Here is a 62688-nt window from a genome sequence, read left to right on the forward strand (position 1 = left end):
CTCAATAAATGAACTTAATGGCTCAGGTACTAAATGATTAATGCACTTGTAAATTAATTTAAGAAAGCAAAAATTGCTAAAACTCTCAAAATTCATTAAATTATATTTCTTAAAAATGGTACAGTGATGGTGTCGAATTGGTTTTTTGTCCATAATTTTTTATTGCTTTGTTGTATACAGAACGTATGCATTTGGTTGCAGTAGGAGTGGCTTGAGCCCATGCTGTCATGCAGTACGATATATGAGAAAAAATCATAGCATGCATGTACAGCAGGGCTGCCTGGTGCGGTATAAAACTTCTAATTAATTTAAAACAATTTAGATTACTTTGTATTGTTTTTAAAATGTTCTTTATGTGCTTATCAAATTTTAGTTGAGGATCTAAAACCAATCCTAGATATTTGAATTCTGTAACTGGATTAATTTCTTTATTTTGTATATTAATATTAAATCTTCCTTTTAAATCGAGTTTTTTAATGGAAAAGCACATAGAAACTGTTTTTGTGAGATTTAAAACTAGTTGATTTTGGATAAGCCATTGTTGGATGTCAAACATACTAGTTGACAATACAGCTGCAGCCTGCTCAGGTGACTTGGCGGGTGCATAAATAACTGCATCATCCGCATAAAGCTGACATCTGGCATCAGAGCAGTGCAGGGGCAAGTCATTTATAAAAAGACTAAACAGCATGGGGCCAAGTATAGAACCCTGCGGAATGCCCATTTTTATGTTTGAGAGTGTGGATATGTTTTGATCAACTTTAACACACTGTACTCTAGACTGGAGGTAAGATGTAAACCACAGCACTGCCTCATTTGAAAAATTTAAATTTAACATTTTAGATAAAAGCAAACTATGATTGACCATATCAAATGCCTTTTTAAGGTCAATAAATACAGCCCCCACCACATTACCCTTGTCCAGGGACTTTTTTACTTTTTCAATTAAACAGCAGTTTGCTATTTCTGTTGAATAACCTGGTCTAAACCCAAACTGGTGAGGATGGAGTAGCTGTCTGGCTTCTAAATGGTATGTAAAGTGATACTAAGTTTTTGCCATTTGTACTGAAGACTGACATGACAGCCCATGTACCGTATTTTCCGGACTATAAGCCGCTACTTTTTTCCCACTCTTTGAACCCCGCGGCAAATTTATGGATTTTTCCCGGGTTTTTCCCGGTTTCACAAACTTCAAACCAAAAAACTGAGCCCCATAACATTAGAACAATGAAATTGCCGAACGGGTTCAGGTGAACCAATGAAACTCTTTATATAAAATCAGATGTGCTCCCACTGAATCGGGCCACACCACATCATAAATATGGATGATGTTCCTCTGACGTTTGACCTGCCGCTCACTCGGACTGTCTACAGGAAATGTGAATCATTCGTCACGCTGAAAATAACCGGGCATGAAAAAACGCACTTCACCTGTGTTCTGAGCTGCACGCCATCGGGAGAAAAGCTTCACCGATGGTGATTTTTAAACGTACGACGATGCCAGAAGAAAAACTCCCGAGAGAAATTGTTGTGAAAGGAAGGAGGAAGACAGTGAACAATGACTTTCTTGGTAGGCTACTGTTTAGATACAAGCCTTGTATCTATCTATCTATCTGTCTTTTGTTAAAGCCTGTGTAAAGTTCATTAGTTTCAGTGTAGACAGCTTATATTGCGGCTTATAGACAGGTGCGGCTTATTTATGTTCAAAATTTAAATCTTTGTAAAATTCAGTGGGTGCGGCTTATATTTGGGTGCGTTTAATAGTCCGGAAATTACGGTACATGGAACTCCCATTACGACATAATCAATTATTCATTCATTCATATCAGGATGTGGAATCATAAAGCTGACCCAACTTCTAAAGGACAACATCAGCAATCCCATCCTTAATAGAAGAATGTGAGGACGATTTTAACAAGTGGTTTGAAACAGTACAGTAGCATTTTTAGCTACTTTGTTGATACAGTTGCTTGTGATGGAAAGGCAATGAGCAATTTAAAAAGATTAGATGTTTACCAATACCTTTACAGTAATAAAGTCAGTCGTGTGGTATTCACGGAAGTGGAAATTGTTTTTTGTATTTAAAAGCTGATGTAACGGCGAGTCAATGCCTGAATGTGTCGAACCGTAAGGCTTTGATTTTAGTGTCAACGGCAGGGTTGCTCATGTATCTCAGGTCCAGGGGTCTCATGTAGTACTGTGGAAGGTCATTAAATTAAGTAAAAAACAAATGATGATGATGAGGACACACTTTAAATAAAGTGTGTTTAATGACTAGGTACTAACATTTTAAATTCATCATTGTGCATTGATTAAATGTTTTTACATTATACTTATAATTACCTGCATGTAATTACATCTATACAGTCAGTTGATGTTGTGGAACTAGGAGCTACTGAGCAACTCATAAAATAGCTCAACATTTGAGATTATCATCGATCCAATACTATCTCCTCCATGCCATGCTTAAAACATTAAAAGAGGAACAATGGCAAACTCTACATGAAGTGAGATCCAAATGGCGCTGGTACGTCTCTAGATGGTTCAAGATCAATTCAGGGGCATTAAACAGGTGTATAAAGGTAAAACTAAAAGAACTAGTACAAAATATGCACTCGGATCAAAATTTACATTTAGATGTTTATTTATGAATTTTTTATTTAGAATGGGAATATAATACATTTGCTTGCACATAAGGCCTAAGTGGTCTCTCGTTCTTCTTCTTTGAGTTTATTTTTTTATTGTAAAGTTATATATATATGCAGTGAGATCAATAATGTTATCAAGCCAGAAACCATTGTGATATTTTGCTCGATTGCCCATTCCAAGTAAATAAAATTAACATATATAAACATACATTTTTTTTTATGTAATTTATTAGTACAAACTCTGTTTTGAAATATTACTCCGAACTTTCGAGCCACTTGCAAACTATCAGATTTTTTTTTTTTTTAACTAAGAGTTAAAAACAGACCTCGGAGATGTACAACTGTTACAGATAATGCATTTTTAGCAACAGTTGTATGTGATATGTTTGCCATTTTTCCTGTTAATGCTTTTAAGGGTTAAGCTAGAGCACTACAGGAGTATGGTGGGTCATGAGTTGAGTTGAGTTGAGTGACCTTTGCAAAGCAGTGGTTTGAAAACCAATAAAAGGATACGACATCACTGAGAGATCAAGTGTACGTGGAGAACAAAAGAAGTACTGATCCTTGTTGGAAAGTCTTGGTATGACCAATTCCAAAGGTAGGGAGCAAACCTTTGGCATGCTGTGCCATCAGTTCTGGAATTCTTCAGGTGGGACAAAAGAGTCTTGTGGTTGACTGTTTTAAATGTATATAGTTTCTCATTGACTGCCAACAGATCCAAAAGAGCAGTCTCTGTAGATACTCTGTGCTAGTTTGAGGACAAACTTATGATATTGGAAGTTGTTCTGTCAGAGAAAGAGAGACTGTTGATTGTCAACAGTGCGCTCAATGTTTTGCTATTGTAATAACCTTTCCAATACACTTTGGAAAATAGCTGTGGGGATCCAGTTCAGGTTTTCTTTCGGTTCATATCTGATAACCAAAATCAATTGGCTTTTTTTTATATTTGGGGTGCAGATCGATATCCTATGGCATCTTATATCCACAATAAACTCTGGTGCATGGTCAAAAGCAGTGGTGGACGATGTACACAAAGCATGTACTTACCGTATTTTCCGGACTATAAGCCGCTACTTTTTCCCCCTTTTTCCCTCTATTTGGCTTAAACAATGAATCGGCTAATTTATGGATTTTTCCTGGGTTTTTCCCTGTTTCACAAGCTTCAATCCAAAAAACTGAGCCCCATAACTTTAGACCAATGAAATTGCCGAACGGGTTCAGGTGAACCAATGAAACTCTTTATATTAAATCAGATGCGCTCCCACTGAATCAGGCCGCACCACATCATAAATATGGATGATGTTCCTCTGACGTTTGACCTGCCGCTCACTCGGACTGTCTACAGGAAATGTGAATCATTCGTCATGCTGAAAACTACCGGGCATGAAAAAACACACTCCACCTGTGTTCTGAGCTGCACGGCATCGGAGAAAAGCTTCACCGATAGTGATTTTTAAACGCACGACGATGCCAAAAGAAAAACTCCTGAGAGAAACTGTTGTGAAAGGAAGGAGGAAGATAGTGAACAATGACTTTCTTGGTAGGCTACTGTTTAGATACAAGCCGTGTAACAGACACTGTCTTTCGTTAAAGCCTGTGTAAAGTTCATTAGTTTCAGTGTAGATAGCTTATAGACAGGTGCAGCTTATTTATGTTCAAAATTTAAATCTTTGTACAATTCAGTGTGTGCGGCTTATATTTGCGCCTAATAGTCCGGAAATTACGGTAAGTTAAAGTGGAGGTACACCAGGTAAAAGTACAAAAGTATTCGGCTTCAAATCTACTTAAAAAACATACAACTCTTTGGCTAATTGTAGCCATTAGATACATACAACATCTTAAATAATAAAAGTTATTATTATTTATAATATATGTCGTAAAAATTTTCTTTTTAAACTGCACTGGAGATTCTCCCTTACTGAACTCAGTTCAGCACCTATTCAGTACAATCATAGAAAACCTTCATGAGATCACCTCAATTAAAGGAAACCAAATCAATGTGCTATTTCAACTACAACCCAACTAGACTATTTAGGCTGTAATTTCAACTATGCACTTGATATCCTACATAATATAAATTATGTTATGCAAGCTAAAATAAATATAAACATAAAAGCTAGACAGGCAACACAGCACAACCCGAAGTATAGTTATTAGCATATTTTCATTAAATGCTTTTATTAAATTCTATACTATCCTCTTATTGAAATGAGCTCCATACACACCTTTATCTTTTGCAAATTTCCCCCCTACTTTCCTCTTTTTTCTGAATTGGACACCTGAGGGTTTAGAGCTTTTTTTTGTCATCCATAATTTAAATTTAAATTCAACTCTCCTTGCTGACGTAATGTCACCCAAACCCCGCCTTTCTTTACTGAGTGTATGAGTGAGGAAACCTCTCCGGGCGGTGGGTGCACTCAGAGTCCCGACCAGGTTCATTGACCGTGACTACTTCTTTTTCTTCTTCTTCTTCTTTGGGCTGCTCTCATTAGGGGTCGCACACAGCGGATCATCCATCTCCATACCCCTCTGTCCGCTACATCTGCCTCTTTCAAACCAACTACCTGCATGTCTTCCCTCACCACATCCATAAACTTCCTCTTTTCCTCCTTCCTGGCAGCTCCATCCTCAGCATTTTTCTACCAATATACCCCATGTCCCTCCTCTGCAAATGTCCAAACCATCTCAATCTTGCCTCCCTCACCTTGTCTCCAAAACGTCTTACATGCGCTAATATTCGAATTACATTTACTTTGTTACTGTCCACCACTGGTCAAAACCTGCTTTTTTATTTAGGCTAATTTGTAATCCAACCCCTAAATGCGCAAACATAGTGAAAAGTGAATTCATCACTATTAACAATGAAACCCCAAATGATAATAGATGATCCGATGAATACAAAACTTGTCATAAAAAAATAAACGAAAACAGATTGGGAAAATTTAGACCTTCAAAAAGACAGAGGCCATTTGGAGTTATGTGTTCCAACAGTGTGGCAACAACAAGTTTATGCTCACTTATGGGTGCGATTGCCAAGTGCCCACCATTCTTTGGCCAAATAGTGTATGTAGCCTTTTTTACTATAACTGATGTCAAAATGAACTTGATGTACCAGTGAGATAAATTGAGTATGTCATTATTTGAATTGTGTTGAACAATTACATTTACCATGTGTATGTCATTTACAAGTAATGACATATATTTTCTTTCTATTTGTTTAGGTCTGTTACCACTTTCTACTCCCACATATGGATCACTCATCTACTCTGAGAGTACTGACAATAAACGTATTTTAGATTTTGCTGAATAACTTCTGGTTGCAACCATGAACTCTCAGAACTTGCAACAAAATTTCATCTTGTTTCTCGAAAAGAAAAAAGATTCCAAAGAGGCCCTTAAAAGCTTAAATGGACGTCTTTGTTGTGCGAAATGCCGCTTTTCAACGAAAGACACTGCGCTATATGAAAGGCATGTGGCTCAACACGAGGAAGTGACCTTCTCCTGTAATATCTGCAACCACGTTTCATATTCAAGGGTCGAATCTCAACGACACCTTGTGAAACACAAAGGCTCGTTTCCGTACAAGTGTAGTTGGTGCCATTACGGAGCGGTCAGGAGGGACTACATGGTCAAACACATTCAGAGGATACATGGAAAGTCTGCAGATGGAATTTTCAAGAATGATTGTCCTAAAAAATTTGAAGTGACTAAAGGTCTGTGCCTGACCAATCCAAGAACCTTGGGCGGACCTTCTCATGACGTGAAGGCATTGACCCGTTCAGCAGAAAATTTGTCCGGTCTACTTTCTAATACTAGTCAGACAAAAACTAGTGCACCCTACCATGTTTCAAGTACAACTTGCAGCCTACCCGTGATCAAGACTCAACCCAGCGTTGTACCCAATACAACTCATGCAATATGCAAAGTTAGTCAAGGGATATTCCATCCACCAGTCTCCACTGTTAAAGAAGTAGGTCCCACTTTAGCAGTGGAGTGTATTAAAAATTTGACTGAAAGAACATCCTTAGAATCGACTGCTGTAACAAGTGTACTTCCGAGAGTTCATGTCAACATCTTTGGAGACCGCGCAGTTCATCAAAAGCCACCGCTTCAGAGCCAATCGGTAAGTGGCACAGCCAAGACACCAGTTCAGCCCAAAATAATCCAGAAAATTCAAGTTGGACTTCCAGTCAGTACTAATAAACACTTAAAGACACTTCTTAGCAACCAAAGTGAACCTCCAGTAGCACAAAAGTCGGTTATTTTTGGACCTATGCAAAATATTCAAGTGGCACATGTAGCACAAAAGTCCGTTCCATCTACAGCGAATCCCACTATCCCTGTTGAGCGATTCAGACAAGGGGTACCATCCACAAAACAAGTGACTCAGACAACAGAAAAACAAAAGACAAGACCCAATATCCTTGTGAGGCGACCAGCTATGACTCTTGAGTCAAGTGCAAAGTCAGGGGTGCAAGTGGGACTGCTAGCGCCCTTAAACCAGCCCATCCAGCACAGCCATCCTTTGATGATATCGAGTCCTAAAGAAAGAAATCTTCCCCAGTCTAACGTCCAAGTCGAACTGCTTGCGCCATTAAACCAGCCGATACAACATAACAAGCCCTTAACAGTATCCTGTCCCGAAGAGATTACAATTCCGGCCGGATGCCTCGTTGAATTGGTGGAGGTGAAAAATGTCAACGGTACACGAGAACTGGAGCTTCGGCTGGTCCCACAGCTGCTACCCGGACCGCAACAAGTGGATAAGCAAAGTAACACTGTAACTTCCACAACAAGCCGAGTGGCATTTAAGTGTAGAGTTGCTGCAGATAATGATCAACCGATAAATATGAACCATGAAATCACCCCTAAGGCAAATGTCATTCCTGAGCATCTGGTCCAGCGATCACATCTAAAGAAATTAGCACTTGACAAGGTAAATGTTAAAAACGAAACCGAGGTAAAAAAAAAAGCGCTTTGTTCCAGGAGGAACGTGACACCGGTACCGGGATCTTCAAGTAAATGGTTGCATGCTGTCTCGAAGTCAGAAGTGTCGAACCCGTCAGATTTGCGCAAATTTACAGAACAACCAGGTGGTGCACAACAAGGTGTTGTGACGGAACAGTTTAAGGCGCAGTCTCACATGAACTGCACGGTAAAAAATGTTTCACCACTTACGAAAGACAAGAGTATTAAAGCCGAAGGATTTAAATATGAGAACAGAGCTTCGGAACCATCGCCAAACAAACTGGAAGATGCCGAATTGAGTTATCAAGGACTCCCTGTCATTTCATCTGTTTTTTCACTCTGCCCCATTCCTCAAGATGCTCTGCGCTGTGTTCACCCAAAAGAAATAGAAGCCCAGATGTCTGTAGGTTTAGAATCAAAAGAAAGCACAGACAACCCAAGAGTATGTAGACCTGCTTTAAAAGCAGAGGAGGAAACCAGTGTGTTGCCCGGCAGCATTCAGGAGTCCGGTAAGCTGACTGAAAAAAAGGAGGAGGTTTTAGAAGAACCCCAGGTGCCTGAAGATCTAGTCAAAGAAAAGCTAGATACCATGGGGGAAGAGAATTCTGCAAAAGAAGAGACTAAACCGGAACTCTGTAGATCTTCACCCGATGTTCTACCGACAGATCTGTCTGTTGGCTTATCGTCCAACATGAACAGTTCATCAGTGAGAAAGAGCGATTCCCCCACACAACCTGAAAAAACGGAGAAAACAGAGAAAACAACGTTGGAGTCAGAGAAGACCTTGCTTGCACAGAATGATGGTCCTCTTGCTTCATCCTTGAATCCTACTGTAGCCTTGATCAGGATGCCAAGCTTGGAATGTTTTTCCGCTTCAGAATCTGCAAACAAAGTTCAAGAGAAACCGGACAGCGAGGAAAGCGTAACCGCTCGTCCTGTTGTCTGCTGCATGTCGAACCAGCAAAACCAACAAGAAAGAACCATCAAGCTGGTTTTGAAGAGAAAACGCTCCGAGAATGAAACTGCTCAAGACCACGCACTAGGACTTGTATGCGTTGACATTTCAGCAACAAACAAGAAAGCTAGAAAAGAAAAGAAGAGGGCTAAGAAACACAAGTCCTCCAAAGGCAACCAGTTGTTGGGAAAAGGTACACTGGGAGAAATGTTCTTAACACCGCTGAAACTAGAACAACTAGTCAAACGTCCAGGACCAAATCAACCCGTGGTGGTTCTGAACCATCCAAATCCACTAATCCGGATGGTCAGTATAGAAGAACATACTCTGAACAATCAGGACTGTAGAATCTCCAATCTGGACCTTTGTAATCAGGAGGGAAGCACCTCACCTGAACCTGTGGGAACATCTCCTGCATTAAAGATGACACTGAAAAAAGTTCAGGGACAGACATATCAGGTCACAGAGCTTCTCCTAAAAGGGGTCTTCAAAAATACAGTTCTTGGATGACTTGTTTCTGGTTTCTCCTCCATTTTCCATCAGTACACTCTGGTAGTGTTTTACCTAGCTACTTTTCAAGCTAGGTTGATGCTGATTTTGGATCAGTGGGATGTAGCTGGCTGGAATTTCAGTCTCTAATTGGGGTTGATGAAAAGTTTTAGAACGTAAGACATTTTTTTTTTTACATAGTTTTTTTACAGTGTTTCCTGGAATCTTTGTTTTTGGGACTTTCATTTAGATTTTCATTGTTATTTAATGTATTTCCGTGTATTATAAAATCTACTCAAGGGATCTTAAACCGAGTCGCTCGTTCATACAAGAAAATGTCATGTTTGTATATAAAGGACTTGGTTTTTATAGAAGTGTTTTTGAACTCGACACGTCCAACGTATCGCATTGTTTGTCGAATGTTTCGCAAAAGAATATAAACCTAACCCAACAAACAATTTAGATTACCCCCAAACGGAGACGTTAATGCTTTATATGTCTGAGAGAAGGACGAACGCTATATTGCGTAATGTTTCAACATCGATATTGAAGTGTTATAAAGTCGATATTTTGGCTTGATCAATTGTGATGTCATAGCATTGTCATGGTTCATGTCAAGGTCATGGTTTGGATGGTATTAAATAAAGAATAAAAGTGCCATATAACAATATAAACATTTTCAGATTGAAGTATCACTATACTGACTACACACCAGTCTATTGCAGATTACTAGATGAATGTTGTGTTTTTTTTAACTATACTTTATTTAAATTTTATTGTTGTTTTTTCCCTGATTGAAAAAGCGCTACTAAAGACTGGTCAATTTGTAGACCATGTAAATAATTGTTTTGGGTTTTTTTGTCAGGGAACTGCATTTATGTGAAGTTTTTCAATCATTACTTTGTTGTTTTTGTTTCTAATTAGATCTTTAATTAGTTTCCCACTGATAAAAGCTGATCATTTGCCTATAACATTTCTGCTAACATTGTTGGATTCTGTTCAATACTGATGTTTTGGTTTTCTTTTTTTTTTTTGTTGCATTTAATATTGTATGTCCACAAAACAGTTAATTCCTGTTACCACTTGCATTATAGCAGCTATTCACAATCAATTTTGTTCACCAGCCTCTTTATTAACATTCTGATCAATCGGAATCAGCCACACTGTGGTATAAATGATAACAAGTACACGTTTCTCACTATTTTATATATTTAACACTGCGATGCTCCTTTTGTATTACATTTTGTTGTGGTTTTTTTATGACTTCATTGTCATAAGTGGCCCAATTATAACCTGGTCCTCATATTTCAGGTGCAAATGTGGAATGTTCATGTAAGGAATAAAACACTAACTTGAACATCACATGACGTTAGAGCTCTTTGCAATTTCCGCTCTATCCCGAATATCTTTTTTTTTTTTTCTCTTAAAAAGCTTTAGCCTATGACCTTTACCAAGCATCAACACTGAAGACTTTTTCCGGAAATGTAAAAATGTGTGAAACCTCTCGACTGCAGCTGTACAATCCTCACATGTAAGTGGTTATCCGTTGTACCAAAATAATCCAGACAAAAGTTGTTAATTTTTGAAAATCCCATTGGACATTTTACCCCCATTTGCTAGTGGAGGATATCGCATATACAGACCTTCTACAATATTGTGTGCCTCCAACTGTGTGCTAACAGTTTGCGAAAGAATCGCATATGCGTGGGAAAAGTCCAGTGTCCCAATATTTTTAGCATATAGCATACATTTGGAAAGTATTATTGGTGGTACAAATATTCCACTGGTTTTGCACACTGATCCAGTCTCCAATTCCAATCTTATTCCAATATGTGATGACTGTCTTCATCCTTCACTTGTCTGCAGCATTTGGTTAATAGAAGTAAAGCATTTATACAAATGAACCAGCCAAAATATGACACTAGCCAATATGAAACTAGCGCTAATTTTATCTTGCGTGTCACACACATGACGTTTATTGTACAGTGTTGACTCTGATGACCTAGATGTCATAAATGAAAAAAAAAACTTTTACATCAATCCTGTCTCAGCCTGGATGCAGGAGCTCGATGATACACTAATGGACTATTAAAAAAGTGTTTTTAATAAAACATTTATATCTGTATTTCTTGTAATACAAAATAAAACCGAAATAAAACTGGTCTTAAAAGACAGACGAAATGTAAAATTTATTGCCTTTTGGTCTTTTTGTTCTTTCCAAACTTTTGGTTACCACAACAGGGTCAAAAACAGACCAGAACCATGCAGCGGTTTTATAAATATTTTGTGAAATCATATAAAAGACAAAACACGACTTAAAATATGGAAGTGATCCTGATTATTAAGTACACTACATGCCGCATGCTTAAGGGTTTCTATGTACAGTTTATAGGGATAATTGTTACATTTGTCCCCTTTTGGTGTAAATGTATATACAATGTGGTCTGTTGGTGCTTTTCTAGCAAAATGTTATACATAAATGACAAAGATTCTGCTCCCACTCTGGAAACTGTGTATGACCTTAACTGTTCACATCACTTAAAATATAGTTAGGCATCAGGCATAGCGTTATGACCACCTGCCTAATATTTTGTTGGTCCCCCTTTTTGCTGGCGAAACGGTTCAGACCCGTCGAGTATCAAGCGTTAAAAAGCTCATCTGTTGGATCGGAACAGCCTCCGCTCCCCACATGCATCAGTGAGCCTCGGCCGCCCACCGACCTTGTTGACGGTTCACCACTATTCCTTCCTTGGACATCTTTTGATAGATAATGACCACTGCAGGCCGGGGACACCCCACAAGAGCTGCAGTTTTGGAGATGCTCTGACCCAGTCATCAAGGTGCCATGATGAAGAGATAATCATTGTTATTCACTTCACTTGTCATAATGTTATAAGGTCAAAATGGTATGCCTGATCAGTGTCCATACATTGCATTCGGAAAATATTCAGACCCCCTCCACTTTTTTTTATATTTTGGTACGTTGCAACCTGATATCACCTGTACATAAGTATATACAATCTTTGCTCAGTACTTAGTTGAAGCACATTTGGCAGCAGGTACAGGCTCAAGACTTTTGCACACCTGGATTAGGGGGTTTTCTGCCATTTTTCATGGCAACATCTCTCAAGCTGGGTCAGGTTGGTTGGGGATCATCAGTGAACCGTTAATTTCAGGTCTCTTCAGAGTACATGTTTAATAGGACATTCACAGAGTTATCCCCAAGCCACTCCTGTGTTGTCTTGGCTGTATGCTTAGGGTTGTGGTCATATAGGAATCTGAATCTTTGGCCCAGACTTGAGTGCTGTGAAACATTTTTTTATTTATCAAGGTTATCTCTGTACTTTGCTCCATTCAGCTTTCCCTCAACTCTGACCAGTTGTCCAGTCCCTGCTGCAGAAAAACACCCCCACAGCATGATGCCACCACCATCATGCTTCAGTGTTGGGATGGTTTTGAGCAGGTGATGAGCTGTGCTCCAGACATAACGTTTAGAATTGAGGACAAACAATTAAATCTTTGTTTCAACAGGTCAGAGAGTCCATCAGGTGCCTGTTGGCAAACTCCAAGTGGAGTTTTTATGGGCTTCGTCTAGTAAATCTGCCATGATGGTTGTCCTTCTGGAAATTGGTCCCATCTCATCACAAGATTTCCAGAGCTCAGTCAGAGTGATCATCAGGTTTTTGGTCACCTCTCTTACAAAGGCATTGCTGTCTCAAATGCTCGGTTTAGCCGGACTATCAGCTCTTGGAAGAGTCTTGGTTGTGCCACACTTATTCCATTTTAAAATTATAAAGGCCACTGTGCTCTTGGGAATCTTTTTTTTTTTTTTTTTAATTAAATAAATTTTGTAGCCTTCCCCAGATCTGGGCCAATAATCTTGTATCAGGCAGCTCCTTTGACCTAATGGTTGGTTTTTGCTTCAATATGCATTGTCAGCTATAAGGCCTTTTATGGAGAGGTGTGTGCCTTTCCAAGTCATATCCAATCAATAAACCTTACCAGAGGTAGATTCTAGTCAAGGCGTAGAAACAGCTCAGCAACAATCAAGAAATTTGGGTGGCACCTGAGCTCATTTTCAAGTATTGTAGCAAAGGGTCTGAATACGTATGTACAGGTGATATTTAAGTTTTTATTTTTATGTACATTCTGTCTCTGTCAAACTTGTATACCCTCTGGCCAATAGTAAAATGTACTGTTTAATTAGAGAATGCTTTTCCACATTCATTGAAGTTCTTCTGCAGGACTTGTAGAGCACCCAAGCTGTCCTGGAAATAATTCCAGGACTGGCCGAGTCCTTTCCACTGAAATAGACAGAGTGGAATTTCAGAAGTGTGACATCATAATAGGAGCTGTCACAGCAGCGAACCAATCAGCTTAGTCATTTTTTTTTGTTTCTAATACAATTTCTCATTGTTCTTTTCATGAAAATACCACTGTAAAACATACACGTCTAAGAAGAGTCAAGGAAATGACTGCAATGTAATTCAGTCAAATTATGCATAGGGTTCAAAAAAACACTCACATTTGTCCTTCTAATTTATTTTTTTGCTTCTGATCCTGCAGTAAGGGGAAAAAATATTTAGATTTGAGTGCTTTGTTTGTTTCCTCATAACCTTTATTAAATCTATAGTATTCATACACTATATGGACCACAGTTTGGGGACACCTAAGCAGAAGATTGAAACAGAAGATTTCCACCACATATTGCAGGAAAAGCCAGTTGTCCCAATACTTTTATCCTAAATGTGTATAATGTGTAAATGTAAAAGTGTATAATGATAATAATTATAATTTCTTTGAACTCCAGTGTGTTTTCTTATGTATGGTATTTACACAGATGAAGCAGATCTAGTTCCTTAGCATTTCTGTTGTTTTTCTTTTGTTAAGTTGTTCAGATCAGCAGTCGCCTCATGTCGTCTGCCGTGACGGGATACATGAGGACACACTGTCTCTTCTGATTGGACACAGCTGACGGGTTTCGTCCATCGATAAGAAATATGGGAAATATGGAGTGGAATTTGATGATCTCTGCTACCGAGCCAAACGTCTGGAAGAACAAGACAAAACAAGGCAAAATAAACACTTGTTGAAAATCAACAAAGTATGACAAGGGGGTTAAAAAACACATGACCAACCAAACTCACTTTCTAAACAACTGCTGCTATTGCTATTTTGAAGATTAGCAAACAGGGTTGCTAGTTAGCTAGATGCTTATCAACCTTGAGTATGGCTACAACCTGTGGCTTAACTTACATATTACAGCAGAGATTAGTATTTATATGTTTTAAGATAAAGTTTCACCACTAATGGTGTCAGGAAATTCAGCATCAAAATCTTTCTTTCTTTCGTTTGGTGCAAGGCCTGAGGCAGCTATCTAGCTAGCACTGCTTGCTAAATGCTACCTTCTACTGACCCTTTAGGACACAGCTAAGCAGCCACACTAACTTTTTAAAGCTTTATTGACTGTTATCATTGTAGTTTTCCATCATAACATTATCATATTAGAATTTTTTTGTAAATTAGCCAGTTGTCTAACTTACAGTTGTCTGTGAAAAGTGTCAAAACACCTTTTATGGTTTTTGAGAGACACATGAATGTTCCTTGTGTTTCTATGCAACAAACTCCTTCATGTTATGGTAATGGAGATTTCCTTTGACTAAACAAATATATAAATGTCCACATGTTCCACTTTATTTTTATTGAAATAATGAAATACTTTGCCATGCCATGCTCATTGTCTTGCCGTATGGAGAAGTCGGTTCCGATTAGCTGCAGTCCAGATGGAATTGTATGGGGTTGACGTATAGAATGGTTGCCAATGTTGGTTCAGTATTCTTTAAATAAATCTCCAACCTTCCCTGCTCCAAAACAACTCCAAACCATTAAGCTTCAAATGTCACATTTGTACTCCACAGAACATTCTTCCATTCATTCAGTCCAATGCTTTTATTTTGTTGCATAGAAACAACAAGAACACGCATGTGTCTCTCAAAAACAATAAAACACTAGATGCTTCCACACTTTTTACAGGTTTTCATAGCATACATACTTTCAGCCAATGTATGCGTGCATAATGATGTTGGCCATCCTGACACAGTATTAGCACTCACCTCATCAGTCTTGATTCGGGTTCCCAGAGTGTACTTGCAGGTTTCCATACAGAAACGAATCTGCACGTTAAAGACTCGGTTGTCGTAAAATATGGCCAGGACGTATGGCTCCCTTTTAGTGTTCCTGGAGCAGTCACGCACAAGAAAAGCTCCTTCCTGTTGACACAGAGCACAATGCAATATGAAGGGCATGATTGTCACATAAAAATTTGTAGACCCAACGGATAGGATCGGTATGTGCTTATTTTTAAACAACCAATTCCATATTTGCTGTTATAATATCCCTCCACATTTTTTGGGAAGATGTTCCACTATAGTTCACAAAATTTATGGCAAGTAAGGTAGTGATGTAGGTGAGGTGAGGTGGCATGAAGTGCAGTCAGCATTCCAGAAGCAGTGTCATGATGGAACAGATTGGGGTCTCCTACTGTAGTTCTAGGGAAATTTTCATGACATCCAAAGACATCTTATACAATTGAGTGCCTCCAACTTTGTGGGAACAGTTTTGTGCAAAGGAATGGAGAGTGTGTTAGAGAAGTGAAGAAAAGAGTACTTTTCTATCACAGATACTCTTCTATCACAAATCTGAAGAGTATTTGTGATAGAAGAGTGTCTGCAGGAGTAAAAGGGAAAGTTTATAGGACTGTGGTGAGACCTGCAAAGTTGTATGGTTTAGAGACAGTGGCATTGAGTAAAAGACAGGAGGTGGAGCTGGAGGTAGCAGAGCTGAAGATGTTTAGGTTTTCGTTGGGAGTGACGAGGATGGACAGGAAGTTTATTAGAGGGACAGCATGTAGGATGTTTTGGAGACAAGGTGAGGGAGGAGCGATTGAGATGGTTTGGACATGTGCAGAGGAGGGACATGGGGTATATCGGTAGAAGAACGCTGAGGATGGAGCCTCCAGGAAGGAGGAAAAGAGGAAGACTAAGGAGGAGGTTTATGGATGTGGTGAGGGAAGACATGCAGGTAGTTGGGTTGATGTAGAGAACAGGGTGGTATAGAGACAGATGATCCGCTGTGGCGACCCCTGATGGGAGAAGCCGAAAGGGGAAGAAGATTTCTCATAAAAACATAGTGTATATTACCCCCCCCCACCAAATATTAGCATTGTAACTCTCAGGAAATCGTTACTTCTCAAAGTCACATCTTTTAAACAGTATACAGCAACACGTTTTACACAAAGCCCTAGCTAACAGATTTGATCACATCAGAACCATGTGACAGCTTCATTTTGTTCTATTTGCAGTGTGTGCAGTAGGAAGAGGTTAGATTACTTCCTGTAAAAAAAAAAAAAGTGTGTGCATGTGTTTGGAAAGAAGTGTTACCCGGTTCACCAGATGAAGTGCATGCTCTGCTTCCACTCTGCTAAATCCTCCGACATACCACTCCTGCTCTGCAGATGCCTGAAACAGAAACAATGACTTGTTTCTCCTGAGCACAAAACCCCACACTGTGTTCACCCAACATTTCCAACTACATACCTTGTGTGCACAAAATAATGGCAAGATGCTAGTTTTTTTATACACCGTATGGCTTATAGTTTCTGGACACCTGACCATAAGATTGGTATGTGCTTTTTGAACATGCCATTCCACATTTAGTTCCTTAATTCCTGTTATAATAAGCTTCACTCTTCTGAGAAGGTGTTCCATAAGATTTTATGGAGATTTGTGCTCGTTTAGCTACAAGTAAAGCCACGTACTGATGTAGGCGAGGTGAGGAGGCCTGGGGTGCAGTCAGTGTTTATAGCTCTATGGCAAAAGATGTTTCACTCCAAACCCATTTAAATCATATTATCATAGAGCTGGCTTTGTGCACAGGGGAAGCTGGAACAGGTTTGGGTCTCCTAGTTCAAGTGAAGGGAAAGTTTCATGCTAGGGCATCCAAAAACGTTTCATGTACTACTGTGTGCCTACAACTTTGTGGTTTCAGTTCGGAGAAGAACCACATCTGTGTTGAAAAGTCTGGAATCTCAATACTTTTGCCCAGACAGAAATGTAGAAAAGGAACATGTGTATCTCATCCTGGAGGGTTCTGTATAGTTTTTTTTATCAGATGTATGGTTACTGTGTGTGTGTGTGTGTGTGTGTGTGTGTGTGTGTGTGTGTGTTACCTCAGCTGGTTTGTTCTGTCCAGTGTACTCGGCCTGTTCCGTGTCGGCTTTCACCTGTGGCCACTCACGATGCATCTGCCGGACCATTTCTATAGCAACAACAACGCAACACAATCAACACACAAATCAACGCAACACACCACTGATATATCAGTCCCCCAGCCTGTAGCCTGAATACACTTACCTCGCATAGCCGACCCTTCCGTGAAGTACCTTCAGGGGACAGAGTGTAAAATACAACATGAATAGTGTGTATTTTTGTGTTTATTACACTCTCGAATCTGACTGGCCAGTAGGTGTTTATTCATTCTCTGTGAAGCGTTTTGGCTGTAATACAAATCATGGATCTAATCAGCAGCTCTAAGGAGTTTTTTAGCCTTCAAATGAGTGTGTGTGTGTGTGTGTGTGTGTGTGTGTGTGTGTGTGTGTGTGTGTGTGTGTGTGGGTACGTGTACGTGTGTGCAGGTGAACTTTTTTGTAGCAGATTTAATGTGTATCTTAGTCTTAAAATGAGTCTGTGTGTGTGTGTCCGGTTACTTGTAACTGATCTAAGCTGTTACTTAATCTTCAAATGAGTGTGTGTGTGTGTGTGTGTGTGTGTGTGTGTGTCCGGTTACTTGTAACTGATCTAAGGTGTTACTTAATCTTTAAATGCATGTGTGTGTGTGTGTTTGTGTGCAGGTGCAGGTGCACATTATTGTAGCAGTAGTCGATAAAGGGTGTGTTGTATAAGAGACTGTAATTGATGGTACAAGAAGAGCAAAACACGTCTTTTTGCAAAGACATACTGTTAAAAGGAAATAATCGTGAGTAATCCGGTGAGTGTGCATTCATTTCCGGCCTATTTTTAGATTTCCTGTTGTGCACTCGCTAGTATTAGAATTTTATTTGACTTTTTTTTTAAAGAACCTGTAGTCGTTTTACCTCTGTTTTTACCATATCGTTTTCTTATTTGATTACACTGTACATATTGTAAAATAAACTGTATTTACAAAAGTATTGGGACACCTAATTTTTTATGTTTCTCCACAAACTTTCCAAAAATCTTCCCTTCACTTGAACTAGAAGATCCAAACCAATTCCAGTATATGAAGATAAACTTTACATGAGTTGGAGGTGTGTGAAAGATCTTGAATGGCCTACTCTAGAGCTATTAAACCCAATAGAACACCTGTGGGATAAATTGGAACGCTGACTGCACCCCAGGCCTCGTCACCTACATCCTGACTTTAATGACACTCTTGTGTCTGAATGAATCTCCAGTGGGTCAAAGTATCTTTTTTTTAGCTTTAAAAAAAAATCTTGTTGAAAACATGAAAAATGTATTCGTCGCCTTATAAGTCCATATAAGTCATTAGTAAAATCACGGACGTTCCACGCAGCCAAACTGCTGTCAGAGCTACGGGTATAGAAACATCATCAGCCACTTTCGACCAATCAGATTCAAGAACCTCGATAGTAATGGAAAATGCACTTATTGTAAAAGATTGGTGCAATTTCATTCTAAAATGAAATGACTTGAGACTGCAGTTATTATTTTTTATATATATATATATATATATAAACCAAATCAATCATTAAATCAATCAGTTGATCAATTTTTTGTCGATTGTCTTTATTAATACCTTTTGTCCTGTTCGTGTGTCTCCAGATCCAACGAGTGCCTTTGAGCCGAGCCACTTCGCAGCCCTGTGAGGAAAAAGGGGGCGGGGTTGAGAAGACGATTGGACCATAAAAGTAACCATAGTGAATCAGGACTCACCTGTTAGTCTGCTGTTACTCACCTGTGAGAGGGAAAAATGACAATTTATTATACGCTGGACAAAGTGAAATATTTAGAGATGGGTGAGAATTTTAAGAAATAAGGGAAAAAGGGGACTCACATTCTCTCTCTGGCAGACAAGCACCGCTGCTGACCCATAAACACAACATGAGTGTTAGTGTGTGTATAGAGCTTGTGTGTTTGAGTGTGTGTGTGTGTGTGTGTGTGAGTGAGTAGTAAGTGATTTAATGTGTGTTTGCTTGGGGGTGCTGGTGTGTACTTGTGAGTTAGACAGTCAGCAGGTATATGGCCCTTGTCCTAAGGACGGGTGTGTGCGTGTGTGTCTGATGTGTGTCGTAAAGGAGTGGTTTTTTTATCTTATAATAAATGTGTGTAAGTGTGTATGTTTGTGTACTCACTCTGCTGCCGTGCGTTTTTGCATGTGAGGTGTGCGCATTGGAGCACTGGGTGGATCTCTAGATGGAGGGGCATCATTACTGGGATCGAAACAGTCACGTGGAAGTGATCTCACTGGTCTAAAATAGAAATATGCGCACACACAAACACACAATCTGAAAATGCAAGCAGTTTGGGATGGTGTATACAGCTCACGTGTGCGTGTGTGTGTATAATTAAAGTTATACACGTCCAGGATTAGACGACAGAGGGTTTACCGCATCCTCCAACACTCATTTACTCAAACATGATCGGTGTTGGGGAAAGTTACTTTTAAAAGTAATGCATTACAATATTGAGTTACTCCCCAAAAAAGTAACTAATGCGTTACTTTTTATGGAAAGTAATGCGTTACGTTACTTTTGCGTTACTTTTGCGTTATTTTTCTTACCTGGTTAAGGCTTGATCTCTTTCAGGCCTTACAGGTGTAACTTTTGAGAAAGTTCTTGTACTAGTGTTTAATGCAGTTATGCATTAAAACAGTGTAATATAGATAACTGGCATTAAGAAATCAGTTATATCAGGGCAAAAGACATTTCTTGAACATTTAAAATGTTGAATAACTTCTTAGAAAACAATAAGATGATCGACTAACTTTTGACCACAAGGCTGAACACTTTCCAGTCGCACTTCTGCTTTGCAATCTGCCTTCGCTGTCGGAAATGTAACTGCTGTTCGTGCATATAAGGTTAAGGGTGTGGGCTGCACACCGGTGATGTGGAGGAGAACATAGCTTTCATCTCGTAAAAACTTGTGCAATTCCGTAAATATGACCTCGTCCTCGTCTACATCATTATCTGCTTCACGCTTTTACAAAGTTCGCGCCATCATCAGTGACCGTGGCAGTTATCTTACCACAAAGAGCAAATGAGCTGTGAATTTGCTCTATCTCCGCTGTCTCCATTTCCATATATGCCTTGTCCAAAAGGTTTGTGAAAACTGTGGTTTTGTGATCGAGTTTTTGCTGATGATATTAGGAAATGTGGGCACCTCCCCAGTGGACAGTGGCTGCATCTCCTCAACAATAAAAGCAGCAACCAATTTGTTGAGTTCAGTTGAACTAATGGTTTTACCTGCTGGTGAACGTGAACTGAAATCAAGCCTTTGATGTTTAGCTTGAGTGCAGGTTTCATTCGGCTCTCTCTCAAAGCACATCTGTAGTGCTAGTGTAGTGGTATTTTTTGCAGTTGACAAGAGCTTTTCACCAACACATAATCTACACTTAACCATTATTCCTTCTCCTTTTCCTCGACTATTTCAAAATAATGAGAAGTAATGTAATGCTCAGGCCTGCTATCTTCGCTTCTGACTAGCTTCTGTTCCCCACGGCTTGCACGTATGAGTGAGCGATTCTACGTGACTATGTTCGTTTTAACTCGCATTTCTTTTTTTAAAAAGTAACAGATATTAATGTGTAAATTTATAAATTAAATCGCTACTTACTCGTTACTCCTGAAAAGTAATATTATTACGTAATGCACGTTACCCCCAACACTGAACATGATTGTGCAATGTACACACACACACACACACACACACACACACACACACACACACACACACACACACACACACCAAGGAAAAGCTTCTAAATGTGTATCCTTTAATTTTTATGGTTGTAGACATGTTTGTACACTTAGTGAAGATCACCAAAATGTCTCAATCTTTTTGGACTTTTGGCAGGTCCCCACAAACTGCAGCTTTAACTTAACCAACAGATAAACAATTAAAACCTAATTAAGGGTGAGATTTGGTGTATTAATTAGCTGTGTTTATAAGATCATGCACTGTCCTCACAATGACAGTAAGAAAAACATTTATATATATACAAGTGTGCCTTACTACAAATCCACTGTGTCCAATAAAAATTTCCTGTGAGAAGTTGCTCGACACTTAATCTTAATATATTGAAAACGTTTTTTTAAATCAGTAAGTAAGTAAGTTTTTGGACACCTGAGCATAAGATTGATTTGTACTTTTAAACATCCCATTCCAAATTTAGTTTTGATTTGCTGTTATAATAAACTTTAGTCTTGTGTTCCAATTATTCCCAGGTGTTTAATAGGGTCCAATAGCTCTTTCGTGATCTGCGTATTTTGAGATTTAGAGATATTTAGATCCGCACATTAGAAATTAGTTTATTAGCGTTACAGCGTATGTAGGACGTTTTGGAGACAAAGTGAGGGAGGCGAGATTGAGATGTGCAGAGGAGGGACATGGGGTATATCGGTAGGAGAATGCTGAGGATGGAGCCACCAGGAAGGAGGAAAAGAGGAAGGCCAAAGAGGCAGTTAAAGGATGTGTTGAGGGGAAGACATACAAGTAGTTGGGTTGAAAGAGGCAGATGTAGAGGACAGGGGGGTATGGAGACGGATGATCCGCTGTGGCGCCCCTAAAGGGAGAAGCCGAAAGAAGAAGAAGAAAAAAAGAATAGCTCTATAACAGGAGATCTTCATGGCATTGGGCATTGTCATGCTGAAACAGATTTGAGTCTTCAAGTAAAGTGAAACTTGGTTTGAAGAGGATGATCCGGATGATCCGCTGTGGCGACCCCTTAATGGGAGCAGCCGTAAGAAGAAGTTCCAATAAAGTGAAAATGTAATGCTAGTTTGGGAGAATCACATCTGTGTGGAAAAGTCTTGTGTTCCAATACTTTTGAACATGTCGTGTATCTGTAGTGTTTGGGTTCGTCCTCTTTACAGGAGATGAAATGTGACACGAAATGTGCTTACCTTTGTGGGACTACCTTTGTCGTCTGAAAGAAAACACAAATATCGTAAAAAGTAAGTATATTGTACTTTAACGTGTTTGATTTTATGCATAATAAATTTGTATTTTTTTTTTTACCGTCTCATTCGCGCCTAAAGTCTGTGACCTTCGCTCTAGAAAATTCATGCAAAAAAATTTATAACTATTCTTATTATAATATTAATATATAGGTGTGTGTATATATATATATATATATATATATATATATATATATATATATATATATATATATATATATGGGTGTATGTGTGTGCATTAGAGGGAGAGAGAGACCTGATGTGACCTTTCCCTGTCTCCCTGGTTTCAGATCCCGGTTTACAATCGGTGCGGCACTTCCTGTTTGAGAGGAAGTCAATTTCACATGTAATTAGAGCACGTGTTTTGCTGTATTGGCTTGTCTACAGTACTGTCCATAGCTGTGGTGATTACCTGGAGGCCTCTTTGGCAGTCGTGGAGGAATATCCAAAATGTTCTACACACACACACACACACACACACACACACACACACACACACACACACACACACATACACAATTCAACTAAGTGCATAGTATAGAGTTCTCTTTTTTTGTCACTCTCTTTCTCACACACACACTCACACTCACCTTTAAGTCCTTGGCTCTGCTGTGAGAAGGCCGTTCCCTCGCAGAACAATTATCTAAACAAAACACACAACATCCCAGGTTGTAAGCCAGAGCTTCTTACAAGTGTTCCTACCTTGCTTACAGAGAAAAAACCCCACACACTATTGTCGAGCAGAAATCTGGATCCACTCTTTATTTTTAGGGAACAGCGGACCACTGCACAGCTGTCCTCTATAATTCTTTTCCTGACCCCTGACACACTCCCAAGTCACTCTTATGCACTTACTTAATGCTGCTTTGGTCTCATATTGATTACATTTCCTTTAAACATCTTCAGCCCTGGAATCTTTCATCAGTCATTAGTTGATGTCTCGCAGGGATATTGTAGATTTGTACATTACTACTGCTGCTATAATCATGAAGCCAGTGCGGTGCTCATATCAGGACTCTTCTTCACAATATGCTCATAATTGTCTATAAAATGCTGCTTCCTGCGCTGACTCAGCAACTCCACACGCTCAACACAGGTGTCCTGACCAGCTCACCTCGTTTATCTGGCACAGGAAGTGCAATATATCAGACCGCAGGACTGTGCGGCAGATAGAAAAGAGCACATCACAGGGGTCTATCTGTCTCCTATGCATGATGTCAACATCAACCACAAGCACTGTTCCAGTAAAGACACCGATATAGCAGCTCATGCCCTCAGAACATGTCGGAACACATGTAGAACAGCAGAAAATGGAAATGAATAAACTGTACATTTAGTAAAAGTCAGGTACTGATGTAGGTGAGGAGACCTGGGGTGAAGTCAGCATTCCAATTTATTCCAAAGGTTCTCAGAGGGGTTAGATTGAAGCTTTATAGTGAAAGATCTTCCACCCCAACCCATGAAGACCATATCTGAAACAGGTTTCGGTCTTGTACTTGTGAAATTGAAGGGGAAATTTCATTCTAGCGCATCCAACGACATCCTATACAATTGTGTACCTCTAACATTGTGGTAAAAGTTTGCTGAAGAACCACACATGACTGGAAAAGTCAGGGTCTCAGGTCAAATCAATAGTTTAATGTGGGATTTAATCCTCCCTATACAACAATCGATTGGCCCGTCCCTACATGGTATACATTCTAGAACTTTCTACAATTCAAACCTGGTTTACTTTTACTCTCTCACACACACTCTGTACACTCACACACATCATTCATCACTCTCAGCTCTGTATCTTGTCCTATAGTGTAAGTGATTATCAGGGAGTTGCTTGTTCCTGTGGCTGTATTATAATATTAAACATGATGCAGGAAAAAAAATATTTTCACTATTTTATATATAGGAAGTGCTCACAAATCTTTGCTCTCTATTAGTGTGCTAGGTAGGACTCATGATGGATCACTAGCTATGAAAGAAAATGACATGCCGATAACATGATTTGGACACTAGATGGCGATATTGTAACATCTCTAACAATCGGATTGTTTTCAATATCATCATCAGACAAAAGTTTGTGGACAGGTACTGATGTAGGGGTGAGGTGTTCACTAGGGTTCAACTGCTCCATAGCAGGACACTCATGATCTTCCAAACCATGTTAAGCAGATCTTCATGGAGCTGGAATTGTGCACAGGGGCATGCTGGAACAGGTTTGGGTCTCATAGCTCAAGCGAAGAAGACATTTCATGCCACATTCTATACCATTGTGTGTCTCCAAGTCAGGTGTCCCACTAGTTTTGTTTGTGTAATGTAACATATACCTGAGTATAAAGTCAAATAAAATAATAATAATAACAGTTCATACCATTCGCTCTGAATAATACAAATATAGATGGAGGAGTAGTATAGATGTGCTTGTCATTTGTTCTAGAGGGGGGTTAGAGGCGGGGTTGATTTTCAAGCCCCACATGTCTTCCATCAACCCAAAAAAATGGTAATAAAATACTTTGTTTAAAAATATAACATTTAGTGAAATATCAAGTTATAAATCAATAACATCAAACAGCATCAAGTTCAAAAATAGAGGAAAGTGTTGTGTTAGTAACTGATGTTTTAATGGCCTAATTATTTGTTTGTGTTTGCTTTAAGTGTATGAACTTTTTAAGAAAATGAAAATTAATGAAGAACACACACACACACACACACACACACACACACACACACACACACAAAATAAAAAAATAAAAAAATGATGTAAATCCTGCCATGTATTGCACCCCACCGGTCATGTCTTTATTCTCCACTAGAGGGGCGCGCCCCACACCGAACCGCTGGTGTAGTGTAAAGTGTGCGGTATGAGACACACGTTACCTCCAAACACTGGTGGCGATGGGCTCGGTCTGGGAAAGCGCATTATAGGTTCCTCCGGCTCATGATAATCTGACTCGTCTGAGTTGTCAGACGGTTGTTTCAACAGGCCTCCTCTGTTCCAGTGATCCTGAATGGCGGACGTTTATATTATAATGTGCGAAACAGAAGTTAAAAAGAAAAAGAGAGATGAAGATTGATACAGACTTAGAAAAGCAGAGAGACAAATCAACTCACCATGTTCAAAGGAGACACATTTCCATGTGCACTCTGCAAACACACACAAACACACAATGACCTGGATTAGATTTTTCACTAACCCCATTTTGGATTGACACGCTCTCAGCATAGGTTTTGGCGAAGCTGCTGATTGGTCGGGAGCGGTTATAGGTATTATGACATCATAATCTGGCATATTTGATTGAGAACGTATCGGATTTAATCCTGTAATAATGTTTGATGCAAAGAATTTACAGGAACTAAATGAAAGAGTACAAAAATGACTGGAATAATTTGGTCAAAAGTATTGGGACACCTAACTTTTCCACACAGCCGTGGTTCTTCCTCGAAATTGAATTGTATAGAAGGTCTTGAATGTGGTAACATAAAATTTTCCCTTCTAGGAGACCTAGACTTTTTCCAGCATGACAATTCCCCTGTGCGCAAAGAAATGCTGTCCATGATTGGATTGATAGATCTCCTGCTATAGAGCTCAAATCTTATTGAACACCTTTGGAAAGAATTTGACCACTGACTTTCTGCACCCCAGACCTTCTCCTCTCACCTACATCAGTGCCTGACTTATTAACACACTTGTGGAACATCTTCCTAGAAGAGTGGAGGTTAATATGACTATGGGGATTATGTGTGGAATGGGATATTAAGAAAGAAGAACATACCGATATTATGCTCAGGTGTCCACATACATTTGTCCGTACAGTATTTCTGATATAAAGTCATTTAGCTCTCATTTTAACGTTTTAGTTCGATGTGTGAACAAAACTGGATCAAATGCAGAATTCATACTTGAGGATCGAACTAAATCATGTGGAAAAAATGCATCCATATACATATGGAAATGAAAAGAAATACAAATGTGCAAAAATCTCACTTTTTTTTTTAGAAAAAATTGAACAAACTAATATCAGGGTAATACTGTACATTATTTTAGGACTTGTACAGTGTAAGTACCTTTATCTTTGAATGGCATCCATCGAGGGATAGTTTTGAGCTTCAGGAAAATACAAGGTTTTGCTGAAATACAAAAGATAGTAATACACGTTTGTAAATGGGTATATTGTAATATATGTTAATATATAATACAATAAAGTCTTGACTAGATGAGAAGTTTTTTGCAGCGTGATGGTGGGTAGTAACTGTTAATAACTACAGTTTAAAATAAATTTTTGTTCCATTTTTACTGTAGTTATTAACATTTATTAACCACCATCATTGTAGTCAAGACTTACAATCTTATTTCTAGCAAAGAATAAGATTATTTGTCTTTATTTTTCTTACTTAAAACTTAAAGTTAGTTATTTTACCTGCAAATTGAGTTTAATTACCATCAGAGACGTGATTTGAGGCCTTGTATCTTTATTTTAGTCTGGTTTTAAGGTTGTCGAGTAGAAGAAAATGCTCAATAATCACACTTGTTCATTAGTATTATTTATTTCAAATGCATGTTTTATGTCAACACCAAAACTAAACTATGGTGAAACTCAAAGAAAGGACAAATAAAGAAAAAACACAAGATAAATATGGTGACATTCTATTATTTGGAAGGGCGATCTCTCGCTCTGTTTTTCTTGCTTAGACACACACAATTAATCTCACTTGAGTGTCAAAGAATGTACTAAGTTGTATACATTATGAACCAAGAAAGAATTCATTTTCTAGTTTTTTCTATCACTCGAATTCAGTCTTTGTTTCAACTATGATTGCGTCACTATTTCCATTACGTCTCAGCCATTAAATCTTAACCTGAAAAAAAGAGACGTTTATAATCTTTAGCATTAAACTTTCATCATGGGAAAGTTTTCAGGAGAGCGTAGCTTTTAGTTGTGGTTTCTCAGAACCCACCTGCATGTTTTTTTCCTCTTTCATGTTTGCTGGTTATTAACTTGAAGAGGAATGACATAAGTGAAAACAGGAAATGAAAAATTAAATGTGTTGGAAGTTTGCTGTCCGATAAAAAGAATTTGAACTCTAATCAACAGCACCATCATCACCACCACCACCATTATCACAATCATCATCATCATTATTAACATCACCAGCATTATCACAATCATCACCCCACCACCATTATCACAACCATCATTATCATTATCACAATCCTCATCATCACCACCATTATCACAATCATCATCATTATCATCAACATCACCACCATTATCACAATCATCATCACCACCACCATTATCACAATCATCATTATCATCACCACCACCATTATCACAATCATCATCATCATCATCATCATCACTAGCATTATCACACTCATCATCACCACCATTATCACAATAATCATCATCATCATCAACATCACCACCATCATCATAATCATCATCATTATCATCACCACCACCACCATTATCACAATCATCATTATCATCAACATCACCAGCATTATCACACTCATCATCATCACTGCCATTATCACAATAATAATCATCATCATCAACATCACCACCATTATCACAATCATCACCACTACCACCATTATCACAATCATCTTTAAAACCACCATTATCACAAGCATCATCATTATCATCACCACCACCATTATCACAATCATCATCACCACCATTATCACAATCATCATCATCATCATCATCATCACCACCGACTATTATCACAACCATCATCATTACCACCATTATCACAATTATCATCATCATCATCTTTAACATCACCAGCATTATCTCAATCATCATCACCACCACTATCATCACAATCATCATTGTCATCAACATCACCAGCATTATCTCAATCATCATCACCACCACTATCATCACAATCATCATCATTGTCATCAACATCACCAGCATTATCACAATCACCATCATCACCATCATCACAATAATCACACCACAATATCACAATCATTATAATCACAATCATCATTATTATCACCACCATTATCGAAATCATCATAATCAACATAACTGCCATTATAATCATCATCATCATCATCATCATCATCACCGTCATCATCACCACCAACACCACTATTATCACAATTATTACCACCACAATACCACAATCAACATCATTATCACAACGATCACAATCATCACAATAATCACCACCACCACAATATCTCAATCATCATCATTATCATAATCGCCACAATTATTACAAACATCATCATCATCACAATCATCACCACCACCATTATTACAATCAGCATCATTATCAACATCACCACCATTATCACAATCATCATCATCATCACAATCATCACAATAATTACCACCACAATACCACAATCGTCATCATCATTATCACCACAATCACAATTATCACAATAATCACCATCATCACCACTGCCACAATATCTCAATCATCATCATTATCATAATCGGCAAAACTATCCCAATCATCATTACCATTACCACTTTCACCATCACAATCATCACAATTATTATGATGATCATCCACCATCACGCTGCAAAACTCCACATCTAGTCAAGATCTTATTGGTCTTATGTTTAATATAAAATACTATGCAAGAGCAGATTGCATACGAATATTCTGAATGTTTTAAGACTATTATTTCAAATTGCAAATTGAGCTTAATTGACATCAGATACAACGTTTGAGGCCTTGTATTTTTTAAGATTTTATTTTAGTTTTAATAACTGGTTTTATGGTTGTCCAGTAAAAAATGCTCAATAATCACATTTAGGAGCCAAATGCTTGTTTTATGTCGAAGCTAAAACAATTATTTACAACTTAATAACAAATTATACGAGTCTGCAGTATTAAATCACCACACACTTTAAAACAAACATTATCCATTAACTATGTTCTTTATACAAAATACTTATGGCTTTTTACTAAGATGTTCACTAGTTTATTTTTTTTCAGTTTCTCATGTTGGGTTTAAACTGTTCTATCTTCGTGTGGATGGAAAGAGAAATGGTGTAGGGGTGATTCTGACGGAAGAGTAAAGTAATGTAGTGGAGGTGAAGAGAGTTTCTGATAGGGTGATGATCGTGAAACTGGAAGTTGAAGGGGCGATGATAAATGTCATCAGTGCTTATGCTCCACAAGTGGGTTGTGAGATGGAGGAGAAGGAAAAATTCTGGAGTGAGTTGGATGAAGTGGTAGATGGTGTACCTAGGAATTAAAGATTGGTGATTGGGGTGGATTTCAATGGGCATGTATGTGAAGGGAACAGAGGTGATGAGGAGGTGATGGGTAGGTATGGCTTTAAGGGGAGGAATGTGGAAGGGCAGATGGTGGTAGATTTTGCTAAAAGGATGGAAATGGCAGTGGTGAACACTTATTTTAAGAAGAAGGAGGATCATAGGGTGACGTATAAGAGTGGAGGAAGGTGCACACAGGTGGACTATGTGCTATGTAGGAGATGCAACCTGAAGGAGATTGGAGACTGTAAGGTGTTGGCAAGGGACAGTGTAGCTAGACAGCAGCAAATGGTGGTCTGTAGGATGGTTTTGGAGGTGAAGAAGAAGAGGAGGAGAGTGAAGACTAAAAGAAGAATAAGATGGTGGAAACTGAAGGAGGAAGACTGTAGTGTGAGATTCAGGGAAGAGGTCAGACAGAGGCTCGGTGGTGATGAGGAGGTGCTGAATGATTGGGCAACTACTGCAGAAGTGATAAGGGGGACAGCTAGAAAGGTTCTTGGTGTAAAATCGGGAAATAGAAAGGAAGACAAAAAGACGTGGTGGTGGAATGAGGAAGTGCAGGAGAGCATAAGGAGAAAGAGGTTGGCAAAACAGAATTGGGATCGACAGATTGATGAGAAAAGTAGGCAGGAGTACAAGAAGATACAAGAAGCAGGAAGTGGATAGGATTAGTAAGGAGGAAGTGAGAGCAGCTATTAAAAGGATGAAGAGTGGAAAGTTGGTTGGACCAGATGACATACCAAAAGAAGCATGGAGATGTTGAGGAGAGATGCAGTGGAGTTGTTAACAAGATTTTTTTAGGATGCCTGAGGAATGGAGAAGGAGTGTGCTGGTACCGATCTTTAAGAACAAGGCAGATGTGCAGACCTGCAGTAACTACAGGGGAATAAAGTTGATCAGTCACACCATGACGTTATGGGAAAGAGTAGTGGAAGCCAGGCTCAGAGAAGAGGTGACCATCTGTGAGCAACAGTATGGTTTTATGCAGAGGAAGAGCACCACAAATGCATTATTTGCTTTGAGAATGTTGATAGAGAAGTATAGAAGGTCAGAAGGAGTTGCATTGTGTATTTGTGAATTTAGAGAAAGCGTACGACAGGGTGCCGAGAGAGGAGGGACATGGGGTATATCGGTAGGGGAATGCTGAGGATGGAGCCACCAGGAAGGAGGAAAAGAGGAGGTTTATATGTGGATGTGGTGAGGGAGGACATGCAGGTAGTTGGTTTGAAAGACAGATGTAGAGGACAGGGGGGGGTATGGAGACGGATGATCCACAGTGGCGCCCCCTAATGGGAGAAACCAAAAGAAGAAGAAGAAGAATGTGGAATATCTGTTCAGTGATGACAAAATACATTCAATAATGATTTTGAACTACTGCATGCTACAAGTCTTCGTTTGAATAAATAATTGTTGGCAATACGAATGTATGCGGGATCTTGGTTTTAATAATAATCTTGATTTTATTTCAAATGCTTTGCCTCATTATAAGACAGATTATAAAATTATCACGTTTTTAATTTAAGAGGAATTTTAAAGGAATTTTGTAGCTCTGGGTTTAAGATCTTTTTACACAAAGTAAGAAAACCAAACTGTGTAAAAAAAAAAAAAAAGAAAAATGTTTTAAGTAAATTCGACCTAATCGACTGCTTGGAAGAAGTGTTTTAATGCTTATTTTAAGACGTTTTGTTCTTTGAGCTAAAGCCTAGATATGTTCTCGTATTTCAAAAAACCTTACAGAGTGTAATTATCTTACCGCACTGGCAGATCAATCGACTTGTTTCTAATCTGTAGCTTCTCATTTCTAGTCTGTATCATCGTCACTTCACCACCATTATCACAATCATCATCAGTGAATAATGAGAGTAATGCTGTCTGAAGAATCCTGCTCCAGTATCCAAAACCATTCCAGTACAGTTCCAGCAAACTGTAGAATCAATGGTACGGTGCACTGAAGCTGTTCTTGTGTTGGACTTATAAAGACATTGGGACAATTACATATTTTAGAAATCCACATTTCACACATCAAACAGACTGCTACAGATCTTCTCTAAAGACCTTGTATGAGCATGTTTATTCGTTCATTTCTACTGTATCACACTCGTACTTTCACACACACAATTTGTAAACTTTTTTTTTAATCTGTATTCTGATACACAGCTGTCTCCCAGCTCTAATTTTAGTCTTTCTCTTCACTGCGGTTTCCTGCTGCTACGTTTTTGTGATAGAACGAGGAGCAGACGCTCCGAGCACACACTCTCATACTCTCTCTCTCTCTCTCTCTCTCTCTACATATATATATATATATATATATATATATATATATATATATATATATATATATATATATATATATATATATATATATATATACAACATTGACTTGTATGCAACTGCATCATATGTGTATCCACCTTATTGTATAACGTCAATAGGTTGTGCACAACAGTTTTGGGCTCGAAAGAGGTCTCTCTTTTGTGCTTCATGTCCATTTTGGTGGTCTCGCACATTGCTTATGTGATGGAAGTGGATGGATGCTGTGTTCTGCTTAAATAAAGAGTTTAGAAACTTTGTGGAAGTGGTAGCTCAGTGTGAAGGAGTTACGGCTTGGATGGTAAGATGTTCAAGCCTCGGTGTTGCCAAACTGCCATTTTTGGGCCCTTAAGCAAGGCTCTTAACCACTTTATGTCCCAGGGGTGTTGTATCAGGGCTGAACCCAGCTTCCTATCATCACTCTGCATTGCAACATCCGTATGCTGTAATGTACATGTGACAACTAAAAAGTTTTTTTTTCTTTTCTCTTGAGCTCCTCGCAGGCATGTAGTAGCTCAGTGGTTACGACACTGGACTTTGGTCTGGAAGGTCACGAGTTCAAATCCCAACACCACCAAAATGACCTTGCTGGCCGCTTATACAAGAACCATAATTCTAGGTGGCTCTAGGGGGATAAGAACGTCTGCTAGATACCATTAATGTAAGTGTTTATTTGCAAGGCCATTTGTTGATCTATCTGTCACTTAGATATTAACTTTTGTTTGTAAATATGAATATAACTATTTTCTTCGTAGTTTTACTCTTATATATATATATATATTTATATATATGACAGTTTCTAATATAGTGTTATTATTGCCAGACGGCTCAGTTAAAATTAACACATCAATGTTCAAGCTGATATCGTGCAAGGGAAAATGTGCTTAAATGAGAGAATTTGTGTCAAATAAAAAAAAGGATGTAACAGTTTGGTTTCAGTTCTAGCTGCAGTTCTAGAGACAGATCATGATCTGAAACTCATGCTATAGAACACAGATCTGCCTAACAGACCGTTTTACCACAACTTGCCTTATTAGTATGAGAGGCTTAAAGTATGCATGATGTTAACATGTGTTTCCGAATATTAGCTCTAGAAGGTTTGCAATATCTCTGAATTCAAGCTCTTTACCCAAACTCGACCTGCAGTAGACAGTGATGCATGTTTGTTGAGTAGAAAATGATAGCGAGTCGGATCTTATCAAGTCTGTCAGATGCTGAACAGTGGAACATTTTAAAATATACAGATTCACAGACGTCAAACACAGGGGGGGGAATCTGGTTTCATTTCAGTTTTACGGATTTCAGAACTCCTCACACCTCCATAGAAAAAAAAAATCAAATCAGAGGTATTACTACCTGTTTTTTCTTTGATTTGAAAAATTGTAATCAGTGTTAGTCCTACCAATTATATAACACAATCATTACTGTTATTGTAAAGATTTTGAATTTGATCATTTTGCAATACACCAACCTTCAAGTACTCTGAACTAAATAGTTTAGGAGAGTTTGCTCCAAAGAGAGCTTTGTTTCAAGGTCAATATCTGTCAGATTGATTGCTGGGAAGCAGCCATATTGTTAACAAATTTCCAAATGTTAATTTTTTTTAATAACTAGAGTTTCAAATGAGTATAATGACACTGATTTTGTTAAGAAATTGGGGGAAAATTCCCTAATTTGTTTTACGAAACTATGTTTTGCATATTATGCAAACTATTATAAATTTCAGTGTGTGTTGGTGGGGGCAAAGTTGTCAAAAAAAAGGAACTCGTCTTGGTTTCAGAATAAACAAAATCTGTGTGAACCTGTACAACAGAAATAGAATGAAAGTGTGCAATAGCCAGTTTGATTAAGAATACATTGTCTATTATTGCGTTTTTACAGGGACCTTCAAGTTTCCTTGGCAGTGGTAACCTAAATCCTGCAGAAATCTGAGTGGACAATAGAATAATCATTAATCAATTTTTTTGCAGTAATCATTGATTAGTCATTGATCAGATGTGTGGTTAGCAAGAATTATGATCTGGCCCTAATGCATAATGCATAAATCCATTCTTTTCAGCTATCTGAGTAAAGTTGACTCCTCCCAGCGTTATTGATCAATATGGAGGTTCAGAATTTACCTAAAACTATATGGTTTTTGAGTTTTGTTTTGGAAAACCAAAAGATTATGGCGAGAATAATATTACATCAGGAGTATAGTTCACGAGCTATGAGCTATTGGAGGTAATACTATCAATTGATCTCCGTAAATGTTATGGGAGAACAACCTTTTGTGTTCGGACCCCAAATTAACTGTAGTAAGAAATAATGTCTATTTGTGCAATACGCAAGAACTACAGTATTAAAAACTAAAGTTTATTCATTTTCATTGGAGTCATGATGGATCAGCACCGTATTGCACTTATGTAGGGTTCTACCACCTGGTTTTTTGTGGGTGGGAGGAAAACAGGATAACTATGGGGTGAACATGAAAAACTCAACAGTATCCTGAGCTCAGGATTGAACCACAGACCTTTGAATCAGCAAAACTACCCGCTATACCACAACACTGCTGAGTCGAGATACAACATGAATTGAGATGCACATGTTTAATGGCACGGTGTGCAGTAAGCTAAGGTTAGCTACCCACAACTTATTTGGGGGAAAATTCATTTCTGAACATTTCTCGACGTTGTCTCAACCATGTCACTATGTAATAAAAAAACGCCCCTGGTACAACTTGGTTTTATAGGCAATATTCTTTATTTGCAGTTAATGAGGGTCCAAGCACTAAAGTTTTTTCCATTAAAAAGATTTGTGGAAACCAAATCATAAGTAGTAGAGATGAAACATTTCGCCAGTTACTGAGGCAAGTGATTAGGGGTCAAATTTAGGGTTAGAGCATAGGTTTTATCCTCATGTTTCATAAACCATATTATATCCCACATTGGTTCCATTTTGTTTTTCTGTAATATATTTTTTTAAAACATTGAAATTTCCATGTAAACCTCCATGTTCATCAAAAACCATTTTCATATCCTGTACACTGTTCCCATTGCTCCAAATCTAATCCCCAATCTACTTGAATTAAGATACATGGGATTAAAACTCATTTTAGTCGTGCCCCCAGATGATTGCATTACCTTTTCCAAACATTTCGACTCGACTTGTGCTGGGTTTTTTTGTTGTTCTTGATCAATGCAATCATCTTGTCACATTCTTACACTACCACAATGTCCATTAATGTTACCTGTAATTTTGTTACATGTAATTTCTTTAATGTTACCTGTAAAAGTCATTTCTCCTAAAAAAAAAACAATACATGAAAAGACCAACGGATATAGGAACCTGAATGACGACAGTAAACATTTCGAGCTCTCCGATATTTATTGACACCAGTCAAAACCCTTGTCTCTACCAGTATAAATGATTAGAGACTACATTTCCCATAAGACACCAAACCTTAACGTGTCATGTCACATGATCTCTGCACCTGCTTCACATCTTCTGTTAATTAGCCATTACTTGGCAGTTTCCCCGTGGTCTTAACTGGACTCCTTTGCTTTCCCTTAAGGTAAATGGAGAATGTTTGAGTTTAATATGGAATTAATACGAAATGAAATCCACCGGTGCATGCTTTACATCAGCTTACTATATATTTTTATATGACAACGAAACAATTCAAAAAAATGTCAAAAAAATGTTTTATTTTTGGCCAGAAGGAAACAAAGCAGGAGGAATTTTGACATCAAATCCAAGGGCACCTGAATGTAACACATAATATATAAACCAATGCTCTCCTGTTGCCGAACCGCTTTAAGATGCTTTAAAACACTTGAACGCGTTGAAACAGCAGCTGCCGATCAACAGTGAAAAAGACTTTAGACGACCGAGCATTACTGTTGAATCACCTTTTAAATCCATACTTTAGCAGATTTGACGCAATTGCCGCTGCAATTACCGAGCAGCTCCTGACTGGGCATATATTTCTGTACACATCTTAAACATGATTTGGTATAAATAGGTGCTTTACCAGTTGGCTCTAAACAAATAAAAAATTATCACTTGCATTTTTTTCTTCTATCACACAACGCTAATGCCTCTCTTGCTACATTTTAGCTTCATAGTGTTTTTAGTTACAGAAATGGGAATGAGGATGATTCTATAGATGACTATAAAACCGTTCTATAAAATACTTCGATCTGCATAAGGACATCTACCAAATGCTTACAAAAAAAAATGGGAATTTATTTGGTCACCATGGCAATTACTGTTAACTTGGAAATGATGTTGGAGATATGAAGGGGTTTCACTGTTTCACACCTCCCACTGCTAGGTGGAGTTGCGGGGAATGCCATTAGTTATGACAAAACGTCGGAACCAGTTCATATCGCATTTATTGTACTGGTATGATTTATGATGTGACCTTTAGACCTACACCTAGCATTAAACCTAGCATTAAACACACCCCGATAACGAACATTTGTGTCGAGTTCGTTCGAATTATCGCTGATAATAACCCAAATAAATGCAGTGTAATGAAATCGTTTTTATACGCAATTTTAAACGTTAGAGATATGTACAGAACCTGAACGCACACGTCCTGTAGCTGCAATTAAAAAAAATAATTACACTTTAATAATCCACTTCCTCAATATCAACCAATTCTTGATAAGTAAATGATTTAAGACAATTTGGATTCATTTTTTGACAAAACATTTTTTACCCATGGCCACTAAGCTAAAACAAATGCCCCTACAGTAAACTCCAATTGCAGTAAAGATTATATATATAAAATGGGTACACTGGCAATACAGTACTATTTCATGCACCAAGGACTAGCGGTATATGAGGTAGGACTTGAGGTATTTTCTTACTATTGAGATGTAATTTCTTCATTTGTTCTTGGACTTATCTCAATCTTAAGCATTGGTGCCGCTAATTATGGTTTTGTTCTCGATACTTTTTTCACACCTAATGTCAAATTTAACTAATTAAAAAAACTAAACAAATCGTCCTGACCAATAGTAGATGAAAATGATCCATGTAAAAGAAGCAGCTTTGGAGTATCAGTTCGGGTTTTATATTATATACAGCAAAATATGATGCTTGGAAGTAGCATTGGTACGCTACCATGGTGTTCTATTACTCAAAAAATTGTTATCCTTCAATATTTAAAAGCGATCCTTTAGCTCGACAAACGGGGTGGCGACCGATGATCAGACCGTGGATGAATTGCTATCGGGTCACAAGAACGTCCTTGGGGGAAAATGTCTATTGATAAGACGATGTATTAATTATTGTGTGAAAAACTTTTTCAAAAGAAAATGATTGGTAGTATACGAAAGGATGGAGACCCTTAACCCGTTAGCCTAACCCCATAAAAAGCTTCAAATCAATTAGGATTTATTCTCTTGACGCCTTCGCTTTCATTTGGACTCGAATATTGTCTTGAATTTAAATTCCTAAGGATTCTTTTATTCAGTCTAGTCCTGATCACAGCCCTGTCTTGGACTTGCCAACGGTCTTCTCTACAGGATCGCGCTACAGATCGACGGTGAACATTAACAGCACAGAATTGCACAAAGACAAGAATAGCAGCTGCAATACGGTCCCTCTAATGCGCATAACTAAAAATAAAGTGTTAGTAAAAGTGCCTGGAGCATCAGCACCATTAAAATGTTGACTGTAACACAAAAATACCAAAAAAAAAGTGTACTACTTTTTTTGCACACTAGAAACAGTAATGAAACAAAAAGCAAAAGCGGGACGCATGAACCGATCGAAAATCAATGGCAATACAAATCATCTGCGAACGATGGTTAATAGTGGTGAAGTGACGGGTCAGGCTAGTTTTATGTAAAAATAGAGTTAAATATTTTAACAGATATGGCAAATGCATTAACAAATCAAAAGGGTACACTACACAAATCCACTTAAACATAGACACCATTGACATAAATCCAAAATCTCCATCAGTTTCTATGCAAAAATTTACTCCCAAAAAAAACCCTTTGAAAAGGCATGCTAACACTTTTACAATGTTTACTAGCTTAGTTTTGTTTTAATCTGAGCTACTTACACAGTCACCAAACGAACACAACGATTAGGATGCCGTGGCAGATTTTACCTGGTTGGATGGAGACGTTTACACTCGGAGAGACTGAGTTTGTGTAGGGAGAAGTCGAATGAACATGAGAACAGGTTTCGGAGGATGTGTAGGCCAGATTGTAAGTGTGCGTGTGTGTGTAGAAAAAAAGAAAAGAAAACAGCAGCAGTAGCAGCAGCAAGGTCATTTTTTCGCTCCTGTGGTTTCTCAGCACACTTCCTGTGTAAGATTAACATCTGAAAACTCCTCCACTTATAGCTGATCGTCTCCCCCCCCAAAACACACACATGCATATATGTTTAAAAGACATATAAAGACGTACAATGGCTGTCAAAACTGTTTTTAGAGGAGGAAATCAAGAAACAGTTAGTATTAAAGGATTTTCGTGATTGGAAATGGGACTGGAACATTCTAGATTGAATCGTTTGAAAGATCCCTTTAGGGCCGTGCCATATTTCTGTGTTATAGCTAATATTAGTGTTGATTTTCAGTCTTTTATCTGTAAGGCTTTACCTATTAAATGTGCTTTCTCTCTTTTTTTTTACCAGAGGAATTTCCTGTTTTGGAGTTGTCTGTATTCAGCATTAAGCCGACACTGCAAAGTGTGATGTCACACTACACAGTTATGGTTATTGGCTCATATGAATGCAGACACGCACACAAATTTGAACCCTACTAGCTTTTAAAAGTCCTTATTATATTGTGAAAGTGTGTATATACACACTTTAAAAATATAATGACTTTTAAAAGCTAGTAGGGTGTATATATACAAAGATGTGTGGCTGTAAAAGGATTTCTTTTATTTTGATAATGACTGAAAATCCAATTCATTCCAAAGGTGTTCAACAGGGTTCAATAACTCTTTAGTGGACCACTCAAGATCCTCCCCTCAAGCCCATGTAAAGCATATCTCGTTGACTTTGTGCACAAGAGAATGGTCAAGCTGGAACAGGTTTGGTCTTGTAGTTCAAATGAAGGGAAAATGTAATTCTACCACATCCAAACACATCCTGCACAAACGTGTGCCTCCAAACTTGTGGAAAAGTTTTGGGGAAGAAGCATCTGTGTAGAAAAGTCAGGTGTTGGAATACTTTTGTGTCTCGATCACCACAATGAGGCTAATAAAAACAAACGAATGCAATAACCGTGTTAAACAAGTACATTTGCTTAAAAAAAGACCTCACAAATTTTCCTGTAACATGTTTATTGAACATAAATGGAAAAAGTCTCTCAGTGCTTGGTCTCATTACCCACCATGTGAAAGTATTTAGGACAGAGGGTCTCTTTCACTTTGCTGCAGTTTCTCAGTAGGTGAGCTCATGGTCATGACATCAGGACCGAGGCGCTGCTGAGGTAATGTTTACAGCCATACAGTTTATAATATGTGATAACAGGATCTCACATGTATGACATTATAGCAGGCTTACATATATAATATCTCACAAAAGAGAGTACACCCCTCACATTTCAGCAAACAGTTTGTTGATGATATCTTCTCCAGTAACAATATTGTAGAAATGAAACTTGGATATATTTTGGAGGAGTCAATGTGCTGCTTGTATAGCAGTACAGACTGTCTGCTGAAAATACCTGGCAACGAAAGTGTCAAAATTGTGTCCAAAGTGTCTATTTTGTGTGAGCACCATTGTTATCCTCCTGGGCATGGAATTCACCAGAGCTGCACAGGTTGTTGCTGGGATCCTCTTCCACTTCCCTATAATGACATCGCGGTGCTGCTGGATGTTAGACACATCGCGCTTCTCCATCTTTGGCTCGTGGATGCCTCAGAGGTGCTCAACAGGGTTCAGGTCTGGAGACATACTTGGCCACTTTATCACCGTCACCTGTCCTGCTATATAAGCTGCACACTGACTACAATAATATCTAAGTTTCATTTCTATAGGATTGTCCCTCGACAAGATATATTAAAATGATTGCTGAAATGTGAGGGGTGCATTCAATTTTGTGTGATACTGTACATGTAATAATCATACAGAGAGAGTGTGTATGAAACGTGTGTGTGTGTACAAAATAAATTAATTGTTAGTGTGCCGGTTGTTTTATTTGTTTATTCTATGCATCATTAAAACATTATAGATATAATTGTAATGTATTAGTACATGTCCTCGCTTGTAGTCCATCATACACACATGCCCCATGGGGAAGAAAAAGAACGAAAAGATTGACTGAAAGAAAGAGAAAGATTGTTAGACAAAAGAAAGCGAAAGAAAGATTGATTGAAAGAAAGAAAGCGAAAGAAAGATTGATTGATTGAAAGAAAGAGAAAGAAAGGTTAATACAAATAAGAGAGATTGATACAAAGAGAGAAAGGAAGAAAGACAGAAATCATATTGTATATTATTGTTATTTATTGTTTTTATAATAGAAAAGACCCAGTGTATAAGGGGGAGTGGGTGATTAATTGATTGATGGGTAAATTGATTAAAGAAGGAAAAATTAATTGGAAGAAAGAAAGAAAAAGTCTTTACCTCAGTGTATGAAGGCGAGAGAGCGAGATAGAGAGAGAGATAGAGGACAGCAGATTTCTTCATCCTTCAGAATTTAATCTGTTGAAGCTTTTAATTATTTACATCTCTGTAGTCCACTCACTGCCCTCTCTCTCACTCTCTCTGTCTCTCTCTCCCTCACACACACACACACACACACACACACACACACACACACACACTCACGTTTGCTCCTCATTGACGCTTGTGGCTTGAAAGAAACCATAGAGGAAGTCATCTTATGTGTTTCCTGTCAGGTTTCTTCCTGAGATGTGTTCATGCACACTATAAATAGCTCTTCAACTCATAGTTTAGATTTATTTGCATCTGCCCTGCATTTATACCGAGTCTGATGTACGTATGGAGATGTGTAAAAAAATACAGACTTATATTAAAATATTTACCTGGTATGTGTTGAGCGCATTACAGAATATGTTGGGTTTTTTAATATAATGAAGCATCGTAGAAAGAAGTGAAATGTACAAATCACTGCTAAACAAACAAATAAAAACACATACCATTACATAATAAATATAAATAAATAATTATATATTCATATTTGATATACATTGTTATAGGTATAATACAGTATTTAGCTACAAGTAAACAATTATATTCTTTATAAATAGCAAATAAAGAATTTAGCAAAACATGCATCCCTGTACATGTAAAATGCATTAATAGATCATATGCATGCATATTGTTTGAGTTGATTATTTTAAATGTGGTTTATGCAAGTAAATGAATGAATTAGAAACAGTAACACTCAGTAAACCATTCCTAATACAAAATATTAATAAAGATCATACAAAATATAGTGATGTATAATTACTACAAGAAATTGTAATAAAAATTGCAACAGAAATTTCCTCCAGATTACTGACATGTAATATATCCATCATTTATTAGTGTTTATGTACTTTTTTAGTCTGTGTATTATGTTGTATTGTTGAATCCAAATTGTTGTGGATCTTTAGAAAACCTTTAATTGTGCAATTGTTTCTTCTTCTTTTCGGCTTCTCCCATTAGGGGTCGCCACAGCGGATCATCCGTCTCCATTCCCCCTCTGTCCTCTACATCTGCCTCTTTCAACCCAACTACCTGCATGTCTTCCCTCACCACATCCATAAACCTCCTCATTGGTCTTCCTCTTTTCCTGCTTCCTGGTGGCTCCATCCTCAGTATTCTCCTACTGATATACCCCATGTCCCTCCTCTGCACATGCCCAAACCATCTCAATCTCGTCTCCCTCACCTTGTCTCCAAAACGTCCTACATGTTCTGTCCCTCTAATAAACTCATTTCTAATCCTGTCCATCCTCATCACTCTGCTACCTCCAGCTCCACCTTCTGTCTTTTACTCAAAGCCACTGTCTCTAATCCATACAACATCTCAGGTCTCACCACAGTCCTATAAACTTTCCCTTTCACTCTTGCAGATACTCTTCTATCGCAATTGTTTTGATATATTGTATAAGTTATATATTTATATTACATATACCCCGTTCACATTTAGTCCCGATTAGCTTCTATAATAACCTCCCCTCTTTTGGGAAGATGTTCCACTAGGTTTTGTAGTACATTTGTGCTCCTTCAGCCACAAGGGTGATGTAAAGTCAGGTACTGATGTAGGTGATGTGTTTCAATTCATCTCAAAGGTGGTCAAACAGATTCAATATCTCAAGATCTTTTACTCCAACCCATGTGAAGCATGTATTCATGGAGCTGGCTTTGTGCTCTTTGTGTCATGCTGGGACAGGTTTGGGTCTCCTAGTTCAAGTGAAGGAAAGATTGGATGCTAGAAGACATTCTATACAGTTGTGTGCCTCCAAGTTTGGGGAGCAGTTCCGGGGGGAAGACACGTGTACATAAGTCTATATTAATCATTCATACAGACGCACTAAGACACATGGTTTGGTGTGTGTGTGTTAGCATTATGAATTAATAGTGTGTGCTGATTGTTTTATAGGTTTATTCTATGCAGCATTAAAACGTTATAGATACAAATGTTTGTTAGCAGAACATGTCCTGGCTTGCAGGTACTGGATATAATACTAACACGAAACTGATTGAACGAATGAAAAGAGTAACAGCTAGTAAAGCATTCCTAATACAAAATAGTGATTAGAAAAATAACATGCTGTAGAATTACTACAAGAAAAATATGTAATAAAGAAAAAATCTTTCTGTAAGATGTTTTGCACACGCTATTGCTCCCCCATTTGCGGTTAGAAAAACCTTCACTCTTCTGGAAGATGTTCCACTCCAAACCATGTAAGGCATATCTTCATGTAGCTGGTTTTGTTTGCCCCTCCAAGTTTGGGGGAACAAAAAAAAAATGCACATATGGTTGGAAAAGTCAGGCGTCCCAATACTTTTGTCTGTGTAGCGCATAACAAACACTGATGAGGTAAAAGAATCGTGTTATGTTCGACTTCCTCAATATTAATTATAGCATGCATCAATGCCTCATCAGTTCCTCATATCCTTTTTATATCAGCTTTCTGTTCTCTGTTTGCAGAGGTAAGAATTTGTAATGTATTATATTGTATAATCCTCTACAGTGATGACAGCAATTGATGTATATTTGGTGGAAAAAACCTATAACCTTATACGGAATCAACACTTTCTCCCCTATTACTGTCTTCACAGTGAAAAAGCAATAGCACATTGGCACACAAATACTATTGTGTGTGTGTGTGTGTGTGTGTGTGTGTGTGTTTCTGTGCCTGGTACTGGCAGCACCAAGTGATCCGAGTTGAAATCCGGAGCAGATGTGCAGGGCAGAAGGTGGAGAAAAAGAGCGAAGAAAAATGCAGATCCAAACAAGTTGGACTTTCTTTCCGCACCAGCAATCAGGCTGTCAATCAGGAGTTAATATGCCCCTGAAAAGAAAAAAACAAAAATAAAAATAAAAATAAAAAAAAACACTTCAACTTGCTTCTCTGGCTTCAGTTTGTGTCTCTCTCTCTAACTGCCTCTTTTCAGAGATCCTCCTCCAGGGGGAGACAACCATTACCGTTGCAGCCTGGGCAGGCTTTCCTGGGCAAGACTCACATGAATATCTTGTAAACACTGGGGTCACAGGGCATCATGGCAACCAACCTCCAGGCCATTAATCATAGCTAGTCCACCTACTCGGACTCCAGGAGCCCATTATAGACGCCCACTTTTTAACTGTAGTAACCCAAGGACTGTTCACTGTAAAAATCCAGGAGGGTTTTATGACCTTTACGTACTTTGAATACACTCTTGTCTGGAGTCGTACAACAAAAAGTCCTGACGACTGTCTTATTAATTAAAAAGAATGGTTTCGAAACAGGAACAAACACTCACATTAGCTTCACCGATAAAACATTTTCATCCAATGGGGTCCAGCCGGGGTCCTTGAAATCACCCACACGATCACACCACCTCCCCACAAGCTTAGGTGTCTGATAACTATCACTTTTGATTGACATTATCTGTTCAGTAAACCGATCTCTATTCACCACTGAGCCTGGGGGTGTCTGTGTGTGACACTGTAAGACAGCACTGTCTCACACACACACACACACACACACACACACACACACACACACACACACACACACACAGAGTCACACTTACACTCTCTGGTTTGCCGTCTGGGCCTGCTGTCATCATACACCCTTCAGTGTGTGCGTGTCTCAAATATGTTTCTATGGAAACCTGCAAAGAGCTGTCAAGTTTCCGCAAAAACTTTCTCCCCAATTAGACTGTTGTAAGCCATCGCTCCCTCATATAAACATGATTTCTACACTCAGTACGGTGTGTGTGTATGAGTTGGCACTAGGAATCGGAGTGAGAATGAGCAAAGAGATTAGAGCGATAGATAGGGAAGAAGTGATAAGATCTCGTATCATCAGGGAAAAATTACACAGGTTATTCTATTACAGATGACATTCACGGACCCTGACATCAACAGAGAAAGAGAGAGAGGAAGAGAGAGCGAGTCGTACACATTCTGTAGTTCTAATAAAGATGCTTCGAACTTATATACATGGTGAAATTGTGTTTTTTTTTATTTCACATTCCTCATAGGTAAATGTTGTATATATTATACATATATTATACATTCCTCTCATTCATATATTGTAATAGTAAATAATAATTTAAACACTTTGTACAATATTGAAAATGTAATTTATGGGCCATTGGATTTTATTAAATATCCAAGATTCAGGTGTGAAAAGTGTGGAAACAGTTAGTCTTCATTGTTTTTGAGAGGCACAGGCATGTTCCTTTAGTTTTTATTCAACCACTATAATGGTATAAGAATTATAGCTTTACACACACTTTGCATTCAGATAGTTCGTTTATCCAAACATTCAGCTGAAATACTTGCGGGCCATGCCTCTTGAAAAAATCTTGCAGAAGGTGTTCTTCACTAATTGGACCTTGACCTTCCTCCCAGAGCAGTTCAATAGGATTTAGGTGCGATGACTGGGCTATTGCATGATGGATAACACTCCAGCTAACTGCTTGTTCTCTGAATAACACACAGAGCTTGGAGGTACGCTTCGGTTCATTGCATGGTGATGAAGCATGGAATGGTAGCCATGTTGGTTCAGTATTACCTCCATCTGGAATAAATCTCCAACCTTCCCTGCTCCAAAACTACCCCAAACAATTAAGCTTCCACCCCCATGTTTCACTGTGGGTGTAAGACAGTCTGCTAACTCCTGTTTTCACTCTAACTTCCAACAACAACTTCTGTTACAGCCACGAATGTCAAATTTGGACTCCTTTGTCTACAGAGCAAACTTTCAGTCATTTACTGTCCAATTCTTTTACCTAGTTTGATGCATAGAAACAACAAACATCCATGTGTCTCAAAAATCATAAAAGATTCAGTATTTCCGTACATAATTGTCTATATATATATATATATATATATATATATATATATATATATATATAAAATATATATATATATATATATATATATATATATATATATATATATATATATATATATATATAATTACAAATAAATCCAATAAAATATTTTTTTTTTAAGTTAATAAAATATAAAAGCATAAATGTAACACGATGTAATACATTTGCATAAAAAATACTGCATTGATTTATTTTACAGAAATGTAAAGAAACAATACGTTGTGAATGCATGTGGCTGATTTAAAAATTAAATTAAAAAGAAGCATTTTTACTGCTGTATAAAACAACAAATATAAATGTAGCTTATTTAACGTAGCACATTTGGTTCAGTCGCTGAATCTGTATAACAGTAAAAGCCAGTAAAATGCTTCAAATGAGGAATAAGCAATGAAAAGAAAAAGCAGCTAGCGAGAATGCAGCTTGTTCAGCTAATTTCATGCTAGTTTGTAAAAGATCTGTTTACTTTAACGTTGAAAGCTACCGTCGATAAGCAAATTGTGCCCGGAGTTCAAAATAAACACGTAGCGCATGTGATAGAATTGATGTGATTAACCCTTGAGCTAGCAAAACAACTCACGGTATTGCTAGCATAACTGTTTAACATAGTACATATTTATTTTCTAGCTTCCTGGTTATGCTAGCTGGTTTATTAGTTGTGTATTTACTTTTATGCTAGTTTGGGTATTAGTCTCTTTATAAAATGCTGGTTTTGTGCTAATTTTAGTTCATGTAGGTCAAAATGTGGACGGTTGACCGAGTTCTGTTTCAGTTCCGCCCTGCTTTACAGATTAGCTGCGGCGTCTTTATTTCTGTCTATCCGTTCTTTCTTGTCAGCACAAAAGAAACAACTGCACACTGCGTGTTTCTGATTTCGAAAAAGAGCTGCACTGTGCATTTATATTTACTCTTTATACCGTGTATTCAATATCTGAGAAACGTTTCCTTTGAAATGCGCAAATAGACTTCCACCATAATGGGCATCATTGTGTGACCAGCGCCTTCATGCCATTATAGACAAACGTGAGTGGGGGGAAAAAATGCACACAGCTGCTACTGAGATTAATCTAGAACGAGAATATATTAGCTTATGATTTAGGGGTATAGACAGAGGAACCGGTAGTATAATATCGTTTCACAGTGCATAATGGTGAAATTAGATTTTTGATTTAATCATCTTAATTTAAACTATTATTAATGTATAATTATACATTTATTCTAATTATTAATAATATTTATTAATAAAAAAGATGTAACATTATACAATATAATATCGTAGTTATCATATTTATTATCAATATTATTTTTATTATACTGCAATTGGCTGCCCACTTGTTGCTTTCCATGTTTGTAAAATGTTTTTGGGGTTTATTTTTTAATCCCTTTGGAAAAAAAAGCACAATATCATGAGGTAATAAGTTCATATAATAAAATTATTACAAAATAATCACAGAAATTAAAAATGTCTATAAATCATTATGTTGCATTGTTTTCTTAACTACTGTGCTAAAGCATATATTAAAAAAAAATAATGTTCATATTAAAAATATAATAATAATAATAATAATAAAAAATGAGATGTGGGGGATTTGTGTGCGTGTGTGTGTGTGTGTGTGTGCGCTTTCCTTTTGTTTCACACCCCAGTTTCAGCTGATTTTATTTCCTATGACGTCTACATTGTGTTCGTGTAGGGTGTCGGTCAGCTGTATATGAAGGTCAATGAGCATCGATTGTAATAAATAATGTTGCTTAGCTCTATTCTTAATCCGAGATTAAATATATGATGTCATGCTCTGACGGAACGTCCCGCATGTTCACTGCAGCAGATTTTCACATTACAGTCATTTGTGTGCAGTATTTATTTACTGACATTTCTTCAAAAGTGGCAGAAACCAGATGTAGATCGTAGATCTTTTCCAGGATTCTGTCCTGTATATCAAAGGCAAGCTGTTTTTAATTTTTTTATTTTCTAGGATTTTCTAGTTTTGAGTCACACACTCAAAAGCCTTCCTGTTTGTTTCTTGAAAATTGGAGTTTTTAAATTGTCCATTCTCACAACTGGAGTCAACCTGAAGCATAGTGGTTTTCACAGTATGTCACTGTCTTTCTACAGTACAAGTTTATAGAACTGTTTGCATGGGTGGGCAAACGAGCTTTTGTATAAACCTTCCACCCCGTTCCTGCGCCATGTTGCGATCGTTTCCCCCGATTCGCCCCGTTCTCACTTCCAATCAAATGTTCTTCCTACGAGTTCAAAGAATTTCCTGTTTGGCTCCTGAAAGTATTTACATAATTTCTGCAGGACTTCTGGGGCCACGTTGGGATGCGTCCGTCCTTTCGATTCGTGCAGGCAGTGCTCGTGGCCTTGTTCCTTCAAACAGTAGAAGCCTTTTGTCCGATTGAAGTAAAAGTTCTCTTCGGTAATCTGCGGCTCGAGGCGCAAAAAACGTTCGACTTTTTTCATTTCCGAGAAGGGGTCTTTGATGAGCGCGTCGCCGTCCACTATGTGAAAGCGGTCGCGGGGGAAAACCTGTAGCCATCGCTCCATGTGTGGGTGATACATGCTCCGGTTCACAGCTTTGTAGTTCAGGTTGAGGTCGCCGTCGCGAATCAGGAGGTCCTCGATGGGCTGGGGAGTTTTGTGCTTTTGGAGCTGATTGTGGAAAACCTGCGTGTAATCTGACAGAACGCGGTCCACAGGGTCTCGGACAATTAGCAAGAGCCGGACGGAAGGGTTCATGTGAAGGATTCGCGCTGGCGCGTCCAAACAGGTAAAGTAGGCCGGGGTCTTTTCTACGGTCAGCTGATCGGTTCGAGACAGCGGCATCTGGGATACGTACCACTCGAGCCCCTTCTTGTAGTGAGCATCCGAGTCGAAGAAGTGAACCTCACTTTGAGCCGCCGCAACAGCGCGGTGAAGGCTCAACATCTCCAGGAGCGCTCTTGTCCCACCCTTTCTCACTCCGATGATGATGATATCCGGCAGGTGACGTGTAAGGGTCCCGTCGCTTTGACCGCTTTCGCTGGTGTTTTGCTTCACTCTGTGGTTATTTCGAGCAGTACTGCTTTGATCGGCCTCTGGTTCGTTTTGGTTCAGATTGGTTTCCTTTGGTCTTACTGTGTTCGAGCTTCTAACCTCATCGCCTCGGGACTGGTCGATCGCGATGCCGCTGCCGACGTTCCCACCCACGTCGAGGGTCACCGGTGCCTCTGCAAACGGCCGTGAAGGAAGCGACGGAGGAAACGAGAGGAAGAGGAGCAAGGTGAAAAACATGGCTGCCATAAGGCACAGATTTGATGTCGCCGCTGTTCTGCTGAACAGATGATCTTCATCTAGTGAAGCACATATCCGTATACAGGAGGAGTGTTGTAGATCTCTGCAAAACAACCCAGCAAAGGGTGGCAGGATTAAACAGTGTAAGAGAGAGAAAAAGATGAGACGCAGAGGTCATAAGTGTGCAATTAACATTTCAAATTCAGTTGAGCTGAATAATCCAACACATAACGCACACACGCTCACAATGCATTAAAGCAAAAAGCGTAAAAATATAACAACCACTGTGTGATTAAATGCCTCTCTACAGAAATATGAAAAAGTATTTTGGAATCGTTCATAAACGCAAAAAATGGGCTCTATTGATAAATATTCACCCCCTCGGGACGGCTCACGTGACTCTTTGAGCTTCGAATAGTTTTACTTTGGAATTTCAGCCCATTACACAATGCACATCATGTTCAACTTGGATGTTACATCAGAGGAAGAACATTGAAATCTTTTATGTTTATGTTATCTTCCTTTAATGTTTCGACTAAGTGCTGTGGCTTATTAGGACCATGAAAACATACATATTTTCCTTTAAATGCAGATGTCTGGCTGATAGGACCAAGTTTTCCCTCAACATCTTGCTTTCATTTGGCTCAATCTAGGAAGATCCACGTGTTGAAAAGTAGAGCGTGAGTCTTCCGCCGCCGTGCTTTATCACTGGGACCATTTCGCTTTGTCTTTAGACCAAATGGCTCGACGTGTAGTCATAGCTGACTTTCCAAATATTTTAAAAAAAAATCGTCTTCTTTAAAACTGCCTTTCTTCTGCTCTCTCTCCCATCAAAGCCAAGTCTGTAGAGAACTGCTGATGTTTGCACATACGCCTCTGTAAACCAGTGAGCTCTGTAACTCCTTCAGTGTAACAGCTGGCTTTCTGCACATTTTCTTCCTTGTCTAAGACTGAAGTTTTGCTTTATCTTGGCAGTGTCTGTTTTTTTGTATTATTTATAAAAGCTTTTAAAGTGTTTCTTGGTAAACAATGGCAACTTTATTGGTTTGCAGTCTGAACTTGTACTCACAGAATACAAAAATGACACAAGTGTACCTACAATTGACCAGATTTGCTAATTCAATGGAAATATTACTACTGGAATCATTTATAAAAATCTACAGCCTTAAGTTCGTTTTCCAAGACACTTTATCCAGATCCTGCAACACAGTCACAGAAAAGGTTTCTAGATAACTCCAGGTAGTGTCAATGTGATCCCATTTCCTTGTAGTTAATCTCGACTGTAAGCACACAAATATCACAGGAGTTCACTGGGACAAGTGACTCACCCTTAATCCACAATGTGCTAATGCCAAAGTCGCTTAAGACCAGCAAGATTCTCTATTAGACCCAATTAAAACAAGCGGGTCAGGATTCAGTCACAGGGCACCTTTAAATTTATTCTTTTTATAATAGCATTAGTACCACAGTTGCACTCATTCTAATGGGTTATGTTTAATATCCATAGGCAATTTGAACAGTAATGTTATTTAACATTAAAACATCTCAGAAGTGATGTTATGGATCTTTTTTTATGCATTTAACTATTTTTTAGAAATGATAAATAAACAAATAAATGTTAGTTATTATAAAGGTTCATTCAAATCAAGCATCAATTTTAGGAACAGAATTATATAGACCTTAAAGACCTTACCTTAGACCTTTTTTGAGACAAAAAATGATATTGAATTCCCTGAGAACAGGGTTTTACCAGTTTAACGAATTTCAATTAGACAAATAGAAATCGATTCAATGAATAGTGCTAAAGAAAGTGAAACTATTTTGCTAACAAAACCCAAAGCACAGTTTACACCAGGTGAGTGTGCGTCACTAGGTGATCATTAACAGTGCGTTTTTTAAAACGTCTCTCTAGGCCACACACACACACACACACATACACACACAATCATTTACATACTGTATGTTAAGACGTAAATGCTCAACAAAATGTTGTGGCAATATTATTACTATTAGTAGTAGTAAGAGTATTAATAATATTGGCGGTAATAAAAAGAAGTAATACTAATGGTAGTAATACTACTACCGTATCAGTAGTAGCAGTAGTAGTGTAATAGTTAAGTTATTGCAGTAGTAATAGTAATAATAGAAGTAGTAAATGTAACTGTAACTATATGTAAATGTAACTATGTAACTAAATGTAAATGTAACTAAATTAAACTGTAAGTAAATGTAACTGTAACTATATGTAATTAAATGTAACTGTGAATATATGTAAATGTAACTATATGTAACAAATGTAAATGTAACTAAATGTAACTGTAAATATATGTAAATGTAACTATATGTAACTAAATGTAACTAAATTAAACTGTAAGTAAATGTAACTATATGTAAGCAAATGTAACTATGTAACTAAATGTAACTAAATATATATAATGTAACTATATGTAAGCAAATGTAACTATGCAACTAAATGTAACTGTAACTTTATGTAAGCAAATGTAACTATGTAACTGAATGTAACTGTAAATATATGAAATGTAACTATATGTAAGCAAATGTAACTGTTACTGAATGTAACTGTAAATATATGAAATGTAACTATATGTAAGCAAATGTAACTATGTAACTAAATGTAACTATGTAACTATATGTAACTAAATGTAAATTTAACTATAAGTAATGGTAAATAGAGTTGTAGTAAGAGTGTTAGCACAATTATTAATATTAATGGTGATAGTAGTAATTGTAATGATAGCAGTAGCAGTAATAGTTATGATGGTAGTGGAAGTAATAGTAGTAGAAATAGGAATAGCAGTGAAAGTAGTGAGAGGAAAAGCAGTAGTAATAGTAGTGAAAGTAGTGATGTAATAGTAATAGAAGTAGTAGCAGTAGTAACTGTGGCACTCGTACTGATAGTAGTATTCATAATAGTAATAATCATGTAAATAGTAGTAACAATAGTAAAAGCGGATGTTACCTGTACACTGGAGAAGTGTAGGAATGCTCACGCGTTACAACACACACACACATTCCATCGCTGCACGCTGATAAATCTCTTCCTTAAACACACACACACACACACACACACACACACACACACACACACACACACACACACAGATGTCCGTCAGGTTGACAGATCCGTATAAACTACACGCCTTTGTTCCGGTGAAAAGTTTTAATCAGCTGCTTCCACTAGGTCTTTTCATTTATATCAATCCGACACGCCCCTTTCTGTTGCGCACACATACAAGACCACGCCCATTTCGAGAGAAAGGTCCGAGGTTCATCTCCCTCCCACTTCCGGGATGTGAAACGCAGGTACGGTGGCGTGGTTCATATTTACATGGAATTTCTCTAAAACCACTCGATGGAAATCCGGCGCTTTCTAGTAACTTTGAGTGAGAGAGTGAGTCGTTTAGAGATTTTGACTCTCTCAAGGCTCGCAGGTTTTTATAAAAAATGATGATGAGGTTTGTAATTATATAATACAACAATCAAACAAAAAGACATTGTATTTCATTAATAGGGAGGTTTAGTGATGACGTCACCACTACCGCCCATTATTGAAATACCATGTCTTTTTGTTTGATTGTTGTATTATATAATTACAAACCTCATCATCATTTTTATATATTACTCTTATTCACATGATATACAACCCCCTTTTGGGGAAATTTACAAACTTGCAAAATTCTGACTTCCGGTCCAGATGCACTTTGTCATTTTATAGACTTCAAGGTTCACTGTAGATCTAGGGGGCGTGGCTTCAGGAATTTTAATGGGAACCATTTGGGAACTAATGGAGCCAGAGTAGGTCCATCTGACTTTCCAAAGAAAAACTCCACTCAGCAAGACAACATATGAGTTTATATATAAATATTTTGGGGTGAAAGTCTGGTCAAGAGCATATTGTACTTTTTAACCGTTAGTAGCTACCGTATTTTCCGGACTATAAGCCGCTAATTTTTTCCCCACATTTTGAACGGCTTAAACAACGAAGCGGCTTATTTATTCATTTTTCCTGGGTTTTTCCCGGTTTCACAAACTTCAAGCCAAAAAACTGAGCGACATAACATTAGACCAATGAAATTTCCGAACAGAAACGAAAAAACGCTCCTCACCTGTGTTCTGAGCTGCATGGTAGAAAAGATAAACTCCCGAGAGTAGTAGTTGTGAAGGAAGAAGGAAGACAGTGAACAATGACTTTCTTGGTCGGCTACTGTTCAGATACAAGCCGTTGTAACGCATTGAGTCTGGGTGAAGGAGAGCTCGCTAACTCCAGTTGCAACAGAAATCATATAAGCACAGACAGGTTTCCAAAACTCGTGCTTTTTTATTTTTCTTGGCAACAGCGTTACGGGTTAGTCAAAGAAACTTAGAAATGAGCATCAGAAAATAACAAGGACATATTCCTCAGTCTTACACACATGCAGTAATAGCAGAAAAATGCAGTGGCATGCTATTCCCAAAATACCGCTATGCTCCTAAAGGAAGCGCAACATATTTCACCTGTTACACCATGTGTAACGTGTCTTTCGTTAAAGCTTGTGTAAAGTTCATTAGTATAGACACCTGTGGCTTATAGACAGGTGCGGCTTATTTATGTTAAAAATACAAATATTTGTAAAATTCAGTGGGTGCGGCTTATATATGAGTGCACTTTATAGTTCGGTAATTACGGTACATTCACGTTATGTCACAGCCATGAGACAAGCTGAATGATTCGCCTTTTAAAACATACTGCCTAAATGCCTCGTTCATGAATGTTATTACAAAACTATTTATTATTTTTAAGCACTCGAGCTGTGAATCCCTTGGCAGATTGACATGCTAGTTTTGTATGCTAGTAGCGTGAGTCCATTTAATCAAGCCTGTGTAACTGTTTGTCGAGAACAACATAGTTCTTGCTTTGCGTTTTGAAGTGAGATGTCTGACTTAGATGGCTGTTCTGTTTCACATTTCTGTGGGACTTCCTAATGGACCATATAACAATGCCATGCAAGACAATACATTAGTTGTGTGAGAGAAGCTGCTCAAAAAAAGTTCTGTTATGGAAATCTTTCCGTGTTTCCACTCGTCGTGTTCTGTTTTGGGGCTGAATCTCAGATGCTTTACTCGACTGTTTTTCTTACATACAATCTTCCTCATGTTATTACTAGTCGAATAAATCTGTACACCCTCTTTCATTTCTGTTATTCGTTAAATAAGAATTGTGTGGTCACCAACTTCTATACACAAACAATCAACAAACACAGTCATTTATTTTCCAAACTATAAACCAACAATTATTTATTATTTGGAAACGGCCTTATAACCCCTTACCTGATTGTAATCGGCAGCATTTGCCTCTCAGAGGGTCATGGCTGATGTCCATTTTTCTTGGCATGATGCAGACTCTCACGTGGGCTTCACAACACCAAAATACCAAAAGTTTTATACAGTAGTTACACTTCTTGTATGTTTTATTAGTAACACTTGGCAGTAACAACACTCTAGATGATTGTGATTGTAGGAAGGGTGTAATTGTGTGTGTTTTTTTTCTTCTTCTAAAAGATTGGCTTCTTCTTGTGGAAAAAAATCAGCTTTTTTGGTATGTTTGTTCATGGAGGAAGTGAAAACCACACAATTGTTGTTTAGGCCCTGAAAAGTAAAAGAAATGCTGCATGTGCCTTATTTTTTTTTTTTACCACAAACTTATTTATATATTTTTTTGTTTTGATCAAAGATTTACTTAACGACTGACGGTTTGTTCGTTCCCGGTGGTTCCCTTTTGTTTTGTAAACTTTCTCTTCTCTACAAATGTCCCATGCCAAAGTCAAGCATTATATTTATGTGAAACAAATGAGGGATGTTTTTTGATGAAACATACCACCGACCATCCTCCCCTAGTTACTTGGCATCTGTCCAATCACCTCAGTAACCATGAATATTTATTTACCATCAAATAACCCTTATGAGGGAGTTGTAAGGGTCAATAGAACTTGCAAAATGAAAGAATGCTCTTCCTAAAAATAATTATTGAAGATAAATTGAAATATGAGAGCTTGCTGTCTACCCCATGCACTAACCCAGGAATGGGAGCAGCCATTAGAAGGCCTTGTAGAAATTTTAACTTCACCCTTGACTCCTTATGAAGATGTGCACTGATAGATATTAGATCTCACCCGGAACAGACCGGATTCCCAGTTAAGTCTGGTTTTCCTCAAGTTTTTTTTATTTCTATGTCGAAGATATCAAACGATGCAGGCATCACGCAACACCACGGTGCTGTCAGGCTATCGTTGTAATTGCATACCAATCAATGATAGCATGTTGAGTCACCTGTTACCTAAGCCTGCTTTGTGTAAACATCTCGAGAATGTGCAAAAAAAAAAGAGCACGAAGTTGCGCACTCGGCCACGTGTCTCAATCTGTAGTGTTTATTTTGAGGATAAGGTGTGAGATGAATTGTCTCAGAAAGACGTCCAGGAAATGATTATTGCTGCGAGTGTGCGAGTAAATCGTACACGCCGTGTTTGCGTTCTCAAGGTGTGTGTGTGTGTGTGTGTGTGTGTGTGTGTGTGTGTGTGTGTGTGGATTCCAGATTGTGTGTGTTTTACGATCAAGCAGTTGATTCGATGTTCTCAAGTTCCAGTGAACTGTCTTATTTATATCCTTCTTCAGAATAACACTAAATCGATTAGAGGGCATTTCTAATAAAAAGCACATGTGACACGCACACATTAATTATTGGGAATGAGAGGAAGGAGGTGCTCACATGGTGAACTAAGGCACACAAGCACACACAGGGTTGGAGTCTAAGATCTTAAGTGGCCTGCTATAGCATTATTAACATCTGAAACATCTTCCCAGAAGAGTGGAGGTTATTATAACAGCAAATGGGGATTCAATGTGGAATGGGATGTTAAAAAATCTTATTCTTAGGTGTCCACAAACTTTTGTCCATATAGTGTATTTATAAATGTACTTTAAATAGTTTCAAGGCAATGCACTACACACTTCGCTGGTGACTGTATGTGTGTGGAGATATATATACGGCAGTTTTCTGAATTTTAGGAAACAACAATAACATTTTTGTTAACTGATGTACAAATTGTGTGTGTATATGAGTGTGGGTTGAACATATGTTTCTAATAATGTAAACATGTTTGTCTCTGTGCACATAAATCACGTCACTTAAAGTGGCTGGGGAGGATTTAAAGCTGTTTTTCCAAAATTCTGGAGTACACACACACACACACACACACACACACACACACACACACACACACACAGACAACTTGACACTAGTCATTTGACCAAATGTGGCCCCATCCATATGCATAAACTCTGAAGAGACATTTGGTAAGTGCTGTGCGTCATCTTGCAGGGAAAGTGTTAGTAAGAAGTTTAAAATCCATCAGTTCTAAGACAAGGGCAGAAGGTTTTACAGTTTCAAAATGAGAAAATCCGTTTACGCAACAGCTATTTTTTATTAACGATGGACATATTGTGTGGTGCAAATTGTGTTTGTGCTGACACACACACATACACTATTTGGACAAAGTTTGTGGACACCAGACTATAAAATTGTGTTTTTTTTGAGAATTCCATTTTTAGTTCTGTTATCATAACCTCCACTTTAATGGGAAGATGTTCCTCTAGATTTTGTTTTTGGTTTTTTAGAGGTTCCTTCAGCCACAAGGGTGTTAGTAAAGTCTGGTACTGATGTAGATGAGGTGAGAAGGCCTGGGGGTGCAGTCAGCTTTCCGATTCATTTCAAAGGTGATCAGTATGGTTTTAATAGCTCTATAGCAGGAGATCTTCCATTCCAACCCATGTAAAGCAAATCTTCATGGAGCTGGCTTTGTACACAGGGACAATGTCATGCTGGAACAGTTTTGGGTCTCCTAGTTCAAGTAAAGGGAAATTTGATGCTACCACATAAAAAAAGACCTCTTATAAAATTGTGTGCCTTCAACTTTCGCTAACCATATTGTGCCTGGAGCAGGAATGCCCTCCGATGAAATCAGAAACATGTGAGACGTACGAGATCAAAGGTGTCTGCAGGGTAACGCCTTGTCGATAAGTCAGAGGTAAAATAAATGTTTTAAATGGTTTGAGCTTCCAGGAAAGATATGAGAGCTCATATCATCACTCATCATGCACAAAACACAAGTGTTGAGGTGGATGGGCTGCAATAGCAGAACAAGGCCACACTGGTGAAGACGCCTGTAAGCCAAGAACAGGAATCTAATTTAAAAAAAATCTGGTCTTTATGTGAAAAATTGCTTGCACGGACCTCATAGCTCAATTTGATGTGTTTATTGTGGAGCTTTTGAGGAAAGATTCTCAGCTTTCATGTTATATTACGCTGTCATTTAAGCAAGAAACACGTGTTCTTCGGTACAGATGTTTCTCAGTAACACGGTGAGTTCATTTTTTCACTCCGTCAGAGAGTTCTATCAGACCTGAAAATGACACCCCTAACAATGTAGAATCCAGTCCAAGGCCAGTCTAGAATACTGTCTTTTCCGAACTACTGAGTGACGATGTAACGCCAGAATTCCTAGAAGTCTTAATTTTTCATTATTTTCCAATTTTAGATTTCCTTTGTGCATGGTTACAAAGTTAGCAACAGAACGGATATCCCATTCATTTATCGAAAGAAAGGAAGCGATGGAGCCGACAGTGCAGTGAATCTGGCCTGAGTATGTTCTATGAAAGGATTATGTTGATAGTATAGTAATAGGAATAGCAGCTGTTATTTAGGGAGTCAGACCTTTGGAGTGAATCATTTATTTAGATCTACATTTCTGGCCTTTAACAGACGTCCTTATTCAGAGCGACACGTTGGATTTATTTATACAACTGAACAGCTATAGTAGTTAAAGGCTTTGCTCAAGGGTCCAGAAGTGTCAACTTAGTGTGGCTGGGATGTGGCAATAAAAAAAAAACCTGATACACAATCACACAGGAAGTGTTGAGAATTCCAACGTGTCCAGACGACATAGTAGGGCTGAGGAAGACAATTCCTTATGAGTAAACTGAATATGCCTTTTGAGCAGACGCCCTTTTTATTTACATCCACGGCATTTGGCAGACGATTTATCCAGAACGACTTCTAATATAATTTATACCAGTGGTCCCCCACCCCCTGGGTCAATTGGTACTCAGGCAGCACAGAAAGAATACATAACTTACAGTATTTCTGTTTTATTTATTATCTGATTCTGAACGATGTTTTATTTTTTAAAATGACCGGATTCTCTCCACCACATCTGTCTATGACTCACTCTTGATGCATGTCAAGATGCCTTGGTCAAATGTCTTACCTTCATCCGCTACCTTCTTAAAGGGGCTGCTCCGACCGCTAACACATTATACATTACCGCTAAATTCAAACCCCAAGCGAGCAAAATGAACAAAAAACAACACAGTGGATTCACGTTTATTATTATATTCAGAAAACACCAGTTTTTATGGCGGTCGTATAATTTTATTTTGATGTATTTATCTGCCACACCTTAAAGGCCGGTCCTTGGCGCAAAAAAAGGTTGGGGACCGCTGATTAATACGACTGAGCACTTGAGGGTTTGAGGCCTTGCTGAAGTGTATGGCGTTTGGTGCACCTGGGATTTGAAATCGCAACCTTTTGTTTAAAGTACAACATCATAACCACTGAGCTACTTTTCCTCTCTCTTGGATGAGAGACTTCTATTGAGTTGTTGCGTATTGAGTCGAACTCGATCATGAAACTCATTGTTCTGGTCCCAACACGCTAAAGAAATGAATGATCATGGAGTGAGAACAGGATGTTCTGATGTAATTACAGTTCAAACATGGCAGCATTTTCTACAGGAGAGAGAGCACATATTTGATGTTTACTTGACAGACTTACACAGCCAACTCACTAAATAATAAAGAAAGCATTGCTGAATGAGTGGGAGAGACAGAACACTTACGTTTCAACATTCATCCTGGTATTTGTAATGTTTTCGCAATTTTTCGCTTGACTTCCTGTATTCTTTTTTTTCTGCCACCCTTTTCTTCTCCATTGCAGTAATACCGGAGTAATGACCCTCACCGTCCACTTTAACAGGAAGATCTTCAAGTACGCAATTCATAAGTGAACCAATCATGTGGCACCAGCACAGACCATTAAAATCCTACATGTGCTTCAGTGAACATCAGAAGGAGAATAAAAAAATGAGATCTTAGATACGTTGGTCTCAGTGTGGTGTTGGTATCAGATTTTCCAAAAATTGTAGGAAAGATTTATCTAAGGTTTGGGTTCATGACTGCCAGGAGGGTGTGTTTATTATCTGCTATGATTTATTATTCTGCTCACCATGGATGGAAAGTGGTCATTTGATTCTCTCTGAGACTCGGCAGACTTGACTTTTTTATTATTATTGTAAACTCTAAATCCCAGGTCCCATCTAGGAAAGCTAGGAATATTCTGACTCATGATGAAGTGTCTGTAAATGTATTCGTTAGTTTAGTTTTTTTTTTTTTTTTATAAAAAAAACACTATACCAGTCATTCTTTGACTAACTGTAGTGCAATCATTAATACGTTGAATTCTGTGAAAGTGTCCAGATTTGTATTTTATTAATTTATTTGCATATTTTTCATTCTTAAATGCTTCAGATCATCAAAACCAATGTTAATATTACACGAAGAAAGAACAAAAAAACTGCCCAAAGTTGCCTGGTATCTAATGCTGTATAAACGTATAGCATGGCAAAGTGCATACTACTGCAATGTGATGTCACATTCCTAAGATGCTTTGGGAATGTAACCATGGTAACCTCCTTTTATTATTATTTTTTTTTCCTCTTCTTTTTATACTTATTTAACACCAACCTATTTATATTCTAATATCCGTCATCGTTGTTGCTAACCAGGATGTGCTACTATGACCTGGTATTGAGTTGTGGTTTCTTTTTGCCAAAATTCAGACTTTTTCTTGTTCCATCAAGTCAAGTTGAAAAATCCTGTGCTTTGGGCTGACATTCGCTCATCAAAACAAATCCATCTGGCATTGTTTTTTTTCAGGGAATCCTGGCATTTGCAACTGGAAATCAATACACTCCGGGTATTTGCACACCTGGTTCATGTAAACAGTAGGTTATTAAAGTGAGTTGGATGTGTTGTTGGAACTGAACAAAGCTAGGACCTTGTTTATATTTCTTTTGGGATTTTAACTGGGAATTGAGTGTGGTCTAGATTGGAGAGGTTGTCATTTATTCGATTGATTTATTGAACTTGAACAGTTTCCAAACTTTAGCTGCTTCGCTCACATTCTGACTCAGGTAGACACTCTTTGGAACTCACCAAGCAAACTTTCTATCCTATTGAACAAGGTAGAAAACTAAACTAAATCAACAACAGTATTAGGACAGATTGGGACTTTTCCAGCCATATTGTGTTTCTTCCCCAAACTGTTAGCACAAAGATGGAGGCCCTCAATTGTAGCATGAATTTTTTTCCTTCACTTGAACTTGAAGAACCAAACTAGTTCCAGTATGACAATATTCTTATGCACTAAGATGGCTTCACAAAGATATGGCTTACATGGGTTTGAATGAAAGATCTCCATCATAGAGCTCTGACCTTAAAACTATTTGACACCTTTGGAATAAATTGGAACGCTGACTGCAGGCCTTCTTGGCAACCCAGGCCTCCTCACATCACCTCCGTCAGTACCTGACATTATTAAAACCCTTGTTGTTGAATGAGTAAAAATCTCCACAAACACACTCTAAAACCTAGTGGAACATCTTCCCAGAAGAGTGGAGGTTATAATAACAGCGAATGCAGACTAAACGTGTGATGGGACATTAAAAAATCACATTCCGATCTTATGCTCAGGCGTCCAAAAACTTTTTCGGATTGAAATTTTTTATTAGACAAAATTTTCCTCACAGCTTCAACAAAATCTCACACATAAAAGCTTGAAGCTTGTTTTTGCGCCGAAAGGAACGATTTTCCACCACAGACTCTCGCACACATACACACTCTTGTGCTTCAACCTTTCCTCCTCCTCCCTTCCTGTCATTTGTACTCCTCGCACTTTTCTGGTAAATCAAAATGTGTGTGTGAGAGAGTTTGAGGTGGAGTTTTGAGGGGGGGTTGATGAGGGTTTAGGATCATCTGTATTCTGTCCGGTACACAGCAGGATGTCTGATGGATGGTGTTCCTATAAAACAAAACCTTCTTAACACAATGGGCCATTAATCCAGAGTCATTAGTTCGTAAAGCCGTGTACACAGGAAGCGCACTGCATCACAACACACCTGCGCTATTGAGAACGCCAGTGACCAACGCGGTTTAGGTCATCGGCTTTGACTATAAATACATAGTGTGATTCCATTTTGGACTTTGGCTATAAATCAAGAACCTGCCTCCGATTGAATTGATTTTTAATAAGATTCTTTAAACTTTTAAATGTAATATATATATATATATATATATATATATATATATATATATTTCAGTTTATTTGTTCTAGACCCATATCTATTTCCAGCATGACAAATGCCCCTTTACATACAAAAAAAAAGCCAACTCCATGAAGATATTCTTTACATAAGTTGGAGAGAAAGATCCAATGCTATCGAGTTATTGAACCCTAGTTGACATCAGTGGGATGAATTGGGCTCCTCACCTCATCTACATCAGTACCTGACTTCAACACCATTGTGACTGAATGAATCTCCACATATTCCCAGAAGATGGGATTGTATTAGGGGGACAAAATGTGGAATATGATGTTTAAAAAGCTATCATAAGCTCAAATGTCCACAAATGTCTGTTTATATAATATTAGTGTACACTTCATCCCTATCTCACCCTTTCATTTTCTGTCATTATTACTTGCTCCGATTTCCCACCACTTATCTACGTTTGGCCATCGTCGTCGTTAAAAAATATGTTTTCAGTCACGCCGTTTAACCGAACGATGAACGATTTGATTAATGTGGAAGTTTATCTCTTTGCTGCTGTAAAACTCTGGAGGACACATCTGATATGATCCAGCACTCTTGCATCTAAATTTGCTAATGGTATTTTGGGACTGAAAAAGAAAAGGGACATAGAGAGGGACATGGGAACAGAGACACAGGATGCAGAATAGATCATACGATAAAACAGCAGTGTAACTGGGGAATGCTTAAGTTCATATGAATTGGAGTGTGTGTGTGTGTGTGTGTGTGTGTGCGTGTTTGTCTGGAAGTGTTTGTAAAAATTTGGATGCGAGTAAAAAAAAACGTTCTCCAGATGACGAAGTTTTAAGCGAATTTAGGGATTTGGGAATAATGTGTTTTTAGGGAAACTGGACACATGTGTTGAAATTGTAACTCGACTGTACGTGTGTGTGTGAGGGGTGGATGGAGGGGTGGATTTCCCATGCTCAAGGGCGCAGGGGTATAACAACGCTGAACTTTCCACCCATTTTAACAACCTGTTTATTTATAAGAGTAAAAGTCGGAACCGCAGCAGTGCTAAATAATGTTTATCCTGAATCACCATCAACTCAAACAAACCGAAAAAGAGAGAAACAGAGTGTAATGAAAAGGCAGAGAGAGAGAGAGAAAGTGAGAGAGAGAGAATTGAGAATTGATTTTAAATTAAATGTCACACATAGCCTTATAAAAAAATTAAAATGCATATTAATTTTAGTCATAAATATTATGCTTGGTATTGTCTTCTAGAACAGTCTACTAGTATTAGGTGCGATGGATCTCATTTCATTATGGATAACACTCTAGACGAGTGTTTGCTTTGTAAATAATGAACTTGGATGTACGCTTCGGCTTCTTGTTGGTTCCAATGAGCTGCAGATGGAATTGCATGGTGGTGTATGGTTGGTTGCCATGTTGGTTAAATTTCTCCTTTCACCTGGAATAAGTGTCCAATCCTCCCTGTTTTGAAACAAAATATTACACTTCCACCTGCATGTTCGACTGAGCGTGAGGCAGTCTGTTAGCATCTTCTGTCACATTCTGTAAGACAAAATTCTCATTTGGACTCCACAGAACATTTCTCCAGTCATTTACTGTCCAGTTC

At 38.1% G+C, this 62688-nt stretch overlaps 3 protein-coding genes and 1 long non-coding RNA gene across 5 annotated transcripts in view; 2 read left to right on the plus strand and 2 right to left on the minus strand.

Annotated features, from left to right (window-relative positions):
* The window catches only part of LOC124396625 (RE1-silencing transcription factor), a 14122-nt gene extending 3700 nt beyond the window's left edge, over nt 1-10422 (plus strand). The window contains exon 2 of the mRNA XM_046865788.1: nt 5870-10422. Coding sequence (XP_046721744.1) covers nt 5974-9081 — 3108 coding nt within the window. The 5' untranslated portion in view covers nt 5870-5973 and the 3' untranslated portion in view covers nt 9082-10422. The remainder of the gene's footprint in view (nt 1-5869) is intronic.
* Nucleotides 10083-22610, minus strand: LOC124396626 (cytokine-dependent hematopoietic cell linker). 2 transcript variants are annotated; one of them, XM_046865790.1, is made up of 12 exons: nt 22548-22610; nt 22353-22387; nt 22238-22260; nt 19469-19585; nt 19171-19196; nt 19050-19071; nt 18913-18976; nt 17472-17500; nt 17288-17376; nt 16500-16577; nt 15174-15329; nt 10083-14110 (listed from the first exon to the last, which is right to left on the minus strand). In XM_046865790.1, the coding sequence occupies exons 4-12, from the start codon at nt 19542-19544 to the stop codon at nt 13955-13957; spliced, it is 696 nt and encodes a 231-aa protein (XP_046721746.1). In that variant the 5' UTR covers nt 19545-19585; nt 22238-22260; nt 22353-22387; nt 22548-22610; the 3' UTR covers nt 10083-13954. The 2 variants fall into 2 exon arrangements, with proteins under 2 accessions (XP_046721746.1, XP_046721745.1); XM_046865789.1 differs by having other exon boundaries at nt 19171-19199.
* Nucleotides 22611-35291: 12681 nt separating this feature from the next.
* LOC124396627 lies at nt 35292-43375 on the plus strand. Its single transcript, XR_006927813.1, has 2 exons — nt 35292-35398; nt 43182-43375. It is a non-coding gene; the product is annotated as an uncharacterized LOC124396627 (long non-coding RNA).
* A 3252-nt stretch (nt 43376-46627) lies between these two features.
* hs3st1 (heparan sulfate (glucosamine) 3-O-sulfotransferase 1) lies at nt 46628-51826 on the minus strand. The gene is made up of 2 exons (XM_046866819.1): nt 51611-51826; nt 46628-48733 (listed from the first exon to the last, which is right to left on the minus strand). Exons 1-2 carry the CDS (start codon nt 51661-51663, stop codon nt 47578-47580), a joined length of 1209 nt encoding a protein of 402 aa, XP_046722775.1. The 5' UTR covers nt 51664-51826; the 3' UTR covers nt 46628-47577.
* Between the last annotated feature and the right edge of the window lie 10862 nt (nt 51827-62688).

This window comes from Silurus meridionalis, chromosome 14 (assembly GCF_014805685.1).
Source record: "Silurus meridionalis isolate SWU-2019-XX chromosome 14, ASM1480568v1, whole genome shotgun sequence".
NCBI classification, from domain to species: domain Eukaryota; kingdom Metazoa; phylum Chordata; class Actinopteri; order Siluriformes; family Siluridae; genus Silurus; species Silurus meridionalis.

Bases quoted from the DNA above. Each gene is read 5' to 3' on its own strand.
- LOC124396626 (XM_046865789.1), bottom strand. From the start codon at position 19,544: ATGATGCCCCTCCATCTAGAGATCCACCCAGTGCTCCAATGCGCACAC. The intron at 18,977-19,049 runs GTGAGTCCTGAT...TTTTCCTCACAG, and splicing joins GAGTAACAGCAGACTAACAG to GGCTGCGAAGTGGCTCGGCT. The intron at 14,111-15,173 runs GTGAGTGCTAAT...TTGTTCTTCCAG, and splicing joins CCCGAATCAAGACTGATGAG to ACGTTTGGCTCGGTAGCAGA.
- hs3st1 (XM_046866819.1), bottom strand. From the start codon at position 51,663: ATGTGTGTGTGTGTTGTAACGCGTGAGCATTCCTACACTTCTCCAGTG. The intron at 48,734-51,610 runs GTAACATCCGCT...GTTGTTTTGCAG, and splicing joins TACACTTCTCCAGTGTACAG to AGATCTACAACACTCCTCCT.